Genomic DNA, 72089 nt, shown 5'->3' with positions numbered 1-72089 from the left:
CATTTGGATTGGGGAGTGGGCTCTGGACATGTGAATGTGGGGGTTATGAAAGACTTGCCTGCTGATGTCTTGCTCGGGAATGACCTGGCCCCTTTGGTTTCTGCTTATGCTCCAATGGGACCTGCTGATGTCCACCCAGTGACTACCCGGGCCCAGACCCGTGTTGCTGGAAACCAGCCCACCTGCCGCCGAGACCCAGGTAAGACCCGATTCCCCGACTGATACCCTAGGACAGACCTTTGCTAGCTGGGATTCCCCAGAGGAGTTTGGGAGGGAAACTCAGGCAGATCCGACTCTCCAGAAGTATAGAGACAGAGCAGATACTGGAGAGGAAGGAGTAGATGGGGAGCGGTATGAATGGGTGGGGGACAGGTTATATAGGATCCCTAAACCGTCCCAGAAAAGTGTTGCCCATCCGCCGAATCGACAGCTGGTGGTGCCCGCAAAATACCGGCAGGAGATTCTGCGGATAGGGCATGACGTTCCATTAGCCGGACATCTAGGGTCCCGCCGCACAGCCTATAGGATCATGCAGAACTTCTTTTGGCCAAATTTTAATCAGGCTGTGCGGATATATTGTAGTACGTGTGACACTTGTCAACGGGTAGGAAAGCGGGGGGACCACCCAAGAGCTAGGCTTATGTCTATGCCTATCATTGGGGAGCCCTTTGCCCGCATAGCCGTTGACATTGTGGGTCCACTGGCCAGGGCTAGTCCATCCGGTAAGAAGTATATTCTCACCGTGGTGGACTATGCCACTCGCTATCCAGAGGCAGTAGCGCTGTCTAATATAGAGGCAGAGACAGTTGCTGATGCCCTGGTTAGGATTTTTACTAGGGTCGGGTTCCCTAAGGAGATTCTCTCTGACCAGGGAACCCAATTTACCGCTGTGCTCACCCAGCAACTGTGGAGGGTGTGCGGCATTAAACCGATACTTAGTTCCCCGTACCATCCACAGACTAACGGCCTCTGCTGAGCGATTTAATGGCACCCTCAAACAGATGTTGAGGACCTTTTCTGACACTTGCAGAGACTGGGAGCGATTCCTGCCTCATCTGTTGTTTTCTTACAGAGAGGTGCCCCAGGAATCTACTGGGTTCTCCCCCTTTGAGTTGCTCTATGGGAGGAGGGTCCGCGGACCCCTAGATCTCATTAGAGGCCACTGGGAGGGGGAGACAGAGCAGGAAGGGACCCCCATAGTGCCGTATGTCCTGGAACTCCGGGACCGCATGGAAACTGTCCCTGATGGTAAGAGAGAATCTCCAGGTGGCCCAGGGGAGACAGAAGAGATGGTACGATCGGGGTGCCCGGCAGCGAGTCTTCCAGGTAGGGCAGAAAGTGCTAGTGCTCAAACCTGTGAAGGCGAACAAGATGCAAGCATCTTGGCAGGGCCCGTATAAGGTGGTAGCTCAGGTGTGTGATACTACCTACCTTATAGCCAGCTGTTCAGATGACAGGATCCAGCGATCCTTTCATGTGAACATGCTAAAGGAGTATCAGGAGAGACCGGAGGATGTCGCTGCAGTATGTGCCCCTGCTGCAGACGATACAGAGAGTTTACCCTTACCCGATTTGTTAGAGAGGGACTCCCAGACTGACCTTACTAGTCTTGTACAGCTAGGGGATAGATTAAGCCCCACAGAGAAGGGACAGGCAAGACAGCTTCTGTGGGAGAAGCAGGCGACGTTCTCCCAAGAGCCTGGCTACACTACCCTAGCTGTACATAAGGTAGAGACCCCTGGACAGAACCCTCTACGACAGCCCCCGTACCGTATCCCTGAAGCAGTCCGAGAAGGAATGCGGAAGGAGATACAGGAGATGACCCAGCTTGGGGTCATCGAACACTCCAATAGCCCTTGGGCTTCGCCTGTAGTCCTGGTGCCTAAGAAGGATGGGACCACCCGGTTCTGTGTAGACTACAGGCGGCTCAACGAGCGGACCACCACTGACGCCTACCCGATGCCCCGGGTAGACGAATTATTAGATCGTATTGCCAGTGGACTCTATCTGACCACCATAGACCTGTGTAAAGGTTATTGGCAGATCCCCCTGGCCGAGGATGCTATCCCCAAGTCGGCCTTCGTCACCCCATTTGGCTTGTACCAATTTAAGGTCATGCCATTTGGGATGAAGAATGCCCCGGCTACCTTTCAGCGTATGGTGGATAGACTTCTCGATGGAATTCCAGGAATTTGCTTGTGCATACCTGGATGACATTGCGATCTACAGTGGGTCCTGGGAGGAACACCTAGTACATGTAGGGGTAGTTTTGGACAAAATTCGGGCTGCTGGCCTGACATTGAAGCCAGAGAAGTGCCATCTAGGCATGGCTGAAGTGCAATACCTGGGTCACAGAGTGGGGTGTGGGAGCCAGAGACCGGAGCCGGCTAAGATAGAGGCAGTAGCTAACTGGCCCACACCTATCACTAAGACCCAGGTGTTAGCCTTCCTAGGGACAGCAGGGTATTACAGACGCTTTGTCCCAGACTACAGCACTATTGCTAAGCCCCTGACTGACCTGACCAAGAAAAATCTCCCTAAGCAGGTCCTGTGGTCTCCGGCTTGTGAAGCTGCGTTTCAAGCACTCAAACAGGCTCTTGTAAATGCCCCTGTCCTGGCTGCCCCAGTCCCTAACAAACGTTTTCTCGTCCATACAGATGCTTCCATGTATGGACTGGGGGCTGTGCTGAGCCAGGTCGGGGAAGATGGAGGAGAGCACCCTGTCGCATATCTCAGTAGAAAGCTGTTACCCCGAGAAGTGAGTTATGCGGCAGTGGAGAAGGAATGCTTGGCCCTGGTCTGGGCATTGAAAAAATTAAGCCCTTATTTGTATGGACAGGAATTTTCCCTTGTGACGGACCACAATCCCCTTGTCTGGCTTAACCGGTTCTCAGGAGACAATGGGAGACTGCTGCGGTGGAGTTTAGCTTTACAACCGTATAACTTCACCATCAGCTACCGACCCGGTAAGTAGAATGGGAATGCAGATGGATTGTCCCGGCAAACCGACGTTCTTGCTACCTCCTAGTCCGGTCATCCCCAAGTTGACCAGCTAAAGGGTCAAGCCGGGTCTGCCGGAGTGTCCCACAAGGGGGGAGCCATGTGACAGATCCATCTGTATAGACCTATATTGCTGGTTCGTCTGTTTGCCTTCATTTCGCTGGATTTCCTGTCCGTATGCCCCTGTTCGTGTGTTTCCCCACATACCGATTGGAACTACTGAACGGACGGCCACCCAGGAGAAGAGTGTGCTGCTAGTTAACCCAAATGGCCTCATTGTTCACAAAGGACTTGAACCAACTTGAACTCCTGGTCTAATTCGTGCCATTGTGGGATGCTAAATGTCTGTGTATTGAAAAGGGTTGTGACATTGTGTGTTTAAAGGGAGTCTTTCACCTAATCTAAGCGTTTTAGACCGCTCAGATCAGGTTATAGACTCTTTAACCCTCATTACGATCATACCTTTCTCTTATGTGTCCCTCGCCCAGATAATGAAAATAACACTTTTTAAACTTATGCAAATTACCTTCTGAAGGTGCCCAGGGGCGGCGTTACTGGGCGATGTGCCCAGAAAAACACACCTCCAGCCGGCGGACGTCACGAGCGGCACCAGAGGATGGCGGGCTGGGAACTGGCCCGCACCTGCGCACTGTTCTGCCCATTATGGGCAGAGGAACATCCTTTCATATTGCGCATGCGCCGGCCGGCTGTCTTTAGTTGGTCGGCGCATGCGCAATATGAAAAGCTGTTCATCTGCCCATAATGGGCAGAGCAGTGCGCAGGTGCGGGCCAGTTCCCAGCCCGCCGTCCTCTGGTGCCGCTCGTGACGTCCGCCGGCTGGAGGTGTGTTTTTCTGGGCACATCGCCCAGTAACGCCGCCCCTGGGCACCTTCAGAAGGTAATTTGCATAAGTTTAAAAAGTGTTATTTTCATTATCTGGGCGAGGGACACATAAGAGAAAGGTATGATCGTAATTAGGGTTAAAGAGTCTATAACCTGATCTGAGCGGTCTAAAACGCTCAGATTAGGTGAAAGACTCCCTTTAAATGGTGATGTCTGTTCTGTTGTCCCCACATGTGTATTGGTGATTTCCCTCTGTCTTGGGAGATAATTGGATTATTCCTCGGGTGTCGCCAGGGCAGAGAGGAGAAAACCATAATGCATTGTGGGGATGTATTGTCTCTGTAGTGCTGCATGTCTGTCCTGTGTCACAGTCTCCATTCTGGGCCCCTACGGGAGTGTCCACCAGATGGGGACCTGCATAAAAATGGGCGGGTAGCCCTCAATAAATCATTCCCTGTTTGACTTTCAAGATGGAGCTTGGTCTCGTTTATGGAGGGATTTATTATTGGGACAGAGCTTTCGTATATTGCTAGCTGTGGAAGGAGTTCGACTGAATTGCTGATCGGGAGTTGCCACGTTCGTATGCTCCATTCGGGGGTTTGATGATCGGTTGGATTAAAAACTGCATTCCTGGAGAAAGGGGCTTATTCGCTAACCAGCGGCGTCATCTACCTGGCGGTGAGTGTCGTAACAGGAACCTTCCGTACAATGCATGATTTGAAACCATGACAGCTTAGTGTTCTACCGACAGTGACCTTTGAAACTGTGGTCCCAGCTCTCTTCATGTCATTGACCAGCTCCTCGCTTGTAGTTCTGGGCTGATTCCTCACTTTTCTTATCATCAGTGATACTCCACGAGGTGAGATCTTGCATAGAGCCCCAGTCTGAGGGAGACTGACAGTCGTCTTTAGCCTCTTCCATTTTCTAACAATTGCTCCAACAGTTGATCTATTTTCACCAAACTGCTTGGCAATTGCCCCATAGACATTTCCAGCCTTGTGGAGGTCCACAATTATGTCTCTGGTGTCTTTTGACAGCTATTTGGTCTTGCCCATGGTAGTAGTTGGCGTCTGACCAAGTGGGAGGATTTACAAAATTGCAGGGTGTTCAAATACTTCTGTTTCTCACTGTAGGCGAGGGTCCACTATTCTGTGGATATCCCATAATAGGGGGTCCTCATTCCCCACATAGGTGAAGGTCCCTGAGGGCCCACTATCCAGTCGGTATGTCATAAAAGAGTTGTGAATACCATAAATGGGTCAGGGCAGTTTTTTGGGGGGTAACCTACACAATATGAGGCCTCGTGTACTCTAGTACAAATAATATAGTAGATGTGACCTGCAGTCCTAAGTAACACTACAGTTAACACACAGTGTCAGCTCTCTTAGTACAGATAATGTAGTATATGTTCCCTGCAGTCCTATGTAACACCTCAGATAACACAGTGATAGCTGTCTGAATAAATATAATGTACTGTAGTAGATAGTACCTACAGTCCTATGTAACACTACAGATGACATAAGGTAAAGGAGTTCTCCGAGATTTTAGTATTGATGGCCAGTCCTTAGGATAGGTCATCAATATGAGACTCGCGGAGGTCCAACTCCTGGCACTCCTACCAATCAGCTGTTTGAGAAGACCTCACTGCTCACAGCTCACAATTTAAGACAGTATTGCTTGGTATTGCAGTTCAGCCCCATTCAATTGGATGGGGCTGAGCTGCTCCTAGAATACGTGACCGATGAATGTAATGTCACATGGCCTTGGAAGAACTAAGGACTGCAAGTAATATCTACTACATTATCTCTACTCAGATAGCTATCACAGTGTTATATGTGGTGTTACATAGGACTGCAAATGACATCTACTACATTATCTGTACTCAGAGAGTTATCACTGTGCTATCTGAGATGTTACATAGGACTGCAGGTGTTATTTACTATCTCTACTCAGAGAGTTATAACTGTGTTATGTGGTGTTACATAGGACTGCAGGTGACATCTACTACTTTATCTGTACTCAGAGCATTATCACTGTTTTATCTCTGCTGTTACATATTGAAGGCAACATCTACTACATTATCAGTACTCAGCGCTATCACTGTGTTATCTGAGGTGTTACATAGGACTGCGGGTGACATATACTACATTATCTGTATTCAGAGTGTTATCACTGTTTTATGTGGTGTTACATAGGACTGCAGGTGACATCTACTATATTATCTGTACTCAGAAAGTTATCACTGTGTTACCTAAGGTGTTACATAGGACTGCAGGTGACATCTACTACATTATCTGTACTCAGAGAGTTATCACTGTGTTATCTGTGGTGTTACATAGGACTGCAGGTGACATCTACTACATTATCTGTACTCAGAGAGTTATCACTGTGTTATCTATGGTGTTACATAGGACTGCAGGTGGCATCTACTACATTTTCTGTATTCAGAGCATTATCACTGTGTTATGTGGAGTTACATAGGATTGTAGGTGACATCTACTACATTATCTGTACTCAGAGAATTATCACTTTATCTGTGGTGTTACATAGGACTGCAGGTGACATCTACTACATTATCTGTATTCAGAGCATTATCACTGTTATGTGGAGTTACATAGGACTGCAGGTGACATCTACTACATTATCTGTACTCAGAGAGTTATCACTGTGCTATCTGAGATGTTACATAGGACTGCATGTGTTATTTACTATCTGTACTCAGAGAGTTATAACTGTATTATGTGGTGTTACATAGGACTGCAGATGACATCTACTACATTATCTTTAGGCCTCATGCACACGGCCGTTGTTTTGGTCCGCATCCGAACCGGCATTTTGGCGGCTCGGATGCGGACCCATTCACTTCAATGGGTGCTGCATCCGTTGCTCCATTCCGTGGCCCCGCAAAAAAATATAACGTGTCCTATAGAATAGGCATTTATATTAAGGCTGGGTTCACACCTGAGCGTTTTACAGCGCGTTCAAACGCGCTGTAAAACGCTCAACACATGAAAACCAATGCTTCCCTATGGGAATGGTTCTCACCTGGGCGTTTTACAGCGCGTACGATCGCGCTGTAAAACGCCCGACGCATAATCAAGTACTTGAGCTTCTTTGGGGCGTTTTGACGCGCGTTTGTGGTCATAGGACACTAGAGTCAATCACACAAACGCGCGTCAAACGCGCGTTTACTATTACAAAAAACGCACATAAAAACGCGCGACAAAAATGCGCGTAAAACGCGCGTTTGAGAAACGCTCAGGTGTGAACCCAGGGTAAAGGCTGTCAAATTGTGGAACGCGCAGGGACGCCATCCGTGTTTTGCGAATCCGCGATTTGCGGACTGCAAAACACACCACGATTGTGTGCATGAGGCCTTACTCAGAGAGTTAGCATTGTGCTATCTGAGGTCACGGTGTTACATAGGACTGCAAGTTATTCCTGTGTTATGTAGCACTGCATTATTCACATACACGCAGTATCAGTATTTCTCTGCCTCCCGCCCTGTGTCTTGATGAATCACCTGCTCACAATCCCGGGCTCCTTCCTCTCACCTCAGGCCCCATTACTCAGGAGGAGGAGGCGGCAGACGTTGTGTTACCTAATCAGCCCCTTTGCTGCCTTCTGATGCTCTCCAGACTTCTGTGGCTCAGTCTGGCATTGAGGTAATGCCCCCTCCCTCACCCCCCTGTATATGTTTTGTCTCTTTGTGCAAATTTAGCTTTTATCGCTGTAATCTACTAAGACAGAGCGACCCTGGGCAGCAGAATGGCTCATGGTGCACACATAGGGCAAGTGGTTGTATGTTCTCCCCATGTTCCTGTGGGTGCGGTGCAGGTGAGGCAACAAATGGACAGACACATTGGTGCAGATTTACAAGTCCTGCCTAAATTTCACACTAAACTTTTGGGGGATATATCAAAAACCGAGTGATTTTGCTTGTTTTGTCAGTGGAGTAGCATTTGTGAGAAATGTATTGCATTGTTTTTAGGGAGCGTTGCACCTTGGCCTGAAGTTTTAATTTTCTGAAGGGTTGGACGTGTGTTTGTGCCAAAAAGTTGTAGGTGCACTCCAGTCCCTGGTGGCGTACAGACCGACAGGCCCTTCATAGTAAATATGACAAACTTCAGACTGAAGAATCCATCAGTATTTTGTGTGACAAAGTTTTTTTTATTAAATTTTTTTATACAAAAAATTGGCTTTAAACCAAGCTACAAATAAAGAACAAAAGGATATCTGAGCCCCTAAGCCAGGCCGGGTAGACCTTCACAGTTTTGCAGGTCATGCTGCCTAGTCTAAGGGGATCAAGATGCAACTTTTTTTTTTTTTTTTTTTTTTTTTTTTTTTTTTTTTTTTTTTTTTTTTTTGGTATGTGCTTGGTTTTTGACAAATTTGCAAAATGTTGTGCACCATTTGTTACTTTTCCCTTTTTTTTTTTTGCACAAAAGCTTCCAGCTAAGTCAAGCCTGCTCATTGACCATGGTGGACAAAGTGTCAAACTCTGCTTTCACACTAGCGTTTTAAACGCTTCCATTACTGATAAGTTATGAACGGATCTGGTTGTATTACCTTTAACACTGCCAAGACAGATCCGTCATTAAATCCATTAAAAGTCAATTGAGGACGGATCAGTTTTTCATTCTGGCAGAGAAAACGGATCCGTCCTCATTGACTTGCATTGGGGGTCATGCCGGATCCATCTTGCTCCACATCCCAGGATGGAAAGCAAAATACAACATGTTGAGGTTTGCTCTCCGGTCTGGGTATGCAACTAAACGGAACGGAATGCATTTTGAAGCGTTCCGTTCAGTTTTGTCCCTATTGACAATGAATGGGGACAAATCGGAACAATATTGAGCCTCTATAATGGATCTCAATATCGGAAAACTTAAACACTAGTGTAAAAGTACCCTGAAACGGAAGCCCTTAAAGGGTTTTCCAAGATTTTAATACATCCTCAGGATAGGTCATCAGTGCCTGATCGGTGGGGGTCTAACACGTGGGACCCCAGCTGATCACCTGTTTGAGGAGGCACTGATGCTCCTGTGAGCGCCACAGCCTTCTCTCTGCTCTTCCCAGGCTGAGTAATAACACGTTCATCGATCACGTGGCCTAGGAGCAGCTCAGCTTCAAGTGCTCCACCAACTACTATATTACGGCGCCGTGCTTGGTAAGTTGCAAAATCATTAAAAGGGTTTTCTGAGATTTTTACCCTTTAGGTCCTCAGTATCTGATCGGTGGGGGTTAGACATGGTGGACCCTCATCAATCAACTGTTTTAATTTGGAAAACCTCTTTAATAAATGTGGTGCAGTGGTGATGTCCACATATAGTGGAAACGCAATAGACCTCCTGCTGTGGATTAGCCTATGGCAGAAATTACGGTTTGGGAGTATGTCACCACCGAAGCCAGTGATTGGCTGCAGTGGCACACATGATTCCATCCAGAAGTTTACACGCCGGGGACGGGAAGGAGCTGTACCCTCAGTGCTGGAACAGTAGAAATTAGCAAAGTATTAGAAAATTTGATTCAGCTGCTTCGCCAAATTTTACAAAAAAATTTAGTTTGTGACGAATTCGTAGTGGGTGCAATGACAGGGAACGGTGATTGCGCCGCTCCCGGTCATTGACCTCAGATGCCCCGTTCATAGCTGATCGGAGCATCTGACATTAATATTACAGTGAAAAAAATAAATAAAAATAATCATACTTTGATTGCGAAGAGCTTGTGCAAGATCTTCAATCAAGATGGTGGCGATCAGCTCCTCACGCTCAAACGGATGAGGTAAGTATGTTGTGTTTTTTTGCCACCATTCAGGGAAAATCGATTTGTTACCAAGAAGCACCTGGAAATTCGGCTTTGCGGCAATTCAAATTTTCCCTGAAATTCGGGTTTAAGTCCACTTAGTGGACTTCGATTCGCTCAACACTAGTTGTCGGTGTCATGCTGTAGACGCTCTGCATCAGAACCTTGAGGTCAAGTCCTCCATTGGTTCCTGTACTGTTCTTTTATTGGTTGTGCCATTACAAACACATCCACGGGATAGTGCATAAGTGTCTTATCAGGGGAGAGGTGTCTGACCTCTGGGGCCCCCACCCATCATGAGAACAAGCACTTGGCTCTTTTTTGACAGTCCCACAGAGTCTAATGGAGCAGCAGCACACATGCCAGGGGAACACAGGGCCCCAGTGGTTGGGCATGGTGCCATTAAGAAATATGACTTGAACCACAAAAAGCAAGCCTTCTTACAGTACGGCTACAGTAATGGAAATGAAAAAATGTAAAATTAAAAATAGGCTGTGTCCTAAAAGGGTTAAAGGGAATGATATTTAAAGGGGTTGTCTGACTGTTTAACACTCAGGGTAGGTCATCAGTATCTGATCAGTGGGGGCAGCCCCTCCAATCAGCTGTTTGAAGAGGATGCAGTGGTTCGGTGACTTTACGTTCATCAGGAGCTCTGCTTGGAAGGCTGAGTAGCCTCTCACATGTCTTCTACATATGATTTACTTGTGTCTGTGTTCTCGATGTGACTCTTCGATAGTGACTTCATTAGATCCAAGGTTCTTCCTTGCTTGTCATTGGCCTGTGCTTGGAATTGACCACTAATATCTGATCAGTGGATATCCTACTTCTGGCAGCACTTTGATATTCTAAACAAAGGGTTCCTTTCATCATTTACCCCCCCCCCCCCCACCCCCCCGCCAAAAAATAAGAGCCCCCCCCCATGACACTTTCTGACTTTAACGCCCCTTATTGTCTCTGGAGATTTAATTTGTGGACGTTCATACAGAAGAAACTGTATATTGTGTGGCACAGTGTATGCTATATGTGTATAACATAAACATATTTCACATGAAAACTTACAGTTACTTGGCTTGGCCCTTGGGGATCTCGGACGCCACTTCCACACTTTGGCCGGGGGCTCGGTGGAGCTGATGAGGTGTTTTATCCTAATGAGAAAGATTTTATAATAAGGATTTGGAGAAGAGGCAGAGGGATAGCAGAGCAGGGAGAGACTGGTGCTGCTACTAGGGGGCATATACCATGAGGGAGTAATAAAGCCCACCACAATGCCCCCTTCAGTAGAAATAATTTTCCTTATAATGTGACAGTGCAAAAAATACCCCCTTGTAATGCCCCCAGCTGAGCTAATGTTTCAAATAGTGCCCCCATAATGTGCCAGTATAAAATACCCCTATATAGTGCCCCCAGTAAATGCCCGCATAGTGCTCCTCTCCCCCCTTCGTGCCCCCATAATGTACCAGTATAAAATGCCCTATATATAGTGCCCCAGTAGATGCCCTCAGTGTCCCTCATAATTTGAAAGTATAAAATACCCCTTCTTAGTGCCCCCTGTAGATGACCCCATAGTACCCACCATAATGTCTCCCAGTATAAAATGCCCATATACAGAGCCCCCATAAAAAATACCTGTTCTTTGTGGCCAGTAGATGCCCCTATAGTGCCCACCAATAATGTGCCAGTAAAATGTGCCCCCATAGATGCCCCCCATATCATGTGCCAGTAATAAGAGCCCCCCCACCATCTTGTGCCAGTAACAAGAGGGCCCCCCATATCATGTGCCAGTAGCCAGAGACCCCCCTCATATCATGTGCCAGTAGCCAGAGACCCCCCTCATATCATGTGCCAGTAGCCAGAGACCCCCTCATATCATGTGCCAGTAGCCAGAGACCCCCTCATATCATGTGCCAGTAGCCAGAGACCCCCTCATATCATGTGCCAGTAGCCAGAGACCCCCTCATATCATGTGCCAGTAGCCAGAGACCCCCTCATATCATGTGCCAGTAGCCAGAGACCCCCTCATATCAGTAGCTGCCAGTATTGTACACATATAAAAAAATAAAATAAAGCACTTATACTTACCTCCATGTCAGAGATGCGATGCAGGCCTCTTCTGCCTAGTGCCGGCAGCCTAGCAGAGAAACAGGGAAGGGACACTCCTCTCCCTCCCTGCCCCACAGCACAGCCATCTGTATCGCTGACCTGAGGACAGCGATACAGATGACTATGGAGATGAGTGCTTCCACAATGGAAGCGCTCATCTACCTGTGTTACTGTCCTGCCGGCGCTGCCCCCACTTGCCGCCACGGGGCCCACAAAAATATAGTTAGTTGCCCCTGAGGACTTGAGGGCCATGGGGCAATTGCCCCTGTGGCGAAACCAACCTCGCCACGGTGTTTTAGAGGGGGCTGTTTACCAGCCTCCTGCCCTGGGATTATGGTCCCTTAAGTTATTGGGTCTTAAGGCACTTGGGACAGAGCCCTCTGTCCCTGGATTGCATCCTTTGCCTTACTTGCTTGGATGAAGCACATGGTGAGAACAATAGATAGCGGCCATTTTAGCTCACAGACACTGTTCTGACTTTTCAACACGGTGCTATCTTGCCTGTATTTGGTGCACAGAGACATCATTCAGTAGTTTGAATCTACCAAACAGGGGACACATTTATTAGTGACTATTTTCGGTAGAACTTGTATATTTTCAGTGTAACTGTATCTTCCAAACTACTGAACGGGTGTGGGTGAATTTTGGACATGTGGTTCACCCAGATCCCCCGGTTCTGAGGATATATTGGTTATGGGGTTATTGCATGTTTTGGGGTTCCTGTGATATGTTTTATAAAACTGTATTTCTCTGCCTTTGATAATTATATTCGCCCTTGTGTTCAATAATCATCATCGGCAGAGGGGAGGATTTTGTGTGGGTGTGTTTCTATTGTCCCATTGTGTGTTTAAATGGTGATGTCTGTCCTGTTGTCTCCACATGTGTATTGGTGATCTCCCTTTGTCCTGAGAGATAATTGGATTGCCTTCGGTTGTCTCTGGGACAGAGAGGAGGAAACCATGATGCATTGTGGGGATGTGTTGTATCTGTTCTGTATTTGCAAAACTGTAAAAAAAAACAGGCTGGGTGTGCCAGCACATCAGAGCACTGCTTAACCCTCAACACGGAGCCTTGTCTCGTTATTAGGGGGATCCCCTGTATGCTGTTGGAGACTGATTGCCAGGAGTGTAAGCTGACTGATACGCTTTTCCTGTTCGTCTGCTGACAGCTATTTGTGAGGTTCCAGTTTGGAGTGCTATTTTGTATCCAGTTCGGGAGGTTGGTGTTCTGCAGTAGCTGTGCCTGTCTCTCAGAAAGGGGCATATCGCCTAAACGGATTTTAACCCCTTGTCTGCTGAAACGGTCCGTTACAGCCCCCCTTGCCTTAATGGAAGCGCCGGCCCTGATTTACCCAAGCACACCGCTACTGTAGTATCGGGCACAGCCACAACCAGATGTATGGTGCTGTGCCTGGTAAACAATGAGGAGGATGCGGTGCTCTTGTTCTCTGTGATACATGTACTGTGTCTGAGATGTTTATGGATCTTATGCAACGGGTGGCCTCTCCCCAGGGCCCTCTATATATCGTGTTCCAGGTGTAGGAATGCTCAGAGGTACAGTGCGGCCTAAAATATCTCTTTGTGTGTCACGGTGCTCCTACCTGGATATGGCTGGACTCCAGGCTTTGGCTCCGAAGCAATAAATAGGGGGAATAATTGAGGGATAAAAGAATAACTGGAGACCAGACCTTGAGATGGAGTTCAATGGCAGCTTTACTTTGAATAAACGTTGTCCAAAACGGTTTAAAGGCTTTGTCTTGGTCACAGCAGGCTTTAGCATGAAACTGGCAGGCAAACTCCACTCTGTTATATCTCTGTTTCTCTCTGAATATGCTGTACTGACAGGCTGGCTGTATAACTCAGCTTCTGCTGTATGCTGCACCTCTGCTCTGTAGTTATGCCAGGGAACTTTCCTCCTGGCTCCTGAGGCTTTAAACTTTGGCCTCCATGACCAGCAGAGCTTAAGGTGCTCCAGCTGGCATGGGCACGTCAAGCAGAGACGTGCCCTGCACACTCTTCCCCTGTCTAGGGAAGACTTAAATTTATTGTTCTACATGTCTTTGATAAAAAAAAAAAATGTTTGGGCAAAAAAAAAAAATGGTTTGGGTAAAAGTTATAGCGTTTACAAACTATGGTACAAAAATGTGAATTTCCGCTTTTTGAAGCAGCTCTGACTTTCTGAGCACCTGTCATGTTTCCTGAGGTTCTACAATGCCCAACAGTAGAAAAACCCCACAAATGACCCCATTTCGGAAAGTAGACACCCTAAGGTATTCGCTGATGGGCATAGTGAGTTCATAGAACTTTTTATTTTTTGTCACAAGTTAGCGGAAAATGCTGATTTATTTTTTTATTTTTCTTACAAAGTCTCATATTCCACTAACTTGCGACAAAAAATAAAAAATTCTAGGAACTCGCCATGCCCCTCACGGAATACATTGGGGTGTCTTCTTTCCAAAATGGGGTCACTTGTGGGGTAGTTATACTGCCCTGGCAATTTAGGGGCCCAAATGTGTGAGAAGAACTTTGCAATCAAAATGTGTAAAAAATGGCCTGCGAAATCCGAAAGATGCACTTTGGAATATGTGCCCCTTTGCCCACCTTGGCTGCAAAAAAAGTGTCACACATCTGGTATCGCCGTACTCAGAAGAAGTTGGGGAATGTGTTTTGGGGTGTCATTTTACATATAACCATGCTGGGTGAGAGAAATATCTTGGCAAAAGACAACTTTTCCAATTTTTGTATACAAAGTTGGCATTTGCCAAGATATTTCTCTCACCCAGCATGGGTATATGTAAAATGACACCCCAAAACGCATTCCCCAACTTCTCCTGAGTACGGCGTTACCAGATGTGTGACACTTTTTTGCAGCCTAGATGCGCAAAGCAACCCAAATTCCTTTTAGGAGGGCATTTTTTGACATTTGGATCCCAGACTTCTTCTCACGCTTTAGGGCCCCTAAAAAGCCAGGGCAGTATAAATACCCCACATGTGACCCCACTTTGGAAAGAAGACACCCCAAGGTATTCAATGAGGGGCATGGCGAGTTCATAGAATATTTTTTTTTTGCATAAGTTAGCGGAAATTGATTTTTTTTGTTTTTTTTCTCACAAAGTCTCACTTTCCGCTAACTTAGGACAAAAATTTCTATATTTCATGGACTCAATATGCCCCTCAGCGAATTCTTTCCGAAATGGGGTCACATGTGGGGTATTTATACTGCTTTTTAGGGGCCCTAAAGCGTAAGAAGAAGTCTGGAATATAAATGTCAAAAAAAATTTACGCATTTGGATTCCGTGAGGGGTATGGCGAGTTCATGTGAGATTTTATTTTTTGACACAAGTTAGTGGAATGTGAGACTTAGTAAGAAAAAACAAACAAAAAAATATATATATATATTTCCGCTAACTTGGGCCAAAAAAATGTCTGAATGGAGCCTTACAGGGGGGGTGATCCATGACAGGGGGGTGATCAATGACATGGGGGTGATCACCCATATAGACTCCCTGATCACCCCCCTGTCATTGATCACCCCCCTGGTAAGGCTCCATTCAGACGTCCATATGATTTTTACGGATCCACGGATCGGATCCGCAAAACTCATGCGGACGTCTGAATGGAGCCTTACAGGGGGGTGATCAATGACAGGGGGTGATCAGGGAGTGTATATGGGTGATCATCCCCTGTCATTGATCACCCCCCTGTAAGGCTCCATTCAGACGTCCGCATGTGTTTTGCGGATCCGATCCATGTATCCATGGATCCGTAAAAATCATGCGGACGTCTGAATGGAGCCTTACAGGGGGTGATCAATGACAGGGGGTGATCAGGGAGTGTATATGGGTGATCACCCCCTTGTCATTGATCACCCCCCTGTTAGGCTCCATTCAGACGTCCGCATGTGTTTTGCGTATCCGATCCATGTATCCATGGATCCGTAAAAATCATGCGGACGTCTGAATGGAGCCTTACAGGGGGGTGATCAATGACAGGGGGTGATCAATGACAGGGAAGTGATCAGGAAGTCTATATGGGTGATCACGCCCTTGTCATTGATCACCCCCCTGTAAGGCTCCATTCAGACGTCCGTATGCGTTTTGCGGATCCGATCCATGTATCCGTGGATCCGTAAAAATCATACGGACGTCTGAATGGAGCCTTACAGGGGGGTGATCAGGGAGTCTATATGGGGTGATCAGTGGTTCACAAAGGGTTAATAAGTGACAGGGGGGGGGTGTAGTGTAGTGGTGTTTGGTGCTACTTTAGTGAGCTGCCTGAGTCCTCTGGTGGTCGATCCAAACAAAAGGGACCCCCAGAGGACCAGGTAGCAGGTATATTAGACGCTGTTATCAAAACAGCGTCTAATATACCTGTTAGGGGTTAAAAAAATCACATCTCCAGCCTGCCAGCGAGCGATCGCCGCTGACAGGCTGGAGATCCTCTCGCTTACCTTCCGTTCCTGTGAGCGCGCGCGCCTGTGTGCGCGCGTTCACAGGAAATCTCGGCTCTCGCGGGAGGACGCGTATATGCGTCCACCCAGAAGAGCAGGGCCGCCGGCAGGACGCAATCCTGCGTACGGCGGTCCTGTAGCGGTTAAAGACCGTAGCAGGGTGCAGGCGTGGTAACACCACTCTGGGGTGTTACACTTACACATCGCTCTAAACTGCATACATTTATTTTATAGGTAGAACTTGCTGAATGCTGACAAGAGGCCATGACTTCAGGTAAGTAGCCTTCATGATGTCTTTTTTTTTTTTTTGTATCATGCCTTAACCAAGATGTTAAAGGGATTGTCTCACTTCAGTAAGTTGTATTTATCATGTAGACAAAGTGAATGCCAGGCACTTACTAATGCATTATGATTGTCCGTATTGCCTCCTTTGTTGGCTGGATTCATTTTTCCAGTCACATTACACACTGCTCATTTCCATGGTTATGACCACCGAGCAATCCAGCAGCCGTGGTCGTGCGTGCACATTATAGGAAAAGGCACAGGCTTTTCTGATAGCCGGGACTGTGGTAGTGCATATACTGTAGGCACACATGTGCAGCAGCTCCTGTCCTGGCGGCAGGGTGGTCGTAACCCCTGGATATGAGCCGTGTATAATGTGATGGAAAACTAAATCCATTCAGCAAAGAAGGCAATATGGACAATCGCAATACATTAGTAAGGGCCTTCTGTAAAAGGGTTTATCCAGGAAATAATAGTGATGATGACCTATCCTGTTATCTCATTGTCGGGGGTCCGAGTCCTGGCGCCCCATCGATCAGCTGTTTCAGGAAGCAGCGGCACTCGCTGGGACAAGCGTGATGGCCTTCCAGGCACTTACCAAGCACAGCGTTGCCCATCGTATAGTGGCAGTGCATGGTATTACAGCTCAAACCCATTGACTTGACTGGTGCTATACTGCAACTAGGTCATGAGACTGATGTACGGTGATGTCACATGGTCTATGAAGAGGCCGCAGTGCTCAAGAAGCATCAGGCCCCTTCTAAAAGCTTTTATGCGGGGGTCCCGGGTGTCGGACCCCCGCCAATCTGATATTGATCAATATTAATTCCCGGATAACCCCCTTTTAACTTTGTCTACATGATAAATGCAGTTTGCTAAAGTGAGACAACCCCTTTAATGTGACTTTCATTAAAGAGGTCTGTCACCAGGAAATTCACATTTACAAGACATTGTGCCTGGTTTATCTCCGCTGAACGTAACAATAACTTTCACTTACTAATCCGTTGTTTCATTTGGGAGAAAAAGTGCTTTAAGTCCACATGCAAATGAGCAGTTAAGTGCACTGAGGGCGGGTCCAAGCCACTCTGTGCACCCTTGCTTCTCCTGCTTCCTCAGCCAGCCCCTCCCTCTCCTTATTGATTGACAGGACCAGGTGGGATCTGCCATTTGTGCGGGCCTATTAGGCTCTATACTGAAAACAACAATACAAAGAGATCATACGATCGAGCCGCCTTGTGGCGCTAAATAAGACTTGAATAATAAATACAACGCCACGTTCATCGGTCACATGGTCTAAGTGAAGCTCTAAGTGAAGCTCTGATGGGTCATAAATATCAGATTGGTGGGGGTCCAACTCCCAGCCCCCTCGCCAATCAGCTTTATGGGATGGCTGTGCTTGTACAAGCGCCGCCTTCTCTGCTCTGTTTACCTAGTCGCCATAGGAATTGCTGTGGTGAGCAGGTGTAATTACAAGTATGGCGTCCCTATTCATTTCTATGGGATGGCTCTGTTTGTTAGGAAGGAGGTGTCCCATAGAAGAGAAAGGGAACACCATACTTGTAATTACACCTTCTCACCACTGCAACTCCTATGGCGACTAGGTAAACAGAGCAGAGAAGGCAGCGCTTATACGAGCACTCATTCTCTTACAGCTGATGGGTGGGGGTGCTGAGAGCCATACCCTCACTGATCTAATATTGATAACCTCTCCTGAGGACAGGTCATCAATACTAAAAAGCGAACAACCCCTTTAAAGTAATAGGGGCTGAGCTTCAATACTAAGCACAGCCAATAGATGGTGCTGTGCTTGGTAAGTTGCCAGGAGGCCACAGCATTCACCGGAGTGCTGTGGACTATTCAAACAGCTGATAAGTGGGGACGCCGCACATTGGATCCCCACCGATCAGATGCTGGTGACCTATCCTTAGGATAGGTCATCAGTAGTTATGAGCGAAATTATGAAACATTTAATTTGGCAGCTTCGCCGAATTTCACAAAGAAATTTGATTTGTGACATGGCTTAGTCACAAAGCGCATTCCTTTGTATGTAGTGGGCGCGATGACGGGGAGCTGCGTGATCCCGTCACTGAACCCCTCAGAAGCCACGTTCATCGCTGATCGCGGCATTTGATGCTACAATTGAGGCCTTTCAGGGGTTAATCATCAGGTTAAAAAAAATAAAAATACATACTCATCCATTTGCGAGCAAATGGATAAGGCGAGTATGTATTTGTTTGTTTGGTTTTTTTTGTTTGGTTTTTTTTACCTCCATTTCAGGAGTATTAAATTAATTACCAAAAAGCGCTAAGAAATTCGGCTATGCGGCAAATTGAACCATTTGTGAAATTCGGATCGAAGTCAATTAGTTTGGCATCAGACATCCCCTTTAATGAAGTTATTTTCTGCACACCGTGAACAATGTAAAAAAAAGACGTATCCTCAGAATGCAATTAATTATGGTTCTCGTAATATGAAGACTCAAAAACAAAGTTTTTATAGTGCAAAAGTAATAAAACACAGAAAGAAATTATATAAATGTGATTAAAAAATAAATAAAAATTAAACCCAACCCCTGCAGTGCCCTCAGTATATATAACGCCCATGCATAGTGCCCCCCTGGGCATTCCATTGCCCCCTATAATGTCCCAGAATAAATAAAATGGTCCCCCAACCCCCAGTAGCGCTGACAGATCATTTGAAAAAATATTCTCCTCATCCACTTGCACCGGACTAGAGGCAGCAGGACCTGATGATACGATGTCACAGGGTTTGGAACATCAGGTCCTGCTGCCTCCAGTGTGGAGCCAGTGTTCCATCACGTGTAAGAAGATGATGTGTTTATTTTATTTATTTATTTTTATTTTAACCACTAAAAGGCCAATTTTATTTTTTATATAGTGTAATTGTTTTTAACGATCATTAGATGGGATACACTCCTGTCTAAAGGGCCACTAAAACCAGGCTCATTGATTTCATTGAGGTCCATCTGACTGTGAACACTGGCAAAAATAGGAGATGCCCTGTTTTTTGATGGCCATTATTCACTTGCCATGTGTATAGCCCCACTGACTTCAACTGGTTCTGAAAAAGGCCGTGTGACGCTGTTACAAAAATGGCCATCACACAGCCATTTTTCATTGTCGTGTGACTGTGGCTTTAGGCCAGACCCACTGACCCACTGTCTCACTAGGCCCTGCCTCCTTGTCGAGTTAGGTGCAGAAGTTTTTCCCAAAAGTAGATGCTCCAAATGGCTTAATTTGCATCAACTTGAGCTAAATTAATGACACGGTCTAGGTGCACTCGCATTAGTAAATCTGGGCCATTATACTGTATGTACATGAAAATAGTGTTCTAAGAAAATTCAACGTATGCCACAAAAAGCAATCCCTTATGCGGTTGTGTTGATGGATTTTTGGCTTTTAGAATATAGGAATAAATGGACACTAAATAGCTGCATCCAAGGGTCCCTTGTCAATAAACAGATCAAAAAGTGACCAATTGCTGGGACCTTCAGCTATCAGCTAATGTGTTGTATGAGTTGGACAGAGGTATCTGTATTTGAGTGGGACGGGGGGATCTGTGTGTGTCTGGGAGAGGTGCCGAGGATCTGTTTGTGGAACGGGGGGTATCTATGTGTGATTGAGGAGGTGGGATCTGTGTGTGTATTTGAGCAGGGAGGCAGGAGGTGTGTGAGTGGGGAGGCGGGATCTATGTATGGGAAAGGAGGCGGGAGCTGTGTATAAGTGTGTGAGCAGGGAGGTGGAATCTGCGGGTGTATGTGTGAGTGGAGAGGTGGGATGTGCAATGTGCTGTCCTCTAGCTCGATCTTGTCCCAGGTTTTTAGCAATGCCTAATGGTGATGTGGCCTTATTAGTTCTGTGTGTGTCACTGTGCTCCTACCTGGATAACTTTGCTCCCCAGGGTTAGGCTCAGTAGCAATAAAGAGGGAGGTGATAGATGGAGTAAGAGTCCAGACTTGGTAAAGTTCAACAGCTTTACTTGAATAAACTTGTATCCAGACAATATTAAAACATTTCTGGCTCCAGCAAGTTTTGGGGTAAACTGGCAGGCAAACTTGGATACCTTGCTTTAATCTTTCTCTGCTGTGCTAGACTCTGGCTTTAGTCTGGTAACTGGACTTTCTGACAGTTCTAGTACCTTTTGAGCGGGGTGACTTTTGGCTGTTGATCCCCTCATAATACTCTGTATACTGTAAGCAGTCAGGATGCTCTATGAGCTCCTTCCCTTTAGAGACTCCTGCTGTGGGGGGGGGGGGGGGGGAACCTCACTGTACCATCTCTTGTGTCTTTCCAGCTCCATTATCAAATCTAGACTGTAGCTTCCTGCAACACGTCCCTTGGTAGGAAGCAGGACTAGCCCACTACTTCCCAACAGGAGGGAAAATTGAATTGTAAGTTCCATTCTATCTAAAGATCTATCTCCGCCAAATACACTGCCACCTGCTGATGAAACAGGCATAGAACATGAATTACAGTAAAAGTTACAGTACATAGCAATGTTATTAATGCACAGTATAAGAGGACCTGGGAATAAATACACAGCTGACATTCTCTGCTAGCCATTAAAGACAGTAGCAGGGTGTAGGAATGGTAGTGGCCACTCTGGGGTACTACAGGATCTGCGTGTGTATGAGGGGGAGGCGGGATTTGTGTGTTTGTGAATGAGGGGGAGGCGGGATTTGTGTGTTTGTGAATGAGGGGGAGGCGGGATTTGTGTGTTTGTGAATGAGGGGGAGGCGGGATTTGTGTGTTTGTGAATGAGGGGGAGGTGGAACCTGTGAATGTGTTTGAGTGGGGAGGCAGGATCTATGTGTGAGTGGGGTGAGAGGGTGAGGTAGTGGCAGAGTCACTCTTTAGCTTGTTATTTTTAAACGGCAAAAAATCTATGGAAGTGTTCAAATAAATATACCATAAAAAAAATACAACTTGCCCTGCAAAAAACAAGCCCTGATACCACTATATTAAAGCAGGAATAAAAAGTTGTTGTTTTGAAGTGTGAAAAAAGGTCAAAAATGTGATTTAAAAGGGGTTAATTTGGCTAAAGATTTTGAGGAACTGCCCAAATCTATTGCCAATGGGCTGTCACTTATCTGCATTCTTCTTGTGATTGCTGTAACTAGAGATGAGCTAATTTCATGTTATGAAATTCCTTCACACTTCATTTGTTGGTTAAAGGTGAATTGCGTTATGGATTACGTTACTACGGACCATAACGCAATTCCATGACAGAATGCATAACGGAATGCCTTTAAAGGCATTCCGTTATTCATTCCGTCATAATAGAAGTCTATGGGCTGAAAAATTGATCTGTCCCGTTTCCGTTATGCAGAAGGGTCCTCTCCCGCATAACTGAAACGGGACGGGTCCGTTTTGCAGCCCATAGACTTCTATTATGACGGAATGAATAACGGAATGCCTTTAAAGGCATTGCGTTATGAATTCCGTCATGGAATTATGTTATGGCCCGTGGTAACGGAATCCATGACGCAATTCACCTTTATCCAACAAACGAAGTTCAAAATATGAAATTCGCTCATCTCTAGCTGTAACGTTGGGGATTTTGCGATTTTTGCTTTCCTTTGCTGTTTTTCATTATGTACACTCAGTTTTGTGCTATTTCTTTGAATCTGCCGCCAATCCCATCCTATTAATCTTTACAAGTTAACTCCTTAGGCCCCTTTTCACACGGGCGAGAATTCTGTGTGGGTGCAATGTGTAAGGTGAACGCATTGCACCCGCACTGAATCCGGACCCGTTGACTTCAATGGGGCTGTTCAGATGGGCGTTGATTTTCACGCATCAGTTCTGCGTTGCATGAAAATCGCAGCATGTTCTATATTCAGCGTTTTTAACGCAAAGCAGGCCCTATAGAAATGAAGGGGGCTGCGTGAAAATCGCAAGCATCTGCAAGCAAGCGCGGATGCGGTGCGATTTTCACTCATGGTTGCTAGAAGATGAAGTAAGTAAATTTATAAAAGTCAATTTACTGTATTATTTTCCCTTATAACATGATTATAATGGAAAATAAAAGCATTCCTAAAATACAAAATGCTTAGTAAAATGTGGCTTTAGGGGTTAAATAAATAAAAAATGAACTCCCCTCACCCTGTTGATCGCGCAGCCGGCATCATCTTCTTTCTTCTTCTTTCAGGACCTGCCAAAGGACCTTTTGATGACGTAAGAAGATTTCTATCTTCATTCAGCAGGACCTGGGCTGACGTCACCGATTACGCCATCAAAGGTCCTTTGGCAGGTCCTGAAAGAAGATGCCGCCCGCGCAAACGACAGGATGAGTTCATTTTTATTTATATTTTAACCCCTAAAGCCACATTTTGTCTAAGCATGTTATAAGGGAAAATAATAAAATATACAGAACACCTAACCCGAACTTCAGTGAAGGTTCGGTCTGGGTATCACAGTCAGGTTTTTTTTATCACGCGCGTGCAAAACGCATTGCACCCCGGTAATAAAAACTAAACATCGGAACGCAATCACAGTCAAAACTGACTTCAATTGCGTTTCTACTCGCACGATTTTCCCTGATCGCAGACGCAATGCATACGGACCGAATCCGGACACGCTCGTCTGCAAGGGGAGTTAAGGACACAGCCTAACTTGCTACTTATTAGGGTGCGGCTACACAGTCAGGTTTCTGCATGCAGTTTTGTAAGCCAAAACCAGGAGTGAATCCAAGAAGAGGGAAAAGTCCTATCTGTCCTCTATACTTTCTCTTTTCTGATCCACTCCGGATTCTGTCTTCCAAAACTGCATCAGGAAACCTGACATTGTGGCTAGAGTTGAGCGAACACCTGGATGTTCGGGTTCGAGAAGTTCGGCCGAACATCCCGGAAATGTTCGGGTTCGGGATCCGAACCCGATCCGAACTTCGTCCCGAACCCGAACCCCATTGAAGTCAATGGGGACCCGAACTTTTCGGCACTAAAAAGGCTGTAAAACAGCCCAGGAAAGAGCTAGAGGGCTGCAAAAGGCAGCAACATGTAGGTAAATCCCCTGCAAACAAATGTGGATAGGGAAATGAATTAAAATAAAAATTAAATAAATAAAAATTAACCAAAATCAATTGGAGAGAGGTTCCATAGCAGAGAATCTGGCATCCCGTCACCCACCACTGGAACAGTCCATTCTCAGATATTTAGGCCCCGGCACCCAGGCAGAGGAGAGAGGTCCCGTAACAGAGAATCTGTCTTCATGTCAGCAGAGAATTAGTCTGCATGTCATAGCAGAGAATGAGGCTTCACGTCAGCCACCACTGCAACAGTCCATTGGCATATATTTAGGCCCAGCACCCAGGCAGAGCAGAGAGGTCCCGTAACAGAGAATCTGGCTTCATGTCAGCAGAGAATCAGTCTGCATGTCATAGCAGAGAATCAGGCTTCACGTCAGCCACCACTGCAACAGTCCATTGGCATATATTTAGGCCCAGCACACACACAGGCAGAGGAGAGAGGTCCCGTAACAGAGAATCTGGCTTCATGTCAGCAGAGAATCAGTCTGCATGTCATAGCAGAGAATCAGGCTTCACGTCACCCACCACTGCAACAGTCCATTGTCATAAATTTAGGCCCAGCACTAGTGTTGAGCGGCATGTCCCATATTCGAATTCGCGAAATTTTGTAAATATTCGAAAGAATATTCGTAAAATATTCGCGATTATTCAAATTCGTTATTATTTCGCATATGCGATAATTCGAATTTTCGCATCGCATAATACATATGCTATGCAAAATTCACATGTGCGCTAATGAAATCGCCTTACGAAGATTCGCAACTCAATTCAATCACTAATGTATGAATGCAATGCCCTTTGCCTCTGTTCTGGGACAAGTGTAGATATTCGCATGTGCGCTAATAAAATCGCCTTACGAAGATTCGCACCTCAATCACTTTCTAGGGAATGTGAGACTTTTGGGAATCAATCGAGATACAGTGGGGGGTGATGACAGTAGTTGACAGAGTACAGATCAATGTAATCTGTAAGGTGGAAAGTAAAATAAAAAATACGAATATTCGTAAATCGAATTTTACGAAGTTCTACGTATTCGCGAATATGGTGCTATACTATATGAATGCACAGGCCTTTGCCTCTCTGTTCTGGGGACAAGTGTAGATATTTGCATTTGCGTTAATAAAATCGCCTTACGAAGATTCGCAGCTCAATTCAATCACTAATGTATGAATGCAAAGCCCTTTGCCTCTGTTCTGGGACAAGTGTAGATATTCGCATGTGCGCTAATAAAATCGCCTTACGAAGATTCGCGCCTCAATCACTTTCTAGGCAATGTGAGTAAGATCTGAGCTGTTGGACCTTTGGGAAACAATCAATTATATGTGTACTGTAATTTTGTGGGGGGGGGGGGGAAACAAAAAAACGAATATTCGTTTTTACGAATATATAGCACTATATTCGAAATATTCGCGAAATCGCGAAGTTGCGATATTCGCGAAAAAAATTTGCTTTTCGAATATTCGCGCTCAACACTACCCAGCACCCAGGCAGAGGAGAGAGGTCCCGTAACAGACAATCTGGCTTCATGTCAGCAGAGAATCAGTCTGCATGTCATAGCAGAGAATGAGGCTTCACGTCAGCCACCACTGCAACAGTCCATTGGCATATATTTAGGCCCAGCACCCAGGCAGAGGAGAGAGGTCCCGTAACAGAGAATCTGTCTTCATGTCAGCAGAGAATTAGTCTGCATGTCATAGCAGAGAATGAGGCTTCACGTCAGCCACCACTGCAACAGTCCATTGGCATATATTTAGGCCCAGCACCCAGGCAGAGGAGGGAGGTCCCGTAACAGAGAATCTGTCTTCATGTCAGCAGAGAATCAGTCTGCATGTCATAGCAGAGAATGAGGCTTCACGTCAGCCACCACTGCAACAGTCCATTGGCATATATTTAGGCCCAGCACCCAGGCAGAGGAGGGAGGTCCCGTAACAGAGAATCTGTCTTCATGTCAGCAGAGAATTAGTCTGCATGTCATAGCAGAGAATGAGGCTTCACGTCAGCCACCACTGCAACAGTCCATTGGCATATATTTAGGCCTAGCACACAGGCAGAGGAGAGAGGTCCCGTAACAGAGGATCTGTCTTCATGTCAGCAGAGAATCAGTCTGCATGTCATAGCAGAGAATGAGGCTTCACGTCAGCCACCACTGCAACAGTCCATTGGCATATATTTAGGCCCAGCACACACACAGGCAGAGGAGAGAGGTCCCGTAACAGAGAATCTGGCTTCATGTCAGCAGAGAATCAGTCTTCATATCATAGCAGAGAATCAGGCTTCACGTCACCCACCACTGCAACAGTCCATTGGCATATATTTAGGCCTAGCACACAGGCAGAGCAGAGAGGTCCCGTAACAGACAATCTGGCTTCATGTCAGCAGAGAATCAGTCTGCATGTCATAGCAGAGAATCAGGCTTCACGTCAGCCACCACTGCAACAGTCCATTGTCATAAATTTAGGCCCAGCACCCAGGCAGAGGAGAGAGGTCCCGTAACAGACAATCTGGCTTCATGTCAGCAGAGAATTAGTCTGCATGTCATAGCAGAGAATCAGGCTTCATGTCAGCCACCACTGCAACAGTCCATTGGCATATATTTAGGCCTAGCACACAGGCAGAGGAGAGGTTCATTCAACTTTGGGTAGCCTCGCAATATAATGGTAAAATAAAAATAAAAATAGGATTGAATGAGGAAGTGCCCTGGAGTCCAATAATATATGGTTATGGGGAGGTAGTTAATGTCTAATCTGGACAAGGGACGGACAGGTCCTGTGGGATCCATGCCTGGTTCATTTTTATGAACGTCAGCTTGTCCACATTGGCTGTAGACAGGCGGCTGCGTTTGTCTGTAATGACGCCCCCTGCCGTGCTGAATACACGTTCAGACAAAACGCTGGCTGCCGGGCAGGCCAGCACCTCCAAGGCATAAAAGGCTAGCTCTGGCCACGTGGACAATTTAGAGACCCAGAAGTTGAATGGGGCCGAACCATCAGTCAGTACGTGGAGGGGTGTGCACACGTACTGTTCCACCATGTTAGTGAAATGTTGCCTCCTGCTAACACGTTGCGTATCAGGTGGTGGTGCAGTTAGCTGTGGCGTGTTGACAAAAGTTTTCCACATCTCTGCCATGCTAACCCTGCCCTCAGAGGAGCTGGCCGTGACACAGCTGCCTTGGCGACCTCTTGCTCCTCCTCTGCCTTGGCCTTGGGCTTCCACTTGTTCCCCTGTGACATTTGGGAATGCTCTCAGTAGCGCGTCTACCAACGTGCGCTTGTACTCGCGCATCTTCCTATCACGCTCCAGTGCAGGAAGTAAGGTGGGCACATTGTCTTTGTAGCGTGGATCCAGCAGGGTGGCAACCCAGTAGTCCGCACAGGTTAAAATGTGGGCAACTCTGCTGTCGTTGCGCAGGCACTGCAGCATGTAGTCGCTCATGTGTGCCAGGCTGCCCAGGGATAAGGACAAGCTGTCCTCTGTGGGAGGCGTATCGTCATCGTCCTGCCTTTCCCCCCAGCCACGCACCAGTGATGGACCCGAGCTGCGTTGGGTGCCACCCCGCTGTGACCATGCTTCATCCTCATCCTCCTCCACCTCCTCCTCATCCTCGTCCTCCTCGTCCTCCAGTAGTGGGCCCTGGCTGGCCACATTTGTACCTGGCCTCTGCTGTTGCCAAAAACCTCCCTCTGAGTCACTTCGAAGAGACTGGCCTGAAAGTGCTAAAAATGACCCCTCTTCCTCCTCCTCCTCCTCCTCCTCCTGGGCCACCTCCTCTTCCATCATCGCCCTAAGTGTTTTCTCAAGGAGACATAGAAGTGGTATTGTAACGCTGATAACGGTGTCATCGCCACTGGCCATGTTGGTGGAGTACTCGAAACAGCGCAACAGGGCACACAGGTCTCGCATGGAGGCCCAGTCATTGGTGGTGAAGTGGTGCTGTTCTGTAGTGCGACTGACCCGTGCGTGCTGCAGCTGAAACTCCACTATGGCCTGCTGCTGCTCGCACAGTCTGTCCAGCATGTGCAAGGTGGAGTTCCACCTGGTGGGCACGTCGCATATGAGGCGGTGAGCGGGAAGGCCGAAGTTACGCTGTAGCGCAGACAGGCGAGCAGCAGCAGGATGTGAACGCCGGAAGCGCGAACAGACGGCCCGCACTTTATGCAGCAGCTCTGACATGTCGGGGTAGTTGTGAATGAACTTCTGCACCACCAAATTCAGCACATGCGCCAAGCAAGGGATGTGCGTCAAATTGGCTAGTCCCAGAGCTGCAACGAGATTTCGCCCATTATCGCACACCACCAGGCCGGGCTTGAGGCTCACCGGCAGCAACCACTCGTCGGTCTGTTGTTCAATACCCCGCCACAACTCCTGTGCGGTGTGGGGCCTGTCCCCCAAACATATGAGTTTCAGAATGGCCTGCTGACGTTTACCCCGGGCTGTGCTGAAGTTGGTGGTGAAGGTGTGTGTGGCTGACTGGATGAGCAGGTGGAAGAAGAGGAGGAGGAAGCCGAGAAGGAGGAGGTGGCAACAGGAGGCAAAGAATGTTGCCCTGCGATCCTTGGCGGCGGAAGGACGTGCGCCAAACAGCTCTCCGCCTGGGGCCCAGCTGCCACTACATTTACCCAGTGTGCAGTTAGGGAGATATAGCGTCCCTGGCCGTGCTTATGGTCCACGTATCTGTGGTTAGGTGGACCTTGCCACAGATGGCGTTGCGCAGTGCACACTTGATTTTATCGGATACTTGGTTGTGCAGGGAAGGCACGGCTCTCTTGGAGAAGTAGTGCCGGCTGGGAACAACATACTGTGGGACAGCAAGCGACATGAGCTGTTTGAAGCTGTCTGTGTCCACCAGCCTAAATGACAGCATTTCATAGGCCAGTAGTTTAGAAATGCTGGCATTCAGGGCCAGGGATCGAGGGTGGCTAGGTGGGAATTTACGCTTTCTATCAAATGTTTGTGAGATGGAGAGCTGAACGCTGGCGTGTGACATGGTTGAGACGCTTGGTGACGGAGGTGGTGGTGGTGGTGTTGGTGGTACATCCCCTGTTTGCTGGGCGGCAGGTGCCAACGTTCCTCCAGAGGCGGAGGAAGAGGCCGAGGCGGCAGCAGCAGAATAGGCCGAGGCGGCAGCAGCAGAAGAGGTAGCAGGGGGAGCCTGAGTGACTTCCTTGGTTTTAAGGTGTTTACTCCACTGCAGTTCATGCTTTGCATGCAGGTGCCTGGTCATGCAGGTTGTGCTCAGGTTCAGAACGTTAATGCCTCGCTTCAGGCTCTGATGGCACAGCGTGCAAACCACTCGGGTCTTGTCGTCAGCACATTGTTTGAAGAAGTGCCATGCCAGGGAACTCCTTGAAGCTGCCTTTGGGGTGCTCGGTCCCAGATGGCGGCGGTCAGTAGCAGGCGGAGTCTCTTGGCGGCGGGTGTTCTGCTTTTGCCCACTGCTCCCTCTTTTGCTACGCTGTTGGCTCGGTCTCACCACTGCCTCTTCCTCCGAACTGTGAAAGTCAGTGGCACGACCTTCATTCCATGTGGGGTCTAGGACCTCATCGTCCCCTGCATCGTCTTCCACCCAGTCTTGATCCCTGACCTCCTGTTCAGTCTGCACACTGCAGAAAGACGCAGCAGTTGGCACCTGTGTTTCGTCATCATCAGAGACATGCTGAGGTGGTATTCCCATGTCCTCATCATCAGGAAACATAAGTGGTTGTGCGTCAGTGCATTCTATGTCTTTCACCGCTGGGGAAGGGCTAGGTGGATGCCCTTGGGAAACCCTGCCAGCGGAGTCTTCAAACAGCATAAGAGACTGTTGCATAACTTGAGGCTGAGACAGTTTCCCTGGTATGCATGGGGGTGATGTGACAGACTGATGGGGTTGGTTTTCAGGCGCCATCTGTGCGCTTTCTGCAGAAGACTGGGTGGGAGATAATGTGAACGTGCTGGATCCACTGTCGGCCACCCAATTGACTAATGCCTGTACCTGCTCAGGCCTTACCATCCTTAGAACGGCATTGGGCCCCACCATATATCGCTGTAAATTCTGGCGGCTACTGGGACCTGAGGTAGTTGGTACACTAGGACGTGTGGATGTGGCAGAACGGCCACGTCCTCTCCCAGCACCAGAGGGTCCACTAACACCACCACGACCATGTCCACGTCCGCGTCCCTTACTAGATGTTTTTCTCATTGTTATGGTTCACCACAACAACAAATATATTATTTGGTCCAATGTATTGTATTCAAATTCAGCGGGATATAAATTTGAGGCCTAGTATTTAGGCGCTGGGTGACCGGTATGGATTTAGTGACAGAATTAGACTTGGAAATGCACAGAAGCGTGTGTGTGAAGTTATTCTGAATGACCCAATGTGCACCTTGAATATTATATACCCTTTTAGGGATAGATTTCAAATAGCTCTGATATAGCAGAAACCACTAAATTATGAAATTGCTAAATTGGGAATTGTATTTCAACCCAGAACAAGAAATGTGCTTGAACGGACACTAAATAACTCGCCCAGCTACAGCACTAAGGACAGATTTAGCGGGATATAAATTTGAGGCCTAGTATTTAGGCGCTGGGTGACAGGTATGGGTTTAGTGCCAGAATTAGACTTGGAAATACACAGTAGCGGGTGTGTGTGAAGTTATTCTGAATGACCCAATGTGCACCTTGAATATTATATACCCTTTTAGGGATAGATTTCAAATAGCTCTGATATAGCAGAAACCACTAAATTATGAAATTGCTAAATTGGGAATTGTATTTCAACCCAGAACAAGAAATGTGCTTGAACGGACACTAAATAACTCGCCCAGCTACAGCACTAAGGACAGATTTAGCGGGATATAAATTTGAGGCCTAGTATTTAGGCGCTGGGTGACAGGTATGGGTTTAGTGCCAGAATTAGACTTGGAAATACACAGTAGCGGGTGTGTGTGAAGTTATTCTGAATGACCCAATGTGCACCTTGAATATTATATACCCTTTTAGGGATAGATTTCAAATAGCTCTGATATAGCAGAAACCACTAAATTATGAAATTGCTAAATTGGGAATTGTATTTCAACCCAGAACAAGAAATGTGCTTGAACGGACACTAAATAACTCGCCCAGCTACAGCACTAAGGACAGATTTAGCGGGATATAAATTTGAGGCCTAGTATTTAGGCGCTGGGTGACAGGTTTTGGTTTAGTGACAGAATTAGACTTGGAAATACACAGTAGCGGGTGTGTGTGAAGTTATTCTGAATGACCCAATGTGCACCTTGAATATTATATACCCTTTTAGGGATAGATTTCAAATAGCTCTGATATAGCAGAAACCACTAAATTATGAAATTGCTAAATTGGGAATTGTATTTCAACCCAGAACAAGAAATGTGCTTGAACGGACACTAAATAACTCGCCCAGCTACAGCACTAAGGACAGATTTAGCGGGATATAAATTTGAGGCCTAGTATTTAGGCGCTGGGTGACAGGTATGGGTTTAGTGCCAGAATTAGACTTGGAAATACACAGTAGCGGGTGTGTGTGAAGTTATTCTGAATGACCCAATGTGCACCTTGAATATTATATACCCTTTTAGGGATAGATTTCAAATAGCTCTGATATAGCAGAAACCACTAAATTATGAAATTGCTAAATTGGGAATTGTATTTCAACCCAGAACAAGAAATGTGCTTGAACGGACACTAAATAACTCGCCCAGCTACAGCACTAAGGACAGATTTAGCGGGATATAAATTTGAGGCCTAGTATTTAGGCGCTGGGTGACAGGTATGGGTTTAGTGCCAGAATTAGACTTGGAAATACACAGTAGCGGGTGTGTGTGAAGTTATTCTGAATGACCCAATGTGCACCTTGAATATTATATACCCTTTTAGGGATAGATTTCAAATAGCTCTGATATAGCAGAAACCACTAAATTATGAAATTGCTAAATTGGGAATTGTATTTCAACCCGGAACAAGAAATGTGCTTGAACGGACACTAAATAACTCGCCCAGCTACAGCACTAAGGACAGATTTAGCGGGATATAAATTTGAGGCCTAGTATTTAGGCGCTGGGTGACCGGTATGGATTTAGTGACAGAATTAGACTGGGATATGGCCAAAAAATGAACAGACTATTGCTGGTTAAATGCACTTGGTGTGACAGCTTCACCCTGATGTAGGCTTTAGCCAAAAAACAACCACACCATTGAGGGTTAAATGCACTTGGTCGCAGCTTGTGCTGGCGCACCACAAGACACAAAATGGCCGCCGATCACCCCAGAAAAATGTGACTGACAAACGGTCTGGGCAGCCTAAAAACAGTGAGCAATTGAGGATCAGCAGCTCAATGATCCACAGCTGCAGATCGATCAGTTAATCAAGTCCTTTGGAGGAGTTAATCTGCCTAATCTCGCCCTACTGTCGCAGCCGCAACCTCTCCCTACGCTAATCAGAGCAGAGTGACGGGCGGCGCTATGTGACTCCAGCTTAAATAGAGGCTGGGTCACATGGTGCTCTGGCCAATCACAGCCATGCCAATAGTAGGCATGGCTGTGATGGCCTCTTGGGGCAAGTAGTATGACGCTTGTTGATTGGCTGCTTTGCAGCCTTTCAAAAAGCGCCAAGAAAGCGTCACAAAAGCGCGAAGAAAGCGACGAACACCGAACCCGAACCCGGACTTTTACGAAAATGTCCGGGTTCGGGTCCGTGTCACGGACACCCCAAAATTCGGTACGAACCCGAACTATACAGTTCGAGTTCGCTCATCCCTAATTGTGGCCTTACCCTTAAAGCTTCCCTACTCTTCTTCAGTCATAACTTTTTTTTCTTTTTCCATCAACATGAGGACTTTTTTGGGGGGCCGAATCCTGAAAAAGACATTTAACCCCTTCCAGACCATCGCCGTAATAGCACGGTGCTGCGGGAAGTGACTTCCCGACCAGAGCCATAGTACTACAGTGTGCTGATTGGGCGGGTGCAAGAGCTGCGCCTGCCCGATCAGCTGCAGGAGTCCGGCTGGTGAAAGCTGTAAAAATAAATTAAACTGTGCCAGAACAGTCATTTTTTGTCACTACGCCTTACAAAATGAGTAATATCGAGGGATCAAAAAGTCATGTGTACCCTAAAATGGTTCCCATTAAAAGTCATCCTGCAAAAAATGAACCCTGACATAAAAAAATCACTCAAAAAATAAACCAATGGCACCCGAAAACCAATCTATCAAAATCTGCGTTGCAAAAGCCATATGGTTCACCTTTTCTGCCATGTACCCCCACAGCAGTTTACCATTATGTATGGGGTGTTTTCATATTCAGGAGAAAATGGGTAACAAATTATCGGGTGCTTATTTCTTCTGTTGCTCCTTGTGAAAATAAACATTTTGGGGCTAAAGCAACATTTTAGTGGAAGAAATGAAACCTTTCATTTTCACAGCCAAGTGTTTCCAAATTCTGTATACCGCTTATGGGGTCAAAGTGCTTAGTACACCCCTTAATATATTCTTTGAGGGGTGCAGTTTCCAAAATGGGGTCACTTTTTGATGGTTTCCTCTGTAGGGGTATGTCAGGATCTCAGGTGCCCCAAAACCAATCTAGCAAAATCTGCCCTCCAAAATCCATATGGCGCTCCTTCCCTTCTGATCTTTGCCACGTGCCCATAGAGCAGTTTACCACCACATATGGGGTATTTATGTAAACTGCAGAATCATATATATATATAGAGAGAGAGAGAGAGAGGTTTATATTGTGCTGTTAACCCTTGCTGTTTTGCAAGAAAAAAATTATCAACATGAAAAATCTGCAACAAAAAAAATTACATTTAAAAATGTTGCCTCCATTTTCGTTTTAATTCTTGTGGAACAACTAAAGGGTTAACAACATTTGTAACCTCAGGTTTGAATTATTTGAGGGGTGTCGTTTTCGAAATGGGGTCATTTATGGTTGGTTTCCATTATGTAAGCCACTGAAAATGACTTTAACTGAATTGGTGCTTAAAAAATGGTTCGGGAAATTTTGTTGATAATTTGAAAAATTACTTCTAAACTTCTAAGCCTTCTAACTAGAGTTGAGCGGACACCTGGATGTTCGGGTTCGAGAAGTTCGGCCGAACTTCCCGGAAATGTCCTGGTTTGGGATCCGAACCCGATCCGAACTTCGTCCCGAACCCGAACCCCATTGAAGTCAATGGGGATCCGAACTTTTCGGCACTAAAAAGGCTGTAAAACAGCCCAGGAAAGAGCTAGAGGGCTGCAAAAGGCAGCAATATGTAGGTAAATCCCCTGCAAACAAATGTGGATAGGGAAATGAATAAAAATAAAAATAAAATAAATAAAAATTAACAAATATCAATTGGAGAGAGGTCCCATAGCAGAGAATCAGGCTTCACGTCAGCCACCACTGCAACAGTCCATTGGCATATATTTAGGCCCCGGCACCCAGACAGAGGAGAGGTTCATTCAACTTTGGGTAGCCTCGCAATATAATGGTAAAATGAAAATAAAAATAGGATTGAATGAGGAAGTGCCCTGGAGTACAATAATATATGGTTAAGGGGAGGTAGTTAATGTCTAATCTGGACAAGGGACGGACAGGTCCTGTGGGATCCATGCCTGGTTCATTTTTATGAATGTCAGCTTGTCCACATTGGCTGTAGACAGGCGGCTGCGTTTGTCTGTAATGACTCCCCCTGCCGTGCTGAATACACGTTCAGACAAAACGCTGGCCGCCGGGCAGGCCAGCACCTCCAAGGCATAAAAGGCTAGCTCTGGCCACGTGGACAATTTAGAGACCCAGAAGTTGAATGGGGCTGAACCATCAGTCAGTACGTGGAGGGGTGTGCACAGGTACTGTTCCACCATGTTAGTGAAATGTTGCCTCCTGCTAACACGTTGCGTATCAGGTGGTGGTGCAGTTAGCTGTGGCGTGTTGAAAAAACTTTTCCACATCTCTGCCATGCTAACCCTGCCCTCAGAGGAGCTGGCCGTGACACAGCTGCCTTGGCGACCTCTTGCTCCTCCTCTGCCTTGGCCTTGGGCTTCCACTTATTCCCCTGTGACATTTGGGAATGCTCTCAGTAGCGCGTCTACCAACGTGTGCTTGTACTTGCGCATCTTCCTATCACGCTCCAGTGCAGGAAGTAAGGTGGGCACATTGTCTTTGTAGCGTGGATCCAGCAGGGTGGCAACCCAGTAGTCCGCACACGTTAAAATGTGGGCAACTCTGCTGTCGTTGCGCAGGCACTGCAGCATGTAGTCGCTCATGTGTGCTAGGCTGCCCAGAGGTAAGGACAAGCTGTCCTCTGTGGGAGGCGTATCGTCATCGTCCTGCCTTTCCCCCCAGCCACGCACCAGTGATGGGCCCGAGCTGCGTTGGGTGCCACCCCGCTGTGACCATGCTTCATCCTCATCCTCCTCCACCTCCTCCTCATCCTCGTCCTCCTCGTCCTCCAGTAGTGGGCCCTGGCTGGCCACATTTGTACCTGGCCTCTGCTGTTGCCAAAAACCTCCCTCTGAGTCACTTCGAAGAGACTGGCCTGAAAGTGCTAAAAATGACCCCTCTTCCTCCTCCTCCTCCTCCTCCTGGGCCACCTCCTCTTCCATCGTCGCCCTAAGTGTTTTCTCAAGGAGACATAGAAGTGGTATTGTAACGCTGATAACGGCGTCATCGCCACTGGCCATGTTGGTGGAGTACTCGAAACAGCGCAACACGGCACACAGGTCTCGCATGGAGGCCCAGTCATTGGTGGTGAAGTGGTGCTGTTCCGCAGTGCGACTGACCCGTGCGTGCTGCAGCTGAAACTCTATGGCCTGCTGCTGCTTGCACAGTCTGTCCAGCATGTGCAAGGTGGAGTTCCACCTGGTGGGCACGTCGCATATGAGGCGGTGAGCCGAAGTTACGCTGTAGCGCAGACAGGCGAGCAGCAGCAGGATGTGAACGCCGGAAGCGCGAACAGACAGCCCGCACTTTATGCAGCAGCTCTGACATGTCGGGGTAGTTGTGAATGAACTTCTGCACCACCAAATTCAGCACATGCGCCAGGCAAGGGATGTGCGTCAAACCGGCTAGTCCCAGAGCTGCAACGAGATTTCGCCCATTATTGCACACCACCAGGCCGGGCTTGAGGCTCACCGGCAGCAACCACTCATCGGTCTGTTGTTCTATACCCTGCCACAACTCCTGTGCGGTGTGGGGCCTGTCCCCCAAACATATGAGTTTCAGAATGGCCTGCTGACGTTTACCCCGGGCTGTGCTGAAGTTGGTGGTGAAGGTGTGTGGCTGACTGGATGAGCAGGGGGAAGAAGAGGAGGAGGAAGCCGAGAAGGAGGAGGTGGCAACAGGAGGCAAAGAATGTTGCCCTGCGATCCTTGGCGGCTGAAGGACGTGCGCCAAACAGCTCTCCGCCTGGGGCCCAGCTGCCACTACATTTACCCAGTGTGCAGTTAGGGAGATATAGCGTCCCTGGCCGTGCTTACTGGTCCAAGTATCTGTGGTTAGGTGGACCTTGCTACAGGTGGCGTTGCACAGTGCACACTTGATTTTATTGGATACTTGGTTGTGCAGGGAAGGCACGGCTCTCTTGGAGAAGTAGTGGCGGCTGGGAACAACATCCTGTGGGACAGCAAGAGACATGAGCTGTTTGAAGCTGTCTGTGTCCACCAGCCTGAATGACAGCATTTCATAGGCCAGTAGTTTAGAAATGCTGGCATTCAGGGCCAGGGATCGAGGGTGGCTAGGTGGGAATTTACGCTTTCTCTCAAATGTTTGTGAGATGGAGAGCTGAACGCTGCCGTGTGACATGGTTGAGATGCTTGGTGACGGAGGTGGTGGTGGTGTTGGTGGTACATCCCCTGTTTGCTGGGCGGCAGGTGCCAACGTTCCTCCAGAGGCGGAGGAAGAGGCCGAGGCGGCAGCAGCAGAAGAGGCCGAGGTGGCAGCAGCAGAAGAGGTAGCAGGGGGAGCCTGAGTGACTTCCTTGTTTTTAAGGTGTTTACTCCACTGCAGTTCATGCTTTGCATGCAGGTGCCTGGTCATGCAGGTTGTGCTAAGGTTCAGAACGTTAATGCCTCACTTCAGGCTCTGATGGCACAGCGTGCAAACCACTCGGGTCTTGTCGTCAGCACATTGTTTGAAGAAGTGCCATGCCAGGGAACTCCTTGAAGCTGCCTTTGGGGTGCTCGGTCCCAGATGGCGGCGGTCAGTAGCAGGCGGAGTCTCTTGGCGGCAGGTGCTCTGCTTTTGCCCACTGCTCCCTCTTTTGCTACGCTGTTGGCTCGGTCTCACCACTGCCTCTTCCTCCGAACTGTGAAAGTCAGTGGCACGACCTTCATTCCATGTGGGGTCTAGGACCTCATCGTCCCCTGCATCGTCTTCCACCCAGTCTTCATCCCTGACCTCCTGTTCAGTCTGCACACTGCAGAAAGATGCAGCAGTTGGCACCTGTGTTTCGTCATCATCAGAGACATGCTGAGGTGGTATTCCCATGTCCTCATCATCAGGAAACATAATTGGTTGTGCGTCAGTGCATTCTATGTCTTCCACCGCTGGGGAAGGGCTAGGTGGATGCCCTTGGGAAACCCTGTCAGCAGAGTCTTCAAACAGCATAAGAGACTGCTGCATAACTTGAGGGTCAGACAGTTTCCCTGATATGCATGGGGGTGATGTGACAGAATGATGGGGTTGGTTTTCAGGCGCCATCTGTGCACTTTCTGCAGAAGACTGGGTGGGAGATAATGGGAACGTGCTGGATCCACTGTCGGACACCCAATTGACTAATGCCTGTACCTGCTCAGGCCTTACCATCCTTAGAACGGCATTGGGCCCCACCATATATCGCTGTAAATTCTGGCAGCTACTGGGACCTGAGGTAGTTGGTACGCTAGGACGTGTGGATGTGGCAGAACGGCCACGTCCTCTCCCAGCACCAGAGGGTCCACTAACACCACCACGACCATGTCCACGTCCGCGTCCCTTACTAGATGTTTTCCTCATTGTTATCGTTCACCACAACAACAAAAATATTATTTGGCCCAATGTATTGTATTCAAATTCAGCTGAATATAAATTTGAGGCCTAGTATTTAGGCGCTGGGTGACAGGTATAGGTTTACTGACAGAATTAGACTTGGAAATGCACAGTAGCGGGTGTGTGAAGTTATTCAGAATGACCCTATGTGCACCTTGATTCTGATATACCCTTTTAGGGATGTATTTAAAGTAGGCCTGATACAGCAGAAACCACTAAATTATGAAATTGCTAAATTGGGAATTGTATTTCAACCCAGAACAAAAAATGTGCTTTGACGGACACTAAATAACTTGACCAGCCACACCAGTAACGACAGATTTAGCTGGATATAAACTTGAGGCCTAGTATTTAGGCGCTGGGTGACAGGTATACGTTTACTGACAGAATTAGACTGAAATATGGGCAAAAAATAACCACACTATTGCTGGTTAAATGCACTTGGTGTGACAGCTTGACCAACCACACTACTGAGGGTTAAATGCACTTGGTGACGGGCGCAGCTTGCCCCTGATGTAGTATATGGCCAAAAAATAACCAGACTATTGCTGGTTAAATGCACTTGGTGTGACAGCTTCACCCTGATGTAGGCTTTAGCCAAAAAACAACCACACCATTGAGGGTTAAATGCACTTGGTCGCAGCTTGTGCTGGCGCACCACAAGACACAAAATGGCCGCCGATCACCCCAGAAAAAAGTGACTGACAAATGGTCTGGGCAGCCTAAAAACAGTGAGCAATTGAGTATCAGCAGCTCAATGACCCACAGCTGCAGATCGATCAATTAATCAAGTCCTTTGGAGGAGTTAATCTGCCTAATCTCGCCCTACGGTCGCAGCCGCAACCTCTCCCTACGCTAATCAGAGCAGAGTGACGGGCGGCGCTATGTGACTCCAGCTTAAATAGAGGCTGGGTCACATGGTGCTCTGGCCAATCACAGCCATGCCAATAGTAGGCATGGCTGTGATGGCCTCTTGGGGCAAGTAGTATGACGCTTGTTGATTGGCTGCTTTGCAGCCTTTCAAAAAGCGCCAAGAAAGCGACGAACACCGAACCCGGACTTTTACGAAAAGGTTCGGGTCCGTGTCACGGACACCCCAAAATTCGGTACGAACCCGAACTATACAGTTCGGGTACGCTCATCCCTACTTCTAACGTCCTAACAAAAATAAAATTACATTTACAAAATGATGCCAACATAAAGCAGACATATGGGGAATGATGACTGTTTACTATTACTATATATCCTAAAAGTAGAGAAATTCTAATTTAGAAAATTTTGAATTTTTTCACATTTTTGTTAAATTTGGGATTTTGTTTCATAAATAAAGGAAACCTATATTGACACAAGTTTACCACTGTCATGAGAAAACAATGACTTGGATAAGTAAAAGTGTTCCAAAGTCATTACCACATAATGTGACACATGTCATATTTGCAAAAAAATGGCCTGGGCAGGAAGGTGAAAACTGGCCCGCGGGAGAAAGGGTTAATGTAATGCAAAAAGTATTCAGAGCGGGAACAATGTATGATCTGTGATGATTTTATAATTTTTTTGCATTTTGCAGATAACAAATATATTCCTATCCAGATCCAACCACAAAGACAAGGGCAATCTACCGTCTACCAGGACACCTCCACTCCATCCACAGCCAACATTCCCTGTGAACTGGAAAACCTTTTGAAGGTTAGAAATGTCTCTTCTCATGAGTCCACCATTAGTCATGTTCTTCTCTCAAACTCCTTACAAGGATCCACTACCAAATCCTCAACCCTTCTTTTTCCTTACAGGCAGAAGAGATTATATTTAAAGATAAAGGTAAAATAGTGGTAGAACCTTATTACTTATGATAATTGACCATAGTCCTGTTCAGAGCTAGTCTGGATGGTCTGTGGTCTATTTCTCAAATGTCAACGAAACATGATCTGTAATATAAAGTTGAATTTGTGGCATTAGACTAAAGAAACCGTTCAAAAAAATAAATCAAAGGTTACTGGTCCAATTTGTAGAACATGAGGATGCCCTCTTCAGTAGAGATGTCCCAAACTATTCACCGGCGAATAGTTCCCGGCGAACATAGCTTGTTCGCGTTCGCCGCTGCGGGCGAACATGTGCGATGTTCGGTCCGCCCCCTATACATCATCATTGAGTAAACTTTTACCCTCTACCTCACAGTCAGCAGACACATTCCAGCCAATCAGCAGCAGACCCTCCCTCCCAGACCCTCCCACCTCCTATCAAAAAGCAAGGACGGCATCCATCTTAGATTAATTCTGAAGCTGCAGTGTCACAAAGTTGTAATCGCAATGCGATTAATACAGGTTATATTGATTGCATTGCGATTACAACTTAGAGCTGCTGGGTTCCTAATGGTTATATTGATAGAGTATAACGAAGATTGAGAATATAGTGCTATATTCGTTGTCAATTCTAGCAATACAACCATTAGGAACCCAGCTCTAAGTTGTAATCGCAATGCGAAAAATGCAGGTTATATTAATCGCATTGCGAATTCAACTTAGCGCTAAGTTCCCTATGGTTGTACTGCTAGAATTGACGAATATAATGAATATAGCACTATATTCTCATTCTTCGTTATATTCTAGCAATATAACCATTAGGAACCCAGCAGCTCTAAGTTGAATTCGCAATGCGATTAATATAACTTGCATTAATCGCATTGCGATTACAACTTTCTCAAATCCGACAGTACATTCTAGCATGGAGCCGTTCCCATGGTGATGGGGACGCTCCAGGAGCACGGAAGTCGGCAGAAGCTCTAAGTTGAAATCGCAATGCAATTTAATTCAAGTTCTATAAATCGCATTGCGATTTCAACTTAGAACTTCTGCCGACTTCCGTGCTCATTGCTAGAATGTACTGTCGGATTTGAGAAAGTTTAAATTGCAATGTGATTATTTCAAGTTCTATAAATCACATTGTGATTTCAACTTACCACTCTCTGGGTCAACTACGTAATTTTTCATGGGCGTTTTGCCATGGGTCCCCCTCCGGCATGCCACAGTCCAGGTGTTAGTCCCGTTGAAACAACTTTTCCATCACTATTGTGGCCACAAAGAGTCCCTGTGGGTTTTCAAATTCGCCTTCCTATTGGTCTATTGCGGTTCGCCCGGTTCACACGTTCGCAAACATTTGCGGAAATTCGCGTTCGGCGTTCGTGAACGTAAAATTTTATGTTCGACATCTCTACTCTTCAGATCAATGACCATGTCAACCGTGTTGAGCCAGACAGAAGGTGGTCCTACTGTTGATTCCGTGACTGCCACACAATTCAGTTGGACAGGAAGATTGACTTCTAGTCTCGGACACTGAAAGTTTGTGTCATGATCACTCGTGCTAGAGTTCACATGATGTGTGGGTGTGGATGGGCAACCAAAACAAAAACGTGATATATCTAAATGATGAATATTCCCCATTTATACTTCACCCTTAATACTGACACCCCAAATCTGCCACCAGTAACGTATGTTTCAAGAGCTCACACTCTTAGGCCCCTTTCACACGGGCGAGTATTCCGCGAGGATGCGATGCGTGAGTTGAACACATTGCACCCGCACTGAATCCCGACTAGGGATGAGCGAACCCGAACTGACATTTTCGTAAAAGTCCGGGTTCGGGTTCGGTGTTCGTCGCTTTCTTGGCGCTTTTTGAAAGGCTGCAAAGCAGCCAATCAACAAGCGTCATACTACTTGCCCCAAGAGGCCGTCACAGCCATGCCTACTATTGGCATGGCTGTGATTGGCCAGTGCAGCATGTGACCCAGCCTCTATTTAAGCTGGAGTCACTTAGCGCCGCACGTCACTCTGCTCTGATTAGTGTAGGGAGAGGTTGCAGCCGCGACGTTAGGGCGAGATTAGGCAGTGATTAACTCCTCCAAAAGACTTCATTCAGAGATCAATCTGCAGCTGTGGATGATTGAACTGCTGCTATTGAATTGCTCACTGTTTTTAGGCTGCCCAGAGCGTTTTTCAGTCACTTTTTTCTGGGGTGATCGGCGGCCATTTTGCGTCTTGTGGTGCGCCAGCACAAGCTGCCACCAAGTGCATTTAACCCTCAATGGTGTGGTTGTTTTTTGGCTAAATCCTACATCAGGGTCAAGCTGTCACACCAAGTGCATTTAACCAGCAATAGTCTGGTTATTTTTTGGGCATATCCCAGTCTAAATCTGTCAGTAAACCTATACCTGTCACCCAGCGCCTAAATAATAGGCCTCAAATTTATATCCAGCTAAATCTGTCGTTACTGGTGTGGCTGGTCAAGTTATTTAGTGTCCGTCAAAGCACAGTTTTTGTTCTGGGTTGAAATACAATTCCCAATTTAGCAATTTCCTAATTTAGTGGTTTCTGCTGTATCAGAGCTATTTTAAATGTATCCCTAAAAGGGTACATAAGACTCAAGGTGCACATAGGGTCATTCTGAATAACTTCACACACCTGCTACTGTGCATTTCCAAGTCTAATTCTGTCAGTAAATCTATACCTGTAACCCAGCGCCTAAATACTAGGCCTCAAATTTATATTCAGCTAAATCTGTGGTTACTGCTGTGCCTGTATTAGTGTAATACGGTACCTAAATAGATAGCCAGATAGAGGTTAGGTGTCTGTAAAAAAAGGCCTGAATTTAAATTCAATACATTGGGCCAAATAATATTTTTCTTATTGTGGTGAACGGTAACAATGAGGAAAACATCTAGTAAGGGACGCGGACATGGTCGTGGTGGTGTTAGTGGACCCTCTGGTGCTGGGAGAGGACGTGGCCGTTCTGCCACAGCCACACGTCCTAGTGTACCAACTACCTCAGGTCCCAGTAGCCGCCAGAATTTACAGCGATATTTGGTGGGGCCCAATGCCGTTCTAAGGATGGTAAGACCTGAGCAGGTACAGGCATTAGTCAATTGGGTGGCCGACAGTGCATCCAGCACGTTCACATTATCTCCCACCCAGTCTTCTGCAGAAAGCGCACAGATGGCACCTGAAAACCAAGCCCATCAGTCTGTCACATCACCCCCATGCATACCAGGGAAACTGTCTCAGCCTCAAGTTATGCAGCAGTCTCTTATGCTGTTTGAAGACTCTGCTGGCAGGGTTTCCCAAGGGCATCCACCTAGCCCTTCCCCAGCGGTGGAAGACATAGAATGCACTGACGCACAACCACTTATGTTTACTGATGATGAGGACATGGGAATACCACCTCAGCATGTCTCTGATGATGACGAAACACAGGTGCCAACTGCTGCGTCTTTCTGCAGTGTGCAGACTGAACAGGAGGTCAGGGATCAAGACTGGGTGGAAGACTATGCAGGGGACGATGAGGTCCTAGACCCCACATGGAATGAAGGTCGTGCCACTGACTTTCACAGTTCGGAGGAAGAGGCAGTGGTGAGACCGAGCCAACAGCGTAGCAAAAGAGGGAGCAGTGGGCAAAAGCAGAACACCCGCCGCCAAGAGACTCCGCCTGCTACTGACCGCCACCATCTGGGACTGAGCACCCCAAAGGCAGCTTCAAGGAGTTCCCTGGCATGGCACTTCTTCAAACAATGTGCTGACGACAAGACCCACGCTGTGCCATCAGAGCCTGAAGCGAGGCATTAACGTTCTGAACCTTAGCACAACCTGCATGACCAGGCACCTGCATGCAAAGCATGAACTGCAGTGGAGTAAACACCTTAAAACCAAGGAAGTCACTCAGGCTCCCCCTGCTACCTCTTCTGCTGCTGCCGCCTCTTCCTCCGCCTCTGGAGGAACGTTGGCACCTGCCGCCCAGCAAACAGGGGATGTACCACCAACACCACCACCACCTCCGTCACCAAGCATCTCAACCATGTCACACGGCAGCGTTCAGCTCTCCATCTCACAAACATTTGAGAGAAAGCGTAAATTCCCACCTAGCCACCCTCGATCCCTGGCCCTGAATGCCAGCATTTCTAAACTACTGGCCTATGAAATGCTGTCATTTAGGCTGGTGGACACAGAAAGCTTCAAACAGCTCATGTCGCTTGCTGTCCCACAGTATGTTGTTCCTAGCCGGCACTACTTCTCCAAGAGAGCCGTGCCTTCCCTGCACAACCAAGTATCCGATAAAATCAAGTGTGCACTGCGCAACGCCATCTGTGGCAAGGTCCACCTAACCACAGATACGTGGACCAGTAAGCACGAAGGTGTTCCGTGGCAACAAACAGATGTAGTCACTATTACTACAGATGCCAGCAAGAATGGTTGGGGGGCCTTTTCAGACAGGTCCGTAGTACCTGTCGGATCTCCTTGCCAGCCCCCCTGCTGGCAAGGAGATCAAATCCTAGCCTCTTCCAACCTGAGGGAGTTAAGTGCAGTCTGGGAGGCCTTGAAGGCCCTTCACTCAGAGATCCGCGGGAAAGAAGTGAGAATACTCTCAGACAAAACCACAGCTGTGGCCTATCTAAACAGGCAGGGAGGCACAAGAAGCCCATCCTTAGCGAGGGTCTCGAGAAATTTTCCAGTGGGCAGAAAGGAGCATACTGTCAATATCGGCAGTTCACATAAGGGGAGAAGACAACACAGTTGCGGATTTTCTCAGCAGAGATATCTTAAAGGAAGGGGAATGGTCCTTAAACCCAAGGATATTCCATCAGATAGCACAAAGATGGTTCCTTCCAGAAATAGATCTGTTCGCCACGCGTCAAAACAGACAAGTAGAGAAGTTCAGCTCTCTAGCCTATACGGATCACCCACTCATAGTGGACACTCTCTCCCACCCGTGGCCAAAGGTAAACCTGTATGCCTTCCCTCCCTTTGCGTTAATACCCAAAGTACTGCAAAAGGTACTACAGGAGAACCACAAGCTGATCCTGATCGCTCCTTACTGGCCCAAGATATCGTGGTTCCCTCTCATAGTGAGGATGTCAGCAGGAGACGTGTGGCGACTACCAAACATCCCGGATCTCCTTCACCAGGGCCCAGTATGGCATCCCAAGACAACACAACTACAGTTGGCAGCATGGAGACTGAGCGGGAGATATTAAAAAGGGAAAGGGCCTCTCGGACGCAATTTCCACAATTCTCTATAGTCGCAAGAAGGTGACTTCTAAGATTTATGACAGAATCTGGCAGTCTTACAGAAAATTCACAGGGGGGGATACCAGAGGTCCCCTTGTAATCACTAAGGTCCTAGAGTTCCTCCTGTCAGGTCTGCAGAAGGGGCTAAGGGTAAGCACTATAAAAGTACACATATCAGCTTTGAGTGCCTTACTTGATATTAAATTAGCAGAGGTAGACCTTGTTAAGAGATTTGTGAAAGGAGCTCGGAGAAAGCAACCAATAGTGAGGTCCACTGTCCCCCCTTGGGACTTGAATCTAGTCTTAGCAGCCTTATCGGACAGTCCCTTTGAACCCTTATCTGAGATATCTCTAAAGTTACTTACCTTTTTAAAACATTTTTTTTAGTTGCCATCACCTCGGCTAGGAGGGTGGGGGAGATCCAGGCCTTCTCGTGCAGGCCCCCGTACCTGTCCATCAATGATGATAGGATAGTACTGAGACATTCTCCCTCTTTTTTACCTAAGGTGGTCTCTAAGTTCCACTGTCTTCAGGAGGTGTCCCTCCCTTCCTTTGGATCCCCGTCAGGCAGTCAGGAGCAAAGACGATTCCACAACCTGGATGTAAGAAGAACAATCCTTGCCTACCTGAAGGCTACGGAAGATCTCAGTAAAACTGACAGACTGTTTATTCAATTTGCAGGCCCAAATAAAGGGAATGCAGCAAGCAAGGCATCTGTTAATCGATGGATCAGATGGACAATCTTGACCTGTTATGACTTAAGGGATGTTCCTCCCCCGGCAGGCTTGAAAGCCCATTCAACCCGATCTGTAGCAGCCTCTTGGGCTGAATCAGCGGAGGTTCCGTTAGAGCAAATTTGCCAGGCAGCCACCTGGTCGTCACCTTCTACTTTCTTTAGACATTATCAGTTAGACGTGTTAAAGAGCAGGGAGTTATCATTTGCTTGCAGAGTATTATCTGCTGTTGTCCCCCCCTGATATGTGATTCCTCTGTTATTCCTCCTGTCGTGCCGCTGGGGGGGGCGTTTGGAAAGATTTCAATTACTTACCGGTAATTAGTTTTGCCTCTAGCCCCCACAGCGGCACGGGGAATTTCCCTCCCAGTAGTTATTCTAATTTTTATTAAGGAAAGAAGGAAAAAGTTTTTTTGTGTCTTCTCGGAGAGTATCCTTGTATATTTTTCAATAACACATAAAGATAAATTTTGTTGCATCCATTCCAGAGTTTCTCGGTTATTTACTTGAACAGGTAAGGGGAGGGGAGTATTTAAAGAGCTCCACGTTGTTTCCTGTCCCTGGGGAGGCGGGGTATCCTCCTGTCGTGCCGCTGTGGGGGCTAGAGGAAAAACCAATTACCGGTAAGTAATTGAAATCTTCCCTTATAACCATGTTATAAGGGAAAATAATACAATCTACAGAACACCGAGTCTAAGCCCAAACTTCTGTAAAGAAGTTCGGGTTTGGGTACCAAACATGCCGATTTTTCTCACACGAGTGCAAAACGCATTACAATGTTTTGCACTCGCGCAGAAAAATCTTGCATGTTCCCGCAACGCACCAGCACATTTTCCCACAATGCCCTTGTGAAAGAGGCCTTACAGGTAGCCTTCAGTTACTCCCTCCTATCTCCACATAATCATTAAACTTTTCAGGACTGGGACATTTTTTGATTTTGCTTTTCAAATTTTTGCTCCCTGCAAGCCATAACTTTTTTATTTTTCCATTCACATAGTTGTATGAAGGCATGTTTTTGTAGGATAAGTTGTACTTTCTAATGGCAAAATTTAAGGTTGCATAGGATTTAGTAGGAAACTGAAAAAAAAAACATTCCACCACAGTTTTATGGATTTTGTTTTTACTGTGTTCCCTATGTGGTAAAACTGACCTGTTCCATTCATTCTCCAGGTCAGTGCAATTACAGCAATGCCTCACTTTTAATACTGAAAAAAAATAAAAAAATCATCCCCATATTCAGACTATAACCGTTTTATAGTCGTACATCTACGAAAATGAGGGCTCAATTTTTGCAAGCTGATCTGTAGTTTTTATTGATACTAATTTTGTGTATGACTTTTTGTTCAAAATATTTTTTGGTGGAGGTGAAGCAAAAAATAAAAATGGCAAATCGGCAAAAGACCTATTTCCCTATAACAATGAAGGAAAGCTGTTCTGGCCTTTCATATGTAGTGGTCACAATTGAAGGGTTAATGTGTGTGATCGGTGGTACCACTGATCACAGACAGTAGACCTGGGTGTCTGATGTATGAAACAGCAGAAATCTGGCGACTATGGCGTCCACTCCGATTGCAAGCAGATACAATTCTTAAAGGGTTTCTGTCACCAGAAATACCAAAATTAAACTCGCTGACATTAGCTATGTGCTAATGTCAGCTGAACCTAACTAGCCTATTCCTATTTTTCGCTATGCCCCCATTACTCCATTAATGTAACTTTTATAATATGAAAATTAGCCCCTAGGAGCAGGGGAGGCATTGCTCCTGCTCCTAGAGGCTCCGTTCTCCCACCTCTGTCTCCTCCCTCCAAGTCTTGATTGACAGGGCCATGCAGTGTTCGCATCCTCCTGCCAGCCCTGAGTGCATGGTAAATCTCACGCCTGCGCTGTGCCATTTAGTATTCGCCACAGGCATAGTGAAGGAAGGACGTCCACTGGCTGCCGACTTCCTTACTGCGCCTGCGCTGAATACTGAACGGCGCAAGATTTACCATGCACTCAGGGCTGGCAGGAAGATGCAAACACTACATTGCCCTATCAATCAAGACTTGGAGGGAGGAGACAGAGGTGGGAGAACGGAGCCTCTAGGAGCAGGAGCAATGCCCCCCCTTCCTGATCCTAGAGGCTAATTTGCATATTATAAAAGTTACATTTATGGAGTAACAGGAATAGGCTAGTTAGGTTCAGCTGACATTAGCCCATCGCTAATGTCAGACAGTTTAATTTAGGTATTTATGGTGACCGAAACCCTTTAAAGAATAGACTTCAACAGCGGTGGCGCTGAAGGCGTTAAATACTAATATTTGCCCGAAACTATTACTTGATACCCTTATGTGCTCCAAGCTTAGCATGTACCTTCATTCAAGAACAAAGCAGAACTTTTTAAAAAGAGTTTATTAGGGTTGAGCGAACCCAAACTGTAAAGTTCGTGTTCGTACCGAACTTTAGGATTTTTGGACCCCGGACCCAAACCCAAACTTTTCAGTAAAAGTTCAGGTTCGGTGTTCGGCGAGTTAATGGCTCGTTTTGAAAGGCTGCAGAGCAGCCAATCAACAAGCGTTTAACTCTGTGCCCTTAGAAGCCATCACAGCCATGCCTACTATTGGCATGGCTGTGATTGGCCAGTGCAGCATGTGACCCAGCCTCTATATAAGCTGGAGTCACGTAGCGCCGCACGGCACTCTGCTGTTACTATTGTAGGGAGAGGTTGCAGCTGCTGTGAGGGAGAGAATAGGAGAGAATCTGATATCAGAAGTGCTTATTAACTCAGCGATCTACATAGATTTAATTGTGTGAGTGCAGTGCACAATCTGTATACCCTGCCCTAAGCCCAGTGACACAGAAAAATAACTTTTATCCGTCTGTTACTTAGGTGGGCGGCGGCGGCGACCATTTTATGCAAGCTCAGTGCACCAGCATATCATATGTGCTTTTGTGACATTCAAATCCAAGCTTGAAATACTGCACCAATAATCTAGGTTTAAAAAAAACCACCCATTTTTTGCAATACCCTATATCTGGGGCCTATGCAGCATTTGTCAGTGTGAAAGACAAGCTTGAAATACTTTTAATAATTTTCTGGGTTTAAAAAAACACCAATTTAGGACAAAAAACTAAATTTGAGGCCTTTGCTGCATCTGTCAGTGTAAGATACACGCATTAGATCCTGCTGTTCTATTCTGTTATAAAAAAAACACCCATTTTGGACAAGATCCTAAATTTGAGGAATATGAGGAGAGCGTCAAAAAAAGGAACGTGGCCCAGGTCGTGGTGCTGATGGTGGAGCTCCTGTTGCAGGGAGAGGACGTGGACGATCTGTGCCAGCTACACGCACAAGTAAAACACTTTCCTCAGGTGCGAGTAGGCGACAGAACCTGCAGCGGTATTTGGTCGGGCCTAATGCTGCTCTACGAATGGTGAGGCCAGAATAAGTACAGGCAATAGTAGATTGGGTTGCTGACAGTGCCTCCAGTTCCTTCACATTGTCTCCCACCCAGTCTCCTGCTGAAAGATCAGAGTTGGCACCTGCAGCCGATGTCCATCAGTCTTTCACCTCACCCCCTTGCAAATCAACCAAGCAGTCTGAGCACCAAGTCATGCAGCAGTCTCTTCTGCTTTTTGATGACTCTGCTAGCAGGGTTTCCCAGCGGCATCCACCTATCCCCGCCCCAGAAGTGGAAGAGATTGATTGCACCAATGCCCAAACACTTATGTTTCAAGATGAGTACATGGGAGGACCACCGCAGCACGTCGGATGATGAAGAAACACAGGTGACAACTGCTGTGGCTTTCGAAAGTGTGGCGACCGACAAGGAGGGAAGGGGTGAAGACTGGGTGGAAGATGATGTGGAGGACGATGGGGTCCTCGACTACACATGGAATCAAGGTCATGTGAGTTACCTGTGTAGTTCGGAGGAAGAGGCGGTGGTCGCACAAAGCCACCAGCACAGCAGAAGAGGGAGCAGGGTGCAAAAGCGGAGTAGTCATCCCCTAGACAGTACTCCTACTACTGCCCACCGTAGCAAGGGACCGAGCACATGCAAAATTATGCTATTTGTGGCGGAAAACTAACACTGTACATTACCCTGAACACACCGACCCCACCATGACACATGCTGGCGGCAGCATCATGTTGTGAAGAGGCTTTTCTTCAGCAGAGACAGAGAATCTGCTCAGAGTTGATGAGAAGTTGGATGAGCCAAATACAAGGCAATCCTGGTAGAGGCTGAAAAAGACTTGAGACTGGGGTGGAGGTTCACCTTCTAGCAAGACAATGACCCTAAACATATTGTCAGAGCTACAATGGAATAGTTTAGAACAAAGCATATTTATGTGTTAGAATGGCCCAGTCACAGTCCAGACCTAAATCCCATTGAGAATCTGTGGCAAGACTTCAAATTTGCTGTTCAGATGCTCTCCATCCAATCTGACTGAGCATGAGCTATTTTGCAAAGAAGAATGGGCAAGACTTTCAGCCTCCTAGATGTGCAAAGATGGTAGAGACCTATCACAAAAGACTTGCAGCTGTACTTGCAGTGAAAGGTGGTCCTACAAAGTATTGAAAACCTTGCATCGTTTTCTTTGCACTTCACACATACTTGCTACCTTGTGTTGGTCCATCACATCAAATTCCAATAAAATAGATTTAAGTTTGTTAGTGTAACTTAAAAAAATTAGGGCGATAGGATCCAGTGTCGTAGATAATAGAAGCCTATGGGCTTCAAAACGGATCAGTTCCGTTTCCGTTATGCAGGGGAGTCCTCTCCTGCATAATGGAAGCGGGACGGATCTGTTTTGCAGCCCATAGACTTCTATTATGATGGAATGAATAATGGAATGCCTCTAAAGGCATTCCATCATAGAATTGTGTTATGGTCCGTGTTAACGGAATCCATAACGTAATTCACCTTTTACCATTAAACGAAGCGTGAACAAATTTCATAATATGAAATTCGCTCATCTCTAGTTCTCATGTTGATTTTAGAATGGATACAGATCTAGGCCTGAGAGAGATATGTAAATGTCCTATTGTACAGGTACACTGTGTAGTTTAGGCCCCATGTGAGTGAGGTGGCCTTGTCATGACAGATGGGCTAACACAATTTCATGGAAGTTTGTACTAAGAACTTCAAATGTTCGGTGTGGCATAGTGCTGACGTGTAGTGTTGAGCGAACTTGTGTTTTAAGTTCGGCGTCTAAAGTTTAGGTTCGGGTTATCGAAGAATCGCGTTATGGATTCCGCTACCACGGAATATAACGGAATTTAGAATCCATAATGCGATTCTTCGATAACCCGAACTTTAGACGCCAAACTTAAAACATAAGTTCGCTTAACACTACTGATGTGTCTTTGCTTTTGCATTGTAGTTATAGTATCTTTTCTTCTGATTATTTATTTTGCTTTGTCTAGACTAGCTTTGTCTTTTGCATTGAGTGAAAGGGGTCACCTCATTGGAGACATTGTTGGCATATCTCTGGAATATGCCACTAATGTCACATAGACGTGGGTCCCTCCTCTGAGACCTGCACCTATTTCCAGAATGTGACTCTCGAAAATAGCACAGTGCTAGCTCTGCTATTTCCAGCACTCCCATAAAAGTAAAAGCAGCAGTGGTTGTGTTTGCTCAGTACATTTACCATTCAATTCTAGGGGACTCCTGAAAATAGCTGAGCACGCTTGCGAGGCTTTTTTCGGAACTCCCATAGAAATTTATAGAGAGCAGGCCATGCATGTGCGGTGAGCTCGTCTTCACTTTCAAAGGCCCGCTTTAGATAAAAGAATGGGTCTCGGACGACTATGTTGGCATTTCCTAGCTATATGCCATCAAAGTCCCAGATGAAACAACTCCTTTAAGCTTTTCATGGGTCAGAAAGAAGCAGTATATAATAGATGGTTTGTACGAAATTGTTTTCTAAACCCTTATTACTGCACTGTTGCCTATCTTCTAGTCTTCCAGACTCGTGATGGGAAAACCCTCTTCTCAGTACATCACAAATCTGAACCCTCTGGATCCTCCCTAAACCTATATCTCAGAGATTGCTACAAGAAGGACACAGTTTGGCTTCATTTGATTTCAGATGATGCTGGTCATGACCCTTATGTAAGTACAATACTGATCTGTATCATAGTCAAAAGTGGCAAAAAAATTTTTTTTAAGTCTATCCAGCTAGTTTATCCAAGGGATGAGTTTTGACTAGGCTGTAATAATATTCACAGACTGAAACAACTCTTGACTTCATGACATGTAATGAAATGCTATTATAGACATTTATTGGTAGCATCACTGAGTAGTTGCATAGTCCCTCCCCCGCAGAGCCGATTTCCGTGCCCAGAGTCGTAGCTATATAGGCTGATGAAATAGCAGTCACACCATGCCTCAAAGTCCCAAAAGCTTCTTTGCTGAGACAAATGGTACATAGTAGGTTGGGGGCCTGTTACAGATTTAGCATCAAAGACCCTGGGTTTTATGTTGCACATCTGCTGTTAACCTTCTACTTTCCTGCACAATGCCCTCTTTTCCATTAGAGTAGGTCTGATAGAATCAATTAGTGAGGGTGAAGATTCTCTGATTTGGACCCTAAAGAGAAAGGGGAGTCTATTGATTTGATCTGATCTGATCTACCATAACTTAACCACCAAGCATATGGAGTGGAGAATGTGGTGATCGGGAATCATGAATAGAAGTCACCGTCTGCCCTTTCTTTTGATAAGTAAGGGTCCCAGGGGTGGAATCTGCAGTTAAAGTTCCAGACATTGTATATCATGATGATGCTATACCATAAAAGGCTAATATGGGAGCAGAAGCTTGAAGCTCTAGTGAAATGATACTGTGAGCCTTTATATAGGAATACTAAATCTGGTTCAAAATTGTACCATATATACCATTATTCTGTGCAAACGTCATACTGCAATATGGTGCCTAAATAATACCAAACCTGATACCATGAAGTAACTTTAATGAAATCCAATGGGGTTATAACCTTCCTTTCCCTTCCTTTTGGTAGTGTTCATTGTATTTGATATTGCCCTGTTATGTCGCTATTGCTGCCCCTGTGTGATTGCCCCTACAGTGGTGCACTGTACATGGTGGCAGTGCCGATCTGACAGTCCCTAGGAAACACTGTTCTGGTTTACAGTGCACATGAGAGAGAGTCCAGTGTCAAAGGTAGAGCAGAGTGTTGGATTGTGGCATGAATGTGTAGGGAGGGTACAACTAGATGGCACTCTAAGAAGAGGAGGTGAAACTGTATGGTGACTACGTGCGGTGCCAGAGGAACCTGCTGTGTGTGGCCCAAGTACAGCCACAAGTTGTACAGGATAGTGACTGAAAGAGTTTTCTGATGGACTGAACAGTGGACAGAGAGACTGGCTGCTCTGGGGCCTACTGGAGGGTTTATAACAGATGAGTGGACTGGTTGGGCAAAAAGTGGGCAATGTCAAGAGTGCCTCTCATCCTCCTGAGAAACAATAGATAGTTCAAGCGTTAGCTCTGTCTTCTGTGATTGGTCTGCATCTTATTTAAAGTTGCTGTTATATCATCACTAAAATGACAAATTTAGAGAGACGGCAGCACTTTTCAAAAGGACTTGGAGTAGACATATGTGTACCTGTCACAACCAGACAGCTGAGAAGCTCTGACAGAGGCCTTTCAGAACCTCCTCCTTGAGTTCTCTTTGTTGTGCTGTTCAGTTCCTCATCTCGTTAGCCTCTCTCAGCTGTCATGGATTTGGACTGATTGCTTCCTTTAAATCCCTCCCCATGGTGCATTGCTGGGCGGCTTATACTTCCTCCTGGAGTGTGTGTGCATGCTGATCTTGTTTTCCTGTCTGCTACAAAGTTAAGTGTTGAACATTTATCTGTTATTTTCTGTTTGCTGGATCCCAGGTGACCCTGACTCCCTCCGTGTCTGGAGTAGGGAGCCGGTGGTCGTGTCCCCTCACTATTGTAGGGTGTTCAGGGGTTATATAGTCGAGGTACATGGATATGCAAACCTCCACCTTTCGGATCTTTGCATAGGCTGAGCAGCCAGGGATAGTCTCAGGTCTTGTGCAGGGGTCTCCCTTTTGGTTCCTTAGCTTTGGATCCACTCAGTCATATATGCATGTTGCTTTGTCTTGTTTCCTGTACACCGTCCGTGACATTATAAGCCGCCAAAACCGTCTCAAGCATGGATCCGGTTTCACTTTTGGCTGAAACCTTCCAGGGTCTTTCATTGGAGGTAGCTGATCTCCGTAAGACTTTTTCTCAGCTTCAAGTGACCGGTTCAGCTTGCGTTCATGGAGTTTGTTCTGAGCCTAAGATCTTGCTCCCGGATACGTTCTCCGGGGGTAGTGAGAATTTTGTGCGTTTTAGAGAGGCTTGCAAACTCCATTTTTGCCTTCTTCCCCATTCCTCTGGTGATGAGGAACGGAGGGTGGGGATCATTATATCGCTGCTCAGAGGTAACGCTCAGTCCTGGGCCTTTTCGCTGCCGGAGGGGGCACGGCCTCTCCGTTCAGTGGATGAATTCTTTTTAGCCCTGGGTCAGATATATGATGATCCGGATCATATTGCTCTGGCTGAGTCTAGACTACGTCTATTATGCGAGGGTAAACAATCCGCAGAAATATACTGCTCAGAATTTCGGAGATGGGCAGCTGATACTGGTTGGAATGATGCTGCACTCCGAAGTCAATTTTGCCATGGTCTTTCAGAGGGATTGAAAGATGCATTTGCCTTTCATGAGAGGCCTATTTCTTTGGACTCTATGTCTCAGGCCGTTCGTATTGACAGGCGTCCTAGAGAGAGAGGAGAGATGTCCCCTTCCTGTCATACTCAGTCCCATACTCAGTCCCACGTGCAGAAGTATAGTGCAGAAGCGCTACCACTGGAAGGACACTCACCGGCCGCATCCAAAAGCAGTGCGGACCGCAACATAAACCCCCCCCCAAATAAGGGATCTCCAACGAGAGTGACCTCCAATTAGCCTACGGTGACAAGGATACAGGGTTGTGAATTGCGCCTTGTGTCCATCCGCTCACTGCATGAACCCAGTGCAGACGAGCAACCTCCCCATACACCACAATTCGCACCAAAGTGGCGGCTTGGCTCCCGCCCATGGTCAACTTGGACGTCAATCGGCTGCACCAACCCACAATACCCCACGTTTTTACCGCCACCAGAACTGTACTACCAAAAAGTACAATCTAACCAAGGTGAGTAGCAACCACTCACCCTGGCTAAGAACAAGTAACAACATCTCTTGTCAACCACCACCTATGAGCGCCTTCTCCCCTTTTCTCTTTTGCCATTTAACCAACATACTCAGTCCCAGGACAGTGCAGCGGTCCCATTCTGTGCGCAGGGGTCTCAGTCGCTGTCAGCCCCTTCTGAGCAGGAGCCCATGCAGCTGGGGTTGATTGCTTCTGACAATAGAAGATTCAGCTCGCATGGGAGGGTTTGTTTTTGTTGTGGAGGTATAAATCATTTGGCAAATATTTGTCCCTCTAGGAGATTCAGGCAGTTTTCTGGGAGTAATAAAGAAACAAACAGGAAAAAATCTTTGAAAAATGTTCCGTCTGTTACTATTGGCAGGGTTGAGGCGGAAATTGAAGGTTTTCCGTTTGCTTGTAGTTCCCGTTTTGTCCTGCCGGCTAGTGTGGTGCTAGAGAGCAAGAACATTTTTTGTGAGATTTTTGTAGATAGTGGAGCAGGGGTCAATCTCATTGATAATAAATTTGCGATAACTCATGGTTTCCAGGTGCGCACTTTGGGAAAGGATATTCCTGTTTTTGCTATCGATTCCGCTCCACTTTCTCAGAAATCATTAAAGGGCATAGTTCACAATATCCGTTTAATTGTGAGTGATGCTCATGTTGAGGATGTGTCATGTTTCGTCCTTAGCGGTTTGCCCACCCCTCTAGTGTTGGGGCTACCCTGGCTCACTAAACATAACCCCACCATTGATTGGCAAGCGAGGCAAATAAATGGTTGGAGTGACTTTTGCAGAGAGAATTGCCTCACGACATCTGTTTCTGAGGTTGCTACTAAGACTGTACCATCTTTTCTCTCTGAATTTTCGGATGTCTTCTCTGAGAGTGGAGTTCAGGATTTGCCCCCGCACAGGGAGTACGATTGCCCTATTAATCTCATCCCAGGCGCCAAACTGCCTAAATCTCGTTTATACAATCTTTCCCAACCTGAGAGGATCGCTATGCGTGCTTATATCTCTGAGAGTCTGAGAAAAGGACACATACGACCCTCGAAGTCACCTGTTGCCGCTGGTTTTTTCTTTGTTAAGAAAAAAGATGGTTCTTTAAGACCTTGTCTGGATTTCAGGGAGCTGAACAGTATCACTATTCGTGACCCTTATCCGCTTCCTCTGATCCCGGACCTGTTTAACCAGGTTGTTGGGGCTAAAGTCTTTTCCAAATTAGATCTAAGAGGGGCATACAACCTGGTCAGGGTCAGAGAAGGAGACGAATGGAAGACGGCCTTCAATACCCCTGAGGGCCATTTTGGGAATTTGGTTATGCCTTTTGGTTTGATGAATGCCCCAGCCGTTTTTCAGCATTTCGTGAACAGCATTTTTTATCATTTGATGGGAAAATTTGTATTAGTGTATTTGGATGACATTTTGATTTTTTCTCCTGATTTCAAAACTCATAAGGAACATTTACGTCAGGTCTTGCTCATCCTGCGGGAGAATAAATTATATGCGAAACTGGAAAAATGTGTGTTTGCGGTTCCAGAAATTAAATTTCTGGGGTTTCTTCTCTCCGCTTCTGGTTTTCGCATGGACCCCGAGAAGGTCCGCGCTGTGCTTGAGTGGGAGCTTCCTGAGAATCAGAAGGCGCTGATGCGTTTTTTGGGCTTTGCCAATTATTACAGGAAGTTTATTTTGAATTATTCCTCTATTGTTAAACCACTCACTGATATGACCAGAAAGGGGGTAGATTTTTCTTCTTGGTCAGTAGAGGCGCGTAAGGCTTTTTCTAATATAAAGGAGAGTTTTGCTTCCGCTCCCATCTTGGTGCAACCTGATATTTCTTTACTAGAGTTGAGCGGACACCTGGATGTTCGGGTTCGAGAAGTTCGGCCGAACTTCCCGAAAATGTTCGGGTTCGGGATCCGAACCCGATCCGAACTTCATCCCGAACCCGAACCCCATTGAAGTCAATGGGGACCCGAACTTTTCGGCACTAAAAAGGCTGTAAAACAGCCCAGGAAAGGGCTAGAGGGCTGCAAAGGCAGCAACATGTAGGTAAATCTCCTGCAAACAAATGTGGATATGAATTAAAATAAAAATTAAATAAATATAAATTAACCAAAATCAATTGGAGAGAGGTCCCATAGCAGAGAATCGGGCTTCACGTCAGCCACCACTGCAACAGTCCATTGTCATATATTTAGGCCCAGCACCCAGGCAGAGGAGAGAGGTCCCTTAACAGAGAATCTGGCTTCATGTCAGCAGAGAATCAGTCTGCATGTCATAGCAGAGAATCAGTTTTCACGTTAGCCACCACTGTAACAGTCCATTGTCATAAATTTAGGCCCTGGCACCCAGGCAGAGAGGAGAGGTCCCGTAACAGACAATCTGGCTTCATGTCAGCAGAGAATCAGTCTGCATGTCATAACAGAGAGAATCAGGCTTCACGTCACCCACCACTGTAACAGTATATTTTCATAAATTTAGGCCCAGCACCCAGGCAGAGGAGAGAGGTTCCGTAACAGACAATCTGGCTTCATGTCACCAGAGAATCAGTCTTCATGTCACCAGAGAATCAGTCTGCATGTCATAGCAGAGAATCAGGCTTCACGTCACCCAACATTGGAACAGTCCATTGGCATATATTTAGGCCCCGGCACCCAGACAGAGAAGAGGTTCATTCAACTTTGGGTAGCCTCGCAATATAATGGCAAAATAAAAATAAAAATAGGATTGAATGAGGAAGTACCCTGGAGTCCAATAATATATGGTTAAGGGGAGGTAGTTAATGTCTAATCTGCACAAGGGATGGACAGGTCCTGTGGGATCCATGCCTGGTTCATTTTTATGAACGTCAGCTTGTCCACATTGGCTGTAGACAGGCGGCTGCGTTTGTCTGTAATGACGCCCCCTGCCGTGCTGAGTACACGTTCAGACAAAACGCTGGCCGCCAGGCAGGCCAGCACCTCCAAGGCATAAAAGGCTAGCTCTGGCCACGTGGACAATTTAGAGACCCAGAAGTTGAATGGGGCCGAACCATGAGTCAGTACGTGGAGTGGTGTGCACACGTACTGTTCCACCATGTTAGTGAAATGTTGCCTCCTGCTAACACGTTGCGTATCAGGTGGTGGTGCAGTTAGCTGTGGCGTGTTGACAAAAGTTTTCCACATCTCTGCCATGCTAACCCTGCCCTCAGAGGAGCTGGCCGTGACACAGCTGCCTTGGCGACCTCTTGCTCCTCCTCTGCCTTGGCCTTGGGCTTCCACTTGTTCCCCTGTCACATTTGGGAATGCTCTCAGTAGCGCGTCTACCAACGTGCGCTTGTACTCGCGCATCTTCTTATCACGCTCCAGTGCAGGAAGTAAGGTGGGCACATTGTCTTTGTACCGTGGATCCAGCAGGGTGGCAACCCAGTAGTCCGCACACGTTAAAATGTGGGCAACTCTGCTGTCGTTGCGCAGGCACTGCAGCATGTAGTCGCTCATGTGTGCCAGGCTTCCCAGGGGTAAGGACAAGCTGTCCTCTGTGGGAGGCGTATCGTCATCGTCCTGCCTTTCCCCCCAGCCACGCACCAATGATGGGCCCGAGCTGCGTTGGGTGCCACCCCGCTGTGACCATGCTTCATCCTCATCCTCCTCCATCTCCTCCTCATCCTCGTCCTCCTCGTCCTCCAGTAGTGGGCCCTGGCTGGCCACATTTGTACCTGGCCTCTGCTGTTGAAATAAACCTCCCTCTGAGTCACTTCGAAGAGACTGGCCTGAAAGTGCTAAAAATGACCCCTCTTCTTCCTCCTCCTCCTCCTCCTCCTGGGCCACCTCCTCTTCCATCATCGCCCTAAGTGTTTTCTCAAGGAGACATAGAAGTGGTATTGTAACGCTGATAACGGCGTCATCGCCACTGGCCATGTTGGTGGAGTACTCGAAACAGCGCAACAGGGCACACAGGTCTCGCATGGAGGCCCAGTCATTGGTGGTGAAGTGGTGCTGTTCCGTAGTGTGACTGACCCGTGCGTGCTGCAGCTGAAACTCCACTATGGCCTGCTGCTGCTCGCACAGTCTGTCCAGCATGTGCAAGGTGGAGTTCCACCTGGTGGGCACGTCGCATATGAGGCGGTGAGCGGGAAGGCCGAAGTTACGCTGTAGCGCAGACAGGCGAGCAGCGGCAGGATGTGAACGCCGGAAGCGCGCACAGACGGCCCGCACTTTATGCAGCAGCTCTGACATGTCGGGGTAGTTGTGAATGAACTTCTGCACCACCAAATTCAGCACATGCGCCAAGCAAGGGATGTGCGTCAAACCGGCTAGTCCCAGAGCTGCAACGAGATTTCGCCCATTATCGCACACCACCAGGCCGGGCTTGAGGCTCACCGGCAGCAACCACTCGTCGGTCTGTTGTTCTATACCACGCCACAACTCCTGTGCGGTGTGGGGCCTGTCCCCCAAACATATGAGTTTCAGAATGGCCTGCTGACGTTTACCCCGGGCTGTGCTGAAGTTGGTGGTGAAGGTGTGTGGCTGACTGGATGAGCAGGTGGAAGAAGAGGAGGAGGAAGCTGAGTAGGAGGAGGTGGCAACAGGAGGCAAAGAATGTTGCCCTGCGATCCTTGGCGGCGGAAGGACGTGCGCCAAACAACTCTCCGCCTGGGGCCCAGCTGCCACTACATTTACCCAGTGTGCAGTTAGGGAGATATAGCGTCCCTGGCCGTGCTTACTGGTCCACATATCTGTGGTTAGGTGGACCTTGCCACAGATGGCGTTGCGCAGTGCACACTTGATTTTATTGGATACTTGGTTGTGCAGGGAAGGCACGGCTCTCTTGGAGAAGTAGTGGCGGCTGGGAACAACATACTGTGGGACAGCAAGCGACATGAGCTGTTTGAAGCTGTCTGTGTCCACCAGCCTAAATGACAGCATTTCATAGGCCAGTAGTTTAGAAATGCTGGCATTCAGGGCCAGGTATCGAGGGTGGCTAGGTGGGAATTTACGCTTTCTCTCAAATGTTTGTGAGATGGAGAGCTGAACGCTGCCGTGTGACATGGTTGAGATGCTTGGTGACGGAGGTGGTGGTGGTGTTGGTGGTACATCCCCTGTTTGCTGGGCGGCAGGTGCCAACGTTCCTCCAGAGGCGGAGGAAGAGGCCGAGGCGGCAGCAGCAGAAGAGGCCGAGGCGGCAGCAGCAGAAGAGGTAGCAGGGGGAGCCTGAGTGACTTCCTTGGTTTTAAGGTGTTTACTCCACTGCAGTTCATGCTTTGCATGCAGGTGCCTGGTCATGCAGGTTGTGCTAAGGTTCAGAACGTTAATGCCTCGCTTCAGGCTCTGATGGCACAGCGTGCAAACCACTCGGGTCTTGTCGTCAGCACATTGTTTGAAGAAGTGCCATGCCAGGGAACTCCTTGAAGCTGCCTTTGGGGTGCTCGGTCCAAGATGGCGGCGGTCAGTAGCAGGCGGAGTCTCTTGGCGGCGGGTGTTCTGCTTTTGCCCACTGCTCCCTCTTTTGCTACGCTGTTGGCTCGGTCTCACCACTGCCTCTTTCTCTGAACTGTGAAAGTCAGTGGCACGACCTTCATTCCATGTGGGGTCTAGGACCTCATCGTCCCCTGCATCGTCTTCCACCCAGTCTTGATCCCTGGCCTCCTGTTCAGTCTGCACACTGCAGAAAGTCGCAGCAGTTTGCACCTGTATTTCGTCATCATCAGAGACATGCTGAGGTGGTATTCCCATGTCCTCATCATCAGGAAACATAAGTGGTTGTGCGTCAGTGCATTCTATGTCTTTCACCGCTGGGGAAGGGCTAGGTGGATGCCCTTGGGAAACCCTGCCAGCGGAGTCTTCAAACAGCATAACAGACTGCTGCATAACTTGAGGCTCAGACAGTTTCCCTGGTATGCATGGGGGTGATGTGACAGACTGATGGGCTTGGTTTTCAGGCGCCATCTGTGCGCCTTCTGCAGAAGACTGGGTGGGAGATAATGTGAACGTGCTGGATCCACTGTCGGCCACCCAATTGACTAATGCCTGTACCTGTTCAGGCCTTACCATCCTTAGAACGGCATTGGGCCCCACCATATATCGCTGTAAATTCTGGCGGCTACTGGGACCTGAGGTAGTTGGTACACTAGGACGTGTGGATGTGGCAGAATGGCCACGTCCTCTCCCAGCACCAGAGGGTCCACTAACACCACCACGACCATGTCCGTGTCCCTTACTAGATGTTTTCCTCATTGTTATCGTTCACCACAACAACAAAAATATTATTTGGCCCAATGTATTGTATTCAAATTCAGCTGGATATAAATTTGAGGCCTAGTATTTAGGCGCTGGGTGACAGGTATGGGTTTAGTGACAGAATTAGACTTGGAAATGCACAGTAGCGGGTGTGTGAAGTTATTCTGAATGACCCTATGTGCACCTTGAATATTATATACCCTTTTAGGGATAGATTTCAAATAGCTCTGATACAGCAGAAACCACTAAATTTTTAAATTGCTAAATTGGGAATTGTATTTCGACCCAGAACAAGAAATGTGCTTGAACGGACACTAAATAACTCGCCCAGCTACAGCAGTAACGACAGATTTAGCTGGATATGAATTTGAGGCCTAGTATTTAGGCGCTGGGTGATAGGTATAGGTTTACTGACAGAATTAGACTGGGATATGGCCAAAAAATAACCACTCTATTGATGGTTAAATGCACTTGGTGTGACAGCTTGACAAACCACACTACTGAGGGTTAAATGCACTTGGTGACAGGCGCAGCTTGCCCCTGATGTAGTATATGGCCAAAAAATAAACAGACTATTGCTGGTTAAATGCACTTGGTGTGACAGCTTCACCCTGATGTAGGAATTAGCCATAAAACAACCACACCATTGAGGGTTAAATGCACTTGGTCGCAGCTTGTGCTAGCACACCACAAGACACAAAATGGCCGCCAATCACCCCAGTAAAAAGTGACTGACAAACGGTCTGGGCAGCCTAAAAACAGTGAGCAATTGAATTTCAGCAGCTCAATGATGCACAGCTGCAGATCGATCGATTAATCAAGTCCTTTGGAGGAGTTAATCTGCCTAATCTCGCCCTACTGTCGCAGCCGCAACCTCTCCCTATGCTAATCAGAGCAGAGTGACGGGCGGCGCTATGTGACTCCAGCTTAAATAGAGGCTGGATCACATGGTGCTCTGGCCAATCACAGCCATGCCAATTGTAGGCATGGCTGTGATGGCCTCTTGGGGCAAGTAGTATGATGCTTGTTGAATGGATGCTTTGCAGCCTTTCAAAAAGCGCCAAGAAAGCGTCACAAAAGCGCCAAGAAAGCGACGAACACCGAACCCGGACTTTTACGAAAATGTCCGGGTTCGGGTCCGTGTCACGGACACCCCAAAATTCGGTACGAACCCGAACTATACAGTCCGGGTTCGCTCATCCCTATTCTTTACCCTTCATAGTTGAGGTTGATGCTTCTGAGGTGGGTGTGGGGGCGGTCTTGTCTCAGGGTTCCTCTCCTGCCAAATGGCGACCGTGTGCCTTTCTCTCGAAAAAACTCTCCTCCGCAGAGAGAAATTACGATGTGGGAGATAGGGAATTGTTGGCCATCAAGTTGGCTTTTGAGGAATGGCGCCATTGGCTAGAGGGAGCCAGACACCCTATTACCGTATTTACTGACCATAAAAATCTGGCCTACTTGGAGTCAGCCAAGCGTCTGAACCCGAGACAGGCCAGATGGTCTTTGTCCTTTTCTAGGTTTAATTTTGTGGTCACGTTCCGCCCTGGAGTTAAGAATGTGAAGGCAGGTGCCCTGTCACGTTGTTTTCCGGGAGGCGGGAATTTTGAAGACCCGGGTCCCATTTTGGCTGAAGGTGTGGTGGTCTCTGCTCTTTTTTCTGAATTGGAGGCAGAGGTGCAGGCAGCCCAGTCAGAGGCTCCTGATCTTTGTCCTCCTGGGAGGTTGTTTGTGCCTCTCACTTTAAGACACAAGATTTTTAAGGAACACCACGATACGGTCCTTGCTGGGCAACCGGGGGCAAGAGCCACACTGGATCTCATCGCTCGGAGATTCTGGTGGCCTGCGCTTCGTAAGTCGGTTGAGGGTTTTGTGGCAGCCTGCGAGACTTGCGCTCGTGCTAAAGTCCCTCATTCATGGCCATCAGGTCCTCTCCTTCCCTTACCCATTCCTTCCCGTCCTTGGACACATCTGTCCATGGACTTTATCACGGACCTGCCTCGTTCCTCGGGGAAGACTGTGATTTCTGGTGGTGGTGGACCGTTTTAGCAAAATGGTGCATTTCATCCCTTTTCCTGGTTTGCCCAATGCTAAGACGCTGGCGCAGGCATTTATTGATCACATTGTCAAATTGCACGGTATTCCTTCAGACATAGTCTCTGATAGGGGCACGCAGTTTGTTTCCAGATTCTGGAAGGCTTTCTGTTCTCGCTTGGGGGTTCGGTTGTCATTCTCTTCTGCTTTCCACCCGCAGTCGAATGGCCAGACAGAGCGCGTCAATCAGAATCTGGAGACATATCTGCGCTGTTTTGTGGCGGAGAATCAAGAGGATTGGTGTTCTTTTTTGTCCCTTGCTGAGTTTGCTTTAAATAACCGTCGTCAGGAGTCCTCTGATAAGTCACCATTTTTTGGTGCATATGGGTTTCATCCGCAGTTTGGGACTTTCTCGGGAGAGGGGTCTTCTGGTTTACCTGATGAGGACAGATTCTCCTCGTCTTTGTCATCTATTTGGCAAAAGATTCAGGATAATCTAAAGAGCATGAGTGAGAGATATAAGCGTGTGGCAGATAAGAGACGTGTGCTTGGTCCGGACCTGAATGTTGGTGATCTGGTGTGGTTGTCTACCAAGAATATCAAATTGAAGGTTCCCTCCTGGAAGTTGGGTCCTAGGTTTATTGGGCCTTACAAAATCCTGTCTGTCATCAATCCTGTTGCCTACCGTCTTGATCTTCCTCAGACTTGGAAGATCCATAATGTTTTTCATAAGTCCTTATTGAAACCTTATGTTCAACCCATTGTACCCTCGCCTTTGCCTCCTCCTCCGATTATGGTTGATGGGAATCTTGAATTTCAGGTCTCTAGGATTGTGGATTCTCGTCTTGTTCGGGGTTCTCTTCAGTACCTTGTTCATTGGGAGGGTTATGGTCCTGAGGAGAGGATGTGGGTCCCAGTGACGGACATTAAGGCCTCTCATCTCATCAGGGCTTTCCATAGGTCCCATCCTGAGAAGGTGGGCTTTGAGTTTCCGGAGTCCACTCGTAGAGGGAGGGGTACTGTCACAACCAGACAGCTGAGAAGCTCTGACAGAGGCCTTTCAGAACCTCCTCCTTGAGTTCTCTTTGTTGTGCTGTTCAGTTCCTCATCTCATTAGCCTCTCTCAGCTGTCATGGATTTGGACTGATTGCTTTCCTTTAAATCCCTTCCCATGGTGCATTGCTGGGCGGCTTATACTTCCTCCTGGAGTGTGTGTGCATGCTGATCTTGTTTTCCTGTCTGCTACAAAGTTAAGTGTTGAACATTTATCTGTTATTTTCTGTTTGCTGGATCCCAGGTGACCCTGACTCCCTCCCTGTCTGGAGTAGGGAGCCGGTGGTCGTGTCCCCTCACTATTGTAGGGTGTTCAGGGGTTATATAGTCGAGGTACGTGGATATGCAAACCTCCACCTTTCGGATCTTTGCATAGGCTGAGCAGCCAGGGATAGTCTCAGGTCTTGTGCAGGGGTCTCCCTTTTGGTTCCTTAGCTTTGGATCCACTCAGTCATATATGCATGTTGCTTTGTCTTGTTTCCTGTACACCGTCCGTGACAGTACCACTCTCTGGCTTGGGGGTCGCTTTCCAAGTAGTATGCATGTTACACACATTGCATCTAGGCAGGATAGGCTATGGCGGAGGGTGTCCTATCAGTCAGTAAGGGGTCATGCACACGACCGTAGGTATTTTGCGGTACTCCAAAAATTCGGATGACATCTGTGTGCATTCCATATTTTACGGAATGGAACAGCTGGCCCTTCATAGAACTGTACTATCCTTGTCCGTAATGCGGACAATAATAGGACATGTTCTATATTTTTTTTGGGACATACGGAAATGGAATGCACACGGAGTAACTTCCGTTTTTTGTGCAAACAAATTGAAGTTAATGGTTCCGCATACGGTCCGTAAAAAAAACAAAAAACAGAACTGACACGGAAAGAAAATACGTTTCTGTGCATGAGCCCTAACCCTGAGTGAGTGGTAATAGTCACCTTGGTATATCCTACTGGAAACTGAAGTTCCCAATTTCACTGTTAGTAAAACAAATAGTTCAACTACAATGCTATCCCATAAACCGCCTAACCAGATATTTGCTTCTATTCTTCTAGTTGCAGATTGTTGCCCTTCCAATGCACGGCCTGGGTTCTGTAAAAATTGATCCTGTATCCGGAAACCTGAAAATTTGCATTCAGACCACAAAGGACACGTCTACGTTAATCGCAAGTCTTCCAATGTTTCTACAGACGCAAAGGAACACTTCTATAGAGGTCAGTGATTTTGTGTAGGGAGTTATAGCATAGAATAAAGATTTACTGGAAGCAGGGGTGGAAGAGCTAATCTTCTATTTATACCTCCATAGCTCCTGTGATATACTCTCCATCTAGATTCTAGGAGATACTGTTCCTTCAAACATTCCCCAAGACTTACATTCTGAATATACAGGTCATCTCATTTTTTGTCCTCACCCCTAAGATACTGAGCATGAATGGGTCTCATCAAGTAGCCAAAATAATGAGCGAGAAAGAAGGTGGATCTGCCTGGGTCGTCTTCCGGTTCTCTGTAGACATGGAATCCTGTGAAAAAATTGTAATTCTCGGGGCTTTCCTCTACTTGGTGAGTACATGCTCCTTTGTCATCTATGATGATGTGCTGAAGGTTTGGAATATTGTTTATCATATCTTATGTTTCCTGTCTCTGATGACCTGGTAGAAACCTGTCAGTGTAGCACTGACAGACATTGTATACTTTCACTACATATAATAAAGCAATACAAATATTAACAACTCTTGCTATGAAATGAATGGTAATCAGTCACCAGCGACCTCCATTTCCCTTGCTGTTTTGCCACTGCCTGGCCCTTACCCCAAATAAAATAAAAAATGATAAAAAAATAAATGCAGCTTAATACATAAGTAATCACAAGAACAATATAAAAAAAATCATTTATAATAATTACAGAACTAAATGGGCTTTTAAACATTCACAGCTCACCTAATCATAATGCTAAGCATATGTATAAAGAGGGCACATACAAGATAACATACCATAACATGTTATTCTACAGCCCATTGCTGAAAGACCTACTGTAGGCTAATATAGTGCAAATATTCAAACCCAAAAAATGTGGTGACCGGGCAACTCCACGCCTGGCCTTGTCAATCAAAGCAGCCAGGGAGGGGCTGGCCACAGAAAAGAGTGGAGCTTTGGTGCAGCAAGAGTAATGGTGACACCCTCATTGCACTAAATGCCTAATTTGCATATTACAGGTGTTTACAGAGACTTTTTAACTGATGACCTATCCTCTGGGGGTTGGGGCTCTGACAGCCCACGATCAGCTGTTTGAAAAGGCCTGTCACTACTTTTAGCCTTCTCACAGCTTAGTCTAGGTCAGTGATGACACTTTTAAAGATGAGCAGAGTTCTTAAAAATTCGATTTGGCTGCTAAACCGAATTATGCAAAAAAAAAAAATCACTGTCACAAAGCGCATTTCTTTGTAAGTAACATAGTACATAAGGCCGAAAAAAGACATTTGTCCATCCAGTTCGGCCTGTCATCCTGCAAGTTGATCGAGAGGAAGGCAAAAAAAACCTGTGAGGTAGAAGCCAATTTTCCTCACTTTAGGGGAATAAAAAATTCCTTCCCGACTCCAATCAGGCATCAGAATAACTCCCTGGATCAACGATCTCTCTCTAGTAGTAGTGGGTGCAATGACAGGGAACGGCTATTGCGCCCCCCTTCCCTCCCTTCGTCAGTGAACACCTCAGATGCTACGTCTGATCGTAGCCTTTCAGGGGTTAATCATTAAAAAATAAAAATAAATTGTACTTACCTCATCTATTTGAGCACGAAGAGGCCGCCGCGACCATCCTGCTTGAAAGTCCAACGCAAACGTTCGTGCAGTGCACGATGACGACATCACGCTGCCTGACGTGGTGACGTCATATACCACAGTGCACAAGATTTCAAGCGGGATCTTCAATCAACATGGTCGTGGAGGCCTCTTCGCCCCCAAAATGGATGAGGTTAGTATGATTTTATTTTTTCTTACCATCATTTCAGGGAAAATTGATTAGAAAATTAACCTTCGCAACAAATCAAATTTTCCCTGAAATTTGGATCGGAGTTCACTTTGGATACTTCGATTCGCTCAACACTAGTCACGTTCATCGGTCACGTGGCCTCGACGCAACGCAACTCTATTCAAGTGAATGGGGCTGAGCTGCGATACCAAGCAATGTAAAGCACTGTGCTTGGTGAGCTGTGAGAAGGTGGTGGAGCTCACAGGAGCACCGGGGGCCTTCTCAAACAGCAGGGGTTCCCTGGTGTCAGACCCTCACCGATCAGATACAGGTGCTATTTTTGGAAGCGGGCAGTCAAGTTTTTTTTTTTAAGTTCTTTTACTAACTGGGCTGTTGTCTTCAGAGACTAGTGAGAGATGATTCTTATCAGTCATGTACAGCCAATTTATTAGTGCTTTTTCTATATTTTAGAACTTTCACCTCCATGAGGTTCGAAAACTGGAAAATTCTTCAACCCGTTTCCAAGATGTTTGGATTATTGACTGTATGGACTGGGAAAATGGATCCGGGTTAAGCAGCAGACTTTGTGAAAAGCAGAGGGATGGAGTTGTGGATTCTGCTGAAGAAGGTGGCTGCTGCCGGGACTGTCACACTGGGTGCAAGAATTGCTTGTCCTGTTTTCACAATTGCCTGCAGTGCTGCACTGAATGCTGCTACCCCTGCTTATGTCTTCTCACCGTCATAAACTGTTGTTTATAGTGCTAATTCCATTAACAGTGTTTGAAAAATATGCATACTGTGTGGTCTCAAAAACGGTGTTTCTATGTCCACGGGGCATTGAGGAGTCCAATATTTGAGGTAGCTTTATTTGTCTGGGTGGTAGAAACATTGCACATCAGAATGAATATATTTTTCCAATTCTTGGTCTCTCTTTGCAGTTGGTACTGTATATTGAGAGGTTCAGGACTACTCCTCTCAAAAGTGAGCAGACCAGCTATCTCATCAGGTGGTGGATAAAGAAGAGCGAATCGAAGTTGACAAAGTGGAATTGGCGGCTGCACGTGTGAGGACATGGAGAAAGGAAGTCTGGGAAGGCGGGATCACCCTGATTGACATGCATGCAGCCAATCAGCAGCCAGCCAGCCCTGTGATGTCACAGCCCTATAAATATGGCGGCCATCTTAGATTCTGACATTTTCCAGCGTTCTGAGTGCAGGGAGAGAAGTGAGAAGGAGCTAGGGCCAGAAATTGGAAAAACCTCATTGTGAAAAAAAAAATGAAAAAACAATTCAAAAGTGCAGAGAAAGGATAGGGAGGAATCATTTCACAGCATCTTGGTGCAAGGAAAGACGTCATAAAGCACTAGGGACAGTGCTAGGAAAGCGATTTACAAGTGAAGGGAAATAATTTTTGGGGATCCAAATAGCCATTATACAGCTCTGTCATTCCAGCATTTTGTTCTTGTTATTGGGGTGCAAGTGCTATGTTGAAAAGCCATTAGTGGCCTATTTTAGTACAAAAAGAAAAATATACACGCACTTTAGTGTTGCAGTTTTTTTGTGGTGAAAGCGTTTAGTGTCCTATTTCAGTACAGAAAAAAAAAATATATATACGCATTTCAGTTCTGCAGGTATATGTGGTGATAGCGTTTATTGGCCTATTTCAGTACAAAAAAGAAATATATTTATGCAGTTCACTTTTTAATTTATTTGCACTAAAAGCGTTTACCGCCCTATTTCTGTGCAAAAATAGAAATACGCGCAGAAGTGAACTGCGTATATATATGTGGTGATAGCGTTGATTGGCATATTTCAGTACAAAAAGAGAAATATAAACACAGTTGACCTTTGCTGTTACTTGCGCTGAAAGCATTTAGTGGCGTATTTCAATATAAAAGCTAAATATATTCAGTGTTCACTGTTGCAGTGATATGTGTTAAGATCTTTAGTGACGTATTTCGGTACAAAAGCAATTTATTCAGCGTTCAGCACTGCAGTAATATTTGTGGTAAAATCTTTAGTTTCGTATTTTGGTAGAAAAACAAAATTTGGTCAGCGGTCATCGCTGCAGTAATATTTGTGGTGAAATCTTTAGTGACTTATTTCTATAGAAAACTAAACATTTATTCAGCGTGAATGATATAATTCCACTGTTTCTTGTCCTGGAACAGATGGTGGTAACAATGGCTGGTCAGGGGACTGGAGATGTGGCATTTACATCTCTAGGCCACATAAGCTCTGTGGAGGCTGAACTGGAAGGGGAGAAGGACATTGGTGCACAGGCAATGTTTAGCGAAATGGGTGGTTTTTCTACTCAGGGGACAGGAGAGGAGGAGCAGGAGCAGCCAGAGGAGCTACAGGGCAATAAGGGAGACGAGACAGAGGACCCAGACACACCGTGGTAGTATGCAGTGGAGATGGAGGCAGGGAGTCCCTCCGAGTCACTTGCACAAATGGCCCACTGCATGCTCGTTTGCTTGCATAGTGACAGCAGAATTTTTACCATTCGGCAGAGGGATGACTTCTAGCTCCCCACCTTTTGGGACCCTCGCTACCAGTCCAAAATGGGGGCCTTTTTTTTAAACCCACTGAGAAGGGAGTACAAACTAACCTACTACAGAGGCATCCTATGTAGTCAGTTGGCCGCTGACTATCTGTGCCATCGTCCATCTTCTCGCAGATCTGACGGAGGGGGCCCCTCTGTGCTCACGTTCCTTTGCCATGGCTGCAGGGTGGGGGGGGGAGAGCAGTTCCAGCTCCATCAGCAACAACTTCAGTCTAGAGTCGCTGATGAGCAGCTTTTTTCAGCCACATAGTTAAAAACTACTCACCAGCAGCTAGACATAGAGCAGAACCTGACCCAGCAGTTGATGGCATACTTGAAGTGCACCCTGACAGCCGTCATTGAAGAACCTCCGGACTACTGGGCAGCCAAACTGGATTTGTGGCCGCAACTGCCCGAGTTTGCCCTGGAAAAGCTATCCTCCCCGGCCAGTAGTATGGCATTAGAGCGGGTGTTTAGTGCGGCGGGGGCCATAGTTAGCCCAAGAAGAACTCGCCTGTGCACCCAAAATGTAGAGAGACTGAACTTTGTCCAGAAGAATCAGGCCTGGAATAGCCAGGATTTCCACCCACCAATGCCTGCTGCATCTGATTAGATCATCCATGCTGCCTCACCCAAACCTTGACAAAAGAGACCGTTTTCTTCTGGCTACCTACCTCAGCTACTACTCTGATGCTGCCACCTGCCTGATGCCACACATCTGATGCCAAGCACTCCTTCTTTCAGTCACCTTTGTCAGCGGGTACCGGTATTGCCACCAACTCTGTCACTGAGTAACTTTCAGGTCTCCTGATGCTGCTGCTGCCATCTCCATACTATGTCAGCTTGCCACTCTGTGGTATCCTGATGCTGCTGCCATATCCACACTATGTCACTGGGTCACTTTCAGGTCTCCTGCTCCTGCCCTCTACATACTATGTCACCTTGCCACTCTGTGGTATCCTGATGCTGCTGCCATATCCACACTATGTCACCTTGCCACTCTGTGGTATCCTGATGCTGATGCCATATCCACACTATGTCACTGGGTCACTTTCAGGTCTCCTGCTCCTGCCCTCTACATACTATGTCACCTTGCCACTCTGTGGTATCCTGATGCTGCTGCCATATCCACACTATGTCACCTTGCCACTCTGTGGTATCCTGATGCTGATGCCATATCCACACTATGTCACTGGGTCACTTTCAGGTCTCCTGCTCCTGCCCTCTACATACTATGTCACCTTGCCACTCTGTGGTATCCTGATGCTGCTGCCATATCCACACTATGTCACCTTGCCACTCTGTGGTATCCTGATGCTGATGCTGCTGCCATATCCACACTATGTCACCTTGCCACTCTGTGGTCTCCTCCTGATGCTGCTGCTGTCGTCACCTCAAGACTCTGTCATTGTGCTACTCGTTGCCCTCCTCATACTGCTGCCAACTCCAGACTTGATCATTGTGCCACTCAGTGGCCTTCTTCTAATGCTGCCAACTCCAGACTAAGTCATTGTGCTGACTCGTTGACCTTCTCCGAATGCTTCCACCTCCACACTCATTGTGCCGTTCTGCAGCCTCCTGATGCTGCCGCCACCTCCAGACTCTATCATTGTGCAGTTCTGTTGTCTCCTCATGCTTCTGCCACCTCCAAACTCTGTCACTGTTCCACTCTGCGGCCTCCTCATGCTGCTTCCACCCTTCCCACTTCATGACTGGACCTCTCTTTTGCCTTTCGGCCTGGCTGACATCATCATTTATTTGACATTTCTTCTGATCTGTTAGAAGGAAGGAAAAATGAGACTCACAACGGATCCTGTCTGTGTGGCAGCTGTAAGGCCTGTATGGTCCCATAAGAATTGGCTTATGATTTGGTAGCCAAAAGCAGGAATTGTTACAAAACATAGAAGACATGCAAATATTCCATTCACGTGTCATCCCTGTTTTGGATCCACTCCTGTTTTTTTTTTTTTTTGGGCATTAGTAATGCTAATGGTTCACTGACCAAATGCTGACCAAGTGAAAGCTGATGCTCCACAGATAGGATCCGTTTTTTGTGGGTTATTGTTCTGACGGATCAGAGGAAGGGCAAAATAATCAGTGACATCAACACAAACTTACTGCTGACAACCCCTCCACACTGTCGAGGGGCTCTACTTGTATAATCGTTTTAATAGAACAGGTTCTGTAGACATCTATGTGGAATCAGCTAATGAGGGTGTTAAAGGAGTGCACTTCTTCTTGGCGCTAACATCGACCTGTAAGGCTGGTTTCATACTTGAGTTATTTGGATATTTGGTGTGTTATGGGGTTGTAGAGGACTAGATAACCATGGTTGCTTTCTCAAGACGGCATTGGGCATCTGGTTGGGGTTGCTCCATCGATTTCATATACACATGGGCTAATCTGTGGGACAGGTCGGTTCACAGTTTTTTTGCTGATAACACAAAGATTTGTAACAGGGTTGATGTTCCTGGAGGAATACACCAAATGGAAAAGGATTTAGGAAAACTAGAGAAATGGTCAAAAATCTGGCAACTAAAATTGAATGTTAATAAGTGCAAGATAATGCACCTGGGGCGTAAAAACCCAAGAGCAGAATATAAAATCAGTGATACAGTCCTGACCTCAGTATCTGAGGAAAGGGATTTAGGGGTCATTATTTCAGAAGACTTAAAGGTAGGCAAACAATGTCATAGAGCAGCAGGAGATGCTAGCAGAATGCTTGGGTGTATAGGGAGAGGCATTACCAGTAGAAAGAGGGAGG

General features: G+C 46.8%; 1 protein-coding gene across 1 annotated transcript; it reads left to right on the top strand.

Annotated features, from left to right (window-relative positions):
* Window positions 1-16431: 16431 nt before the first annotated feature.
* On the top strand, window positions 16432-67670 carry LOC122929220. The gene is made up of 7 exons (XM_044282722.1): window positions 16432-16471; window positions 39102-39220; window positions 39325-39352; window positions 51267-51418; window positions 64870-65028; window positions 65234-65374; window positions 67253-67670. The coding sequence occupies exons 1-7, from the start codon at window positions 16462-16464 to the stop codon at window positions 67538-67540; spliced, it is 897 nt and encodes a 298-aa protein (XP_044138657.1). The 5' UTR covers window positions 16432-16461; the 3' UTR covers window positions 67541-67670.
* The last annotated feature ends 4419 nt before the right edge of the window (window positions 67671-72089 follow it).

This window comes from Bufo gargarizans, chromosome 2 (genome assembly GCF_014858855.1).
Source record: "Bufo gargarizans isolate SCDJY-AF-19 chromosome 2, ASM1485885v1, whole genome shotgun sequence".
Taxonomy (NCBI): domain Eukaryota; kingdom Metazoa; phylum Chordata; class Amphibia; order Anura; family Bufonidae; genus Bufo; species Bufo gargarizans.
The sequence above is the reverse complement of the archived record's forward strand: the minus strand, read 5'-3'. Positions and strand labels throughout refer to the sequence as shown.

Bases quoted from the DNA above. Each gene is read 5' to 3' on its own strand.
- LOC122929220 (XM_044282722.1), top strand. The intron at 51,419-64,869 runs GTAAGTACAATA...CTATTCTTCTAG, and splicing joins ATGCTGGTCATGACCCTTAT to TTGCAGATTGTTGCCCTTCC. The intron at 65,375-67,252 runs GTGAGTACATGC...TCTATATTTTAG, and splicing joins TCGGGGCTTTCCTCTACTTG to AACTTTCACCTCCATGAGGT.